General features: G+C 33.5%; 3 protein-coding genes and 3 long non-coding RNA genes across 21 annotated transcripts; 2 read left to right on the plus strand and 4 right to left on the minus strand.

Annotated features, from left to right (window-relative positions):
• The first annotated feature begins 6267 nt into the window (after positions 1–6267).
• LOC105135636 (uncharacterized) lies at positions 6268–12644 on the plus strand. Of its 14 annotated transcripts, XR_844216.1 has the most exons (5): positions 6268–6692; positions 7236–7510; positions 7827–8198; positions 9710–9790; positions 10739–10776. XR_844216.1 is itself a non-coding variant. In XM_011040614.1 (3 exons), the coding sequence occupies exons 1-3, from the start codon at positions 6673–6675 to the stop codon at positions 12010–12012; spliced, it is 309 nt and encodes a 102-aa protein (XP_011038916.1). In that variant the 5' UTR covers positions 6268–6672; the 3' UTR covers positions 12013–12644. The 14 variants fall into 14 exon arrangements, 1 of the variants encoding a protein (XP_011038916.1); XR_844218.1 differs by lacking the exon at positions 9710–9790 and having other exon boundaries at positions 10739–10775; XR_844212.1 differs by lacking the exon at positions 10739–10776 and having other exon boundaries at positions 9710–10271.
• LOC105135629 (uncharacterized) lies at positions 6786–7090 on the minus strand. The gene is made up of 2 exons (XR_844205.1): positions 7007–7090; positions 6786–6918 (listed from the first exon to the last, which is right to left on the minus strand). It is a non-coding gene; the product is annotated as an uncharacterized LOC105135629 (long non-coding RNA).
• LOC105135624 (uncharacterized) lies at positions 7699–9218 on the minus strand. Its single transcript, XR_844204.1, has 2 exons — positions 9136–9218; positions 7699–8198 (listed from the first exon to the last, which is right to left on the minus strand). It is a non-coding gene; the product is annotated as an uncharacterized LOC105135624 (long non-coding RNA).
• Positions 12645–33140: 20496 nt separating the features above from the next.
• LOC105135673 (CDPK-related kinase 3-like) lies at positions 33141–40946 on the minus strand. The gene is made up of 11 exons (XM_011040671.1): positions 40153–40946; positions 37393–37523; positions 37138–37179; positions 36812–36920; positions 36574–36652; positions 35799–36095; positions 35170–35279; positions 34235–34342; positions 34082–34144; positions 33542–33709; positions 33141–33458 (listed from the first exon to the last, which is right to left on the minus strand). Exons 1-11 carry the CDS (start codon positions 40732–40734, stop codon positions 33321–33323), a joined length of 1827 nt encoding a protein of 608 aa, XP_011038973.1. The 5' UTR covers positions 40735–40946; the 3' UTR covers positions 33141–33320.
• Positions 40947–54182: 13236 nt separating this feature from the next.
• LOC105135698 (uncharacterized) lies at positions 54183–54939 on the minus strand. The gene is made up of 2 exons (XR_844229.1): positions 54866–54939; positions 54183–54460 (listed from the first exon to the last, which is right to left on the minus strand). It is a non-coding gene; the product is annotated as an uncharacterized LOC105135698 (long non-coding RNA).
• Positions 54940–55276: 337 nt separating this feature from the next.
• Positions 55277–59364, plus strand: LOC105135681 (rho GTPase-activating protein 3-like). Of its 3 annotated transcripts, none has more exons than XM_011040691.1 (6): positions 55277–55894; positions 56941–57061; positions 57222–57341; positions 57583–57813; positions 58189–58420; positions 58976–59364. In XM_011040691.1, exons 1-6 carry the CDS (start codon positions 55443–55445, stop codon positions 59011–59013), a joined length of 1194 nt encoding a protein of 397 aa, XP_011038993.1. In that variant the 5' UTR covers positions 55277–55442; the 3' UTR covers positions 59014–59364. The 3 variants fall into 3 exon arrangements, with proteins under 3 accessions (XP_011038993.1, XP_011039002.1, XP_011038985.1); XM_011040700.1 differs by having other exon boundaries at positions 59008–59364; XM_011040683.1 differs by lacking the exon at positions 58976–59364 and having other exon boundaries at positions 58189–58939.
• Positions 59365–63794: the final 4430 nt, after the last annotated feature.

Here is a 63794-nt window from a genome sequence, read left to right on the forward strand (position 1 = left end):
AAATTATAGAGAGATTTTTGTTGAAAGTTGGGATCCTATTCTTAAAAGCTGGTTTGTATAGGTTAATAATAATAGATTTTCATATACTAGAGCCCAACGAAAAAATTCTCGATATCCATTTAAATAACATAGCTATATTTTTTAAATCAAGACTTATTTGCTTCTTATCACGTATAACCAATCTTCAATGGACCTTACAAAATGGTTCATGCTTAATAGAGCCACACCATAAGAAATGTCGTTGAATAGAGGTAAGTAATCTATAAACTCCTTTCAATATCAAGAAGACTCACATGAAAAAAATTAAAAGAGAGTTAAGAACACTCTTAATTAGGTATAGACACCCAACCATACTTAAAAGCCTACCCTTCCACTAACTTATTCATCGATGAAATTTGTCTATAACTAGCTTTCAGGTGGAGATGCAATTTAGATTTACACCCAATGACATACCAAGACAAGTGAACGTAAAAGAGTCAGTCATGTAAAAAATAGTTGAAGCCAGGCTTATGCAAAAACGATCTTTTATATTGACTTTGATAATAGAGTTATTATAGAAGTTAATGTGATGACTTGAACTTAAAGCAAATCACCTCAAAATTCTTTTGAGTTGAAGAAATTGATCAATCTATATTGGTGTCATAATCCATTTGTGGGTTATACTTCAAATTCATTTTTTTTCCAAAATTCAAATCAAAAAATAAAATAACAATAGCAAGAAAACTAGCATTTTGAAAAAAAGCTAGCAAGCTAGGATGATTTCAAATGTAGAATAATCAAGCTGTAATTTTGAATAGAATCGAGAGCCTAATTGTATTTCATTATACCAAGAACTAGAGAGACAATACAAATTTAAGATCATATTAAATTATTATTGGATGAATATAAATAAAAATTAAGCCTAGGAAATAATTAGATTTTTAATAGGTCAATTTGATTTAATAATGGATCAAATTAAAATTTAATCATGTTTAAGAATTAATTTGGGTCCAATTGAAGGATTTAATTAAGTTCAAGGATTTAATTATACTTTAAATAAGACAAATTAATTTTATTAGGAGTTTAATTAGTGAAAAATTAAGTTTGAAAGCCCTGTCTTTATCATTTATATTGTATTGTTTCCTCTATTTTCATCATTTTTATCTTTTATATTCCTAGATAATAATCAAATACTACCTTTGAGTTTTTATAATTTTAAACTAAGGGCAATCATGCTTTTGTTAACACATATTAAAATCATATTTTCATGTTTGATAAGTGTTTAACAACAAGAATTAAACGGACTCTATCATCTCAAGTTAAATTTTCACTTTAAAAAAATTACAAGATTGTGGAAAAAACACAAATGAATAAAAAATTTACAAATAGCTAAAATTAACTTTGGCATGCACGGTTGAAACTTGAAATTGAAATAAAATGTCACGAAAGGCAAGTTTGGTAATTTCTTGATATCATTATGTTATATCTTGTTATGCATTGGATAATATATTGTAATATCTTATGTTGGGTTGAAAATAATCTAAGCAAAAATAGTATTTAGTATAATACACCTCATAATATTTTCGTTTAAATTAAGTAAGGGTATCATGCTACGAATTGAAAGAAAAATATTATTATTTTTATAGTATCATGTGCTTTACTTTTAAAGCAAACATACCTTGACCAAACATTGATTTTAAATCAGCATTGGTAAAAAACAAAAAGAAAAACTAGCAATTCTTTAAAGATAAACACTTGACTATTTAGGGACAGATTTGAGCACCAATATCCATAAGCCATCACTGCGGTGATCCAACCTGATTCAAGAATTAACTTGAAAAAAAAAAAGAGGGGGGGTGGGGGTCCAAGTCATTTCAATAGTTACATATTTCAATTATTTTTATGAAAATCGCAGAGTTTTTTTTTTTTTTTTTTTAACGAATGCTTGTTGGATAAGTTTAAACCGGGTTTAAATGGAATAATTCAGAACTTGGTTAGCTGTGGAAAATTGTGGTCCTCCTCGAATCTGCTCATCAATTATTTCTTTTATTTCAATTAGGTCTCTTTCCTTTGTAATTCAACTCTTTCAATATAATACACTTCTTTCAATTACATTCTTTAGTTTCACAATTAGGAACACAAACTACCCAACTTCTTATAGTTAAGCCCTTTCCGAGTTTTGAGTTGGCTACAATCACTATACAAAACTCAATTACCCCTGAAATAGTATCATCAACTCTTACAAAACTTGCTACATAATTCTCTCACCAGAAAACCATAAATCAGGAGCTCCTGTAAGACAGCCAAACAAGCCACAATGCCGCTGCAAAAGAGATATTCTATGATGCAAACTTTTCAAGGATGTCTCAACAGGCAACACAATAAATATTTCGTACAAGTCTTTCATTACTCTTGCCGTAAAATCAAACTTCTCATGCTATAGTTTATATAAATGTTATGCACAAGGAAAGAAATTCCATCTAACAAGGAATTCTAGACAAGTAGGAAAATCTAAATACTTCTTTGTTGACATCTGAAACACAATATAATGCTGGATGTCTTCCTAAACGAACATTTCATTGTCGAAACCTATAAGGTGTCGTTGGAGGTTGAAAAAAGACTTTGATCAGCCCTAAAATGTTACTGTTGCGGTGAAAGTAAGAACACTACTCATAATAAAATATAGCAAAAGTTCTTATGCGAATAATTAATTAAATGTTCAAAACTAAAAATAGTCATCTCATACGTCTAAAAATTGCTAAAGTCCAGGCTCAATGTTACCCGAGTACACCTAAAGAGCTATCATAAAAGCAAAACAGCAGGGGGCGGTAAGCGGGGCGGTCTAATGAGGTAGAAGGATGACCTGGATTCTCTTAATACAAGGGAAGAAATTAATAGAAACAGGAAACAAACAAACAAACAAAGAGGTCTCACTGTACTTGTTATTTTCGCTAATTACAATGCTACAGCCTATTGTTAACAGGTTTTTAGGTGCTAAAAAAAATCCTCTTCAGTCCGTGATCATACAATATTAAAATCTTTTGGAGTCAAGATATCTATATATAGGAGAATGTGTCCAGGGAAAAAATAATTCCAAATGAACATTTACCCTCGTAAGCTTTTTGTTTGTTTGTCTGTTTGTCACTTTACAGAGTATGACTGTTTCAGTATCTCCCGCTCTTTCTCGATAAATACACCCAATTGACTTGAGAATCAAAAAGCTGCCCTCTAAAGTATAATAAATTTTCATCAACCCTTTTCTTTCCCCTCGCCACTTTCAACCACTCCTCCAATCGACACACCACAACGACGACCATGCATTTTTAAAGAGACATGGCACGTGAAAATGCATTTTCAGCTTGAGAAGTTGGGAGTGGACTCAGATGGGGTGGAGAGAAATAAAGAATTTAGGAAATTAATATTGTGGGATTTTATTAGTAGCTAGCATATTGATTGATAAATTAATGATTATTATATGATCGAAAGGGTGGAGTCGACAACCTGGGTTGGAGATGCAGCATTTGACATTTAGGTGTTGTTTCTATCGAACACACTTCTCTCCCCCTCTCTCTCTCTCTCTATAGATATATATATATATATATAGAGAGAGAGAGAGAGACACAGACACAATTTTCAAGACTGTGAAAGCGTTGAAATATGTAGCCCGTATCGTCCTCTCCGTTTGTCACCCTGATGTACAGTATTTGGAAAGATAGAGAGGCATGGACCAGATGGTGGTGGAGCCTTCGGTTGTGTTATAGAGGTGATAGCATGGCAGCACTTCTTACGGGCACCTTCCGACCCAACCTCACATGAAAAAAAAAATATCCCTGAATCTGGCTGTACAGGTACTTACCAATCATTCCTTAATCGTTAAGGTTAATTAATTGCGATTAATAATGTCAATAATCAAATGGTCACGGACCATGGTATCAAAAAACTGATGAAAACAAGTGCCCACACCCCTGCCTTACCATGATTCAAGGCAGCTATGAGGCGTAAAGCACCATGATTTTAAAAAGAAAACAGCTAGCATTTCGAGTTAATTGTATTTTAAAAAGAAGAATGTGACTCTGATTCTTCCACTCCATGGCTTAATTATACTATTTCATTGACGTAATTCTGTAAGTGTCAAATGTCAAGAATCCCACCGCTTGATTTACCGATTGAAAATCTTGTCTGATAGAATGCTAATTAATCTGTTTGTGTTGTGAAACACGCGGAAAATTTACATGCACTAGCCCAAAAAATCTTCATTTGACTATTAACAGTACTGGATCCAATTTTATTGTCATTGAAAAAATTGATAAGAGACGGACATTTTAGGCAAGGCATCTTTCAATGTTGCCGATTTAACATATACTGGCAATTTATGACTTCAACTACGAGTACCATGCATAGTACACATGGTGACTTGTGACCAAATAAGCAACTAATTAGAACCTCACGATCCATTCCACTAATAATTTCAAACGAGGCGAGAGGCATATCAAAGAGAGAGAGGAGAGAATGGACCCAAGAATTTTTAAGGCGACGTGTATAGGAAGATGATGGTTGTGCCAAGTCTCTATCGGGACACCGAGAAAGTAGATGACAGTTTTTAATAAGCCAACTAAATCTTTATCTCAAGGTCACCATTTGTTTCCTTCCGTCAACAACAGTAATTTTAATAGAGTAATGTTACATGTCTATCACTTTGTTTGGTTTTTTCAAGAGTAAGTTGCAAGGTCAACATGGATCCAAGAGTACGAAAAGCTGTGTGGTAAATAAATTAAATATTCCACCATAAGCTAGGATGCTGTATGCTGAATCCCCCACGCCATATTTTTACAAAAAAAAAAAACAGAGAGTTTAACGCGAATCATGTTAACAATGTCTTCGATCCTTAATTCTATCTCATATCATAGAAAACAAGTGAGTTTTGAGCGTCAAACGAGCTCAGTATGTCACATCAAATAAGCGCTCAAGAAACAGTTTCTCACCGAATTAAGACGACAAAGTAATTAAGTTTTACATGGTTCTCTCTTATCCGAGTTAGTGAAGTTTACCACTTTGCACAGAACTCAAAACTTTGTAAGTACTTCATTTTGTCAAATATATTTTGAATTGTTTTTTCTATAATTCAATGGAAAATTTTAAAAACGTCCTCACACAGCTGATCTTGTTAACAAGGGAGCTAACTTGTATTTATGAAGTTGAAAGAGAAAATTGGATTTAGTTATGAAACAACAGAGAAGGAGAGAACAAAACTACATTCAACATTTAAAGAACACTCCATGGTTTTAGCTTCAATGTAAATCTAAAAAGAAAAAAAAAAAAAAGAAATTGAAGCAACAAGAATGAAGGGAAAAGGGCGAAAAGGAAAGCGTGGACCCCTTACTCTATCTGTCGGTTATCGCCTCGGATTTCTCGCCTCTGCCTAAAAAGTGACACGGCAGACGAGGGTCCATTCTTTCATGCCCATTTTTATTTATTTTTAATTCTTCTACTTGGGGATTACTATATTCTACTGTACCGTTTAATTTTCTCATTCCAATAGCAATTAATCGTTTCGAAAAGGTGTAGATATATATATATATATATATATATTAAATGGGCCTTTGCATTATCGGGCCGCTCAATAACTCAACCACTCCTCTGACCCAATTCTATGCCTCCTTTACTTTGATTCCTTTATTATCTTCTTATCAATTATTTTATAATCATACAATAGGTTTTTTAGCATAGTACACACCTGTCTACGGTCCATAATGGGTATTTAATTTCTAGGTTACATCGTACAGTAGACAGCACAGTTACAGTCAAAGTGCTATAATGGGTATTTAATTTCTAGGTTACATAGTACAGTAGACAGCACAGTTACAGTCAACAGTGTTCGTGTTCGGTGACACCATCCAACCATCATCTAATGGTGGGTTTCACTTGGGTACGTACATGTTCAATCTCTTACGAGGTGTTACCATCACAGTCATCTGGCAAATCCAACGGTGGATCAGGGTTTCAAGAACAGAGACATGTTTCATGGAGTCACCCCTCTATTTTAGAAGCGGTGGTATGACTTGTCTGAACATGAAAGTGAATGGGTTTTTATTATAATAGTCTTTGATTTGTTTTTATAGAGATGATGAGAGGGAGGGAGGGAGAGAGGGAAAGGTGCATGGGGTCGTGGTCATTTCTGGAACTGAGAAAACCCCAGCTGGTAGGGGCAGTCTGCACCTATCTTTTGTCTTTTTTAACGTTGGCTTTCCACTCCCTAGTCTTCTTGATATATCCCCAATACCATTGTCTTTTTTAACGTTGGCTTTCCACTCCTTTTACTCTTCTTGATATATCCCCAATACCATATCATTCTCTTCATCATCACCAATTTTTCTCTCACTCCCCAACCCCCTTCAAGATAGGCGAGACTCTTGGGGGATAAAGAGAATAGTTGAGAGTCACCGGCACGCACCCACACGAAATCAAATTTCATATATCTCCCTCTTTCACTTGGAAGTATCGATCAAGATTTGCTAACAAAGGTAGCTTCTTTTTTGAGGGGAATGTTGTCTGGCTCGAGGACTTTTTCTTGATCAATCTAATCGAACTTTCTACCTGTAGATCTAGTATCTTATTTAAGATTGATCACGAATTAGGGTTGTCGGACCAGGCTTCATTCCCCCCAATCATTGCTTCCATCTCAAGGGCTTGACCATGGGCTGTTGCATGTACAGGTTTGATTTTTAATCATCCTTTTTTTTTCCTTTAATTGGTTTTGCATATCTTAATCTTGCTCGGGGTAAAAAAACTGGTAGTTTTTTAATCAGGGGTTTTTTCATTTTAGTCTTTAGGGTTATATGCAGATTGGCGTAATCATGATGTGTTTTGACCATGCTGAGAACTAAGAAGTTTCATCATTACTCTATTTCTGGTTTTCTTTTTCTCTGATCATGTGATGATGTTGTTTTTTCTGTCAGTCTATTACCTTCGAAGGCTCATCATAACTGGGCAGATTTTTCCTCATGTATCTGATCTGTCTGGTGATGATGTTGTTTTTTCTGTCAGTCTACCAACTTCGAAGGCTCATCATTACTGGGCAGATTTTTCTCCATGATAGGTTCATCATGATCTGATCTGTCTCCTTGTGCTATTTTCAGATCTGGCTTTCAACTTTTGGTGGAAATGATACTTCCATTCTTACTCGTTTTGTTTTATAGTGTCTCAAGCTGCAGTTGTTTCTGAGGTTTGGCTCTGATCTTCAAATCAATATTTTACAGAGAAAAGGGCATGTGCCGTGTGAAGATGTACAAGCAAGCAAGTGAAGCGCTTTCTGTCATTGTTTGAAGAGTCTCTCGATTCTCCATAGAAGAGATAGAAAACTTGGTGGTACTGAAAATCTAGACGTACTTGCATACTCGTGATATGAATTTTGGATACAACATTTTGGCTCAGATATTTAAAGTTTTCTATAGTCGTGCCCTTGGTTTCTTTGCTTGCTCTTTCAGAAGAGCTTTGCTGTTTTCTAAAATCAAAGCTGGATGTCTGAACAAGGGTCACTTCCTATGCCTGCCTACTTATGAAGTGTGCTATATTCTACCTGTTTCTCGGCCTCTTTTCCTTTGGGTTGAGTAGGGGTAAACATTATTATTATTATTATTATGCTTTCCCTTGAACTGCCGTTTATTTGCCAAGAATATTTTAAATTGAGAACAATTATGTTATTGCCAGGAGTTTGTGCCCGGCCTCTTTTCCTTTGGGTTGAGTAGGGATAAACATTATTATTATTATTGTTGTTGTTATGCTTTCCCTTGAACTGCTGTTTATATGCGAAGAATATTTTAAATTGAGAACAATTATGTTATTGCCAGGAGTTTGTGCCCGCGTGTTTTGTGTCACTCTCACATTACATGCAACAACCTGTCTTGGCATGCAAAGTTATCTCTCGATTACATTTCGAATTCTTTTCGAACAAGAGATATCGTTGTGAACTCCTCAGTTAAAGCCTACTGGATCTAAAGTTACAAGTTCCCATTCCTGATAGCTCACAAAATCCTCTTGTTTCTTAATTTTAACTCTACTAGCTAGAAAGGAATGGATAATGATTCCTTTTTCACCATTTGATTATATATGCCACACGTTAAATAGCAGGTTCATAATTGAAGTCTCCCCGCAATGTGGAATATGGATGTCATACTTTTCCAGCGTAAAGCTTGATTGCTTTCTAGAGGATCAGTATGCAGGTAAAACCTCTTGTTTTCAGTGAGTATTTTTCTATTTCTTGTGTAGCTATTGTATTGCTAAGGCCAAGGGATGACATGGGGTTGAATTTTTGTGAGCATTGTTATTCCATCGTGCCTGCCTCCTTGCCCATCATTTGCCTTGCTTTTCTCATGTGAGTTTAGCAATGAGATCCCTGCTAAAAGATGAAAAGACAAACATTGTGATTTGAAAGATGGCCAAAAGTGTCACCTACGCTCTAGAGGCTTACACGTTTATTTGTATATGGGCCTAAATTCTTAATCTTCTCTCTCTCTCTCTCTGCCGCACTAGCATTCATGGAAACACAACAATGAAAGAAACTCGTATAGAGTGAGAGCAAAGGCAAAAGGTTTTTATTCCATGTCACTGGGTAACCTAACGTTTTTAGTTCTGCAAAATATGTTTCATATTTTAAAGCTGGTTTGGAATCTAGGAAGCAAATTCCATTTTTTAATGTTATTACACACACACACACACACAAATACATACATACATACATACATATACGTACATATATATATGTATATGTATGTATGTATGTATGTATGTATGATGTCTGCATTTGTACCTTGAGATCAATAAGACCAAAGACCAATCTTTATGGTTTTACCTCCAGGATTTTTTTTTTTTCTTTCTACCCTCTTTTCCCGTTTCAGAATTTTCCTCTAGCCCTTTGTTGAAAAGGGGATTGCCTGTATGAATGCTGTCCCGTAAAGCACTGCCTTTTGGGAAATTGAATCTTTTTGACCTTTGCAAACATAAAGCAAACCACTTTCCTCCATGCTTTTATCCGTGATATTTTTTGCTTTAGTCTTTGATTTTTTTTTATTTTTTTTTGGGGGGGTGGTTTGTTCTTTGGCGTTGTTGTCCCATGTAGTTTCTCATTATGACCACAATTTTCCATGGTGTGATTGGTATGTGGACAACTTGACCAAAACTCTATGAAAACTTTGTGTCATTGGGTGAGAAGTGGAGGACCTTGTAAGTATATAGCTCCAAAAACTGTCCCTATGACTTTCTTGTAGACGGTAATATCACTGTTGAATTTTATTTTTTATTTTTAATGGGCAGCACGCATGCTTTTATAGAGTCATTGACGAAAACTATATTGAACATGTTCAACGCATCCAAAAACGCTTCGGAAGCGTTTATTATGAGAATATCCCAAATTAATTCTTCTAAGCTAAGAATATTTAATCTCTAGAACGTTTTTATTTTTATTTTTTTATTATAGAATATCACATTCTTGAAAATCTGATAAGCCTTGTTCTTCTTATTAAAAGTGGATTGATGTTGGCTTATTTTTACTAATAGTAATTGTGAGTGGCGTATTATATTTTATATGTTAGCCCACATATGTATGTTTTTGTTGACCTTTAACCCAAGCCTTGATTGTATGATTGCCTTTGCTAGCGCAAGATATAAATAAAAAGCAAGAGATGACTGAACTTTCTCATTACCCTTATCCTTTTTTCTTTCTCTAAAACGCCAGCCAACTCTGCCTCTTCCCTCTGCAAAATCTCTTCAAATTTCTAACCTACAACAATTCATCATATAAGTTATTTGTTTTTGAGTAAGTTTACTTAGCTTCTTTTATTGCTTTATTATATTGTTTTGTATCTTTTTAATTATAATAAGTTGTGAAAAGTTAGGGTTAGGGTTTATATGATGTTAGTTGATATATGAGTAATTTTTTTGAATTATTTGTGTATGGTTAATATTATATAAATATAAATACGTCTTGATAAGTATTTTTATTTGATTGATGAGTTTTGAATAAAAGACCTTGGGGAATATTGATATTAGCAAGAAAATAGGGAATTATTGAAGAATTGTATAGAAAGAATTATGTTGAGGTCGAAGATGGACGAATTACAGTTTGATCCCTATTTTTGGAAAATTATGGTTCTGCCCTTGAATTCTAAAAACTTATTGTTTAGTCCTTGGTTATATTTTTCAGATAGGTTTTGCTAAATAGTCAAGATTTATTTATGTTTATTATCAATTGTATTGCTTTCATTTGAATTTGGAATTAATTTTATTATACGTTGAAATGTGTTTAGATTTTTTGAAAGTCCATTTACCATTCATTTGTAAGAAATTGGTTAAAGATTGCGGTGTACATACTTTTTGCATAATTGTGAGTAATTAATAGAACTTCTCTTTAGAAGTATTATGAATTTGTGTCTATACGTTCGTTTTGAAATTGATACGTGATTTTGAATAATTGATGTAAATCAGTTTTAAAAAATATTTATAAAGCATGTGTGTTTGCATCCTTATATTTATCATAAAATAAAATTTATAAACTTGGTATGATGATGGATTATATATTTGGTGTAACGAGTTACATATATTGTGTGATGTTAGGTTATATAGTTTGTGTGATAGGTGGTGTGAAGTTAGATTACATACATGGTGTGATGGGTCATGATGCTGAATTATTGATTCTTGGATATATTTATATTGATTAATCATTGAGTTATGGAAACTCAAGTTTTTTCACAATTTTTTTTTTTAGAGGATGTTTAAAAATATGGTACATAGAGGTTATTTTTTTATCGCACATGAACAAGCGGCATTGGAGGATCAGGAAGTCTCTATCTAATTATTTGATTAAAAATCAATAGAAAACTCGAGTCTTATTAGTTAAAAGTATGGAGTTAGTTGTGATGCATCCTACCTTAATTAAGTTACATTAAGTGGTCTGAATGTGATTTAAATTAACCCATGTGAATAAATATGGTATTTTAAATTTATTATTAGCTTGTGTGTTCAAATAAATTCTTATGGAAAAGGTCCATGTTACTACCTTAACAGGGTTCACCTATTTTTAAAGGCAAAAAGGTTTTCAATAACTCGTGTGTAAAATACAATCAATTAAAATTGATGAATATTCAAAATAATTCTAAGAATTTTCTAGTCAATTCCTGATATTTAAATATCAGCCTACTTGTAAGTTCAATGTTTATACCATAATATTGACCATTAATTCTCATAAATTAAAATTTTAGAGGTTATTTAAATATTGGCTAAATTTTCTTGAATTTAATAAATTAGTTATTAAATTTAAAATGCATGTAAATATATATTTTGTAAAAATGTGCGCATTAAACAAAAATATGATTTTTTTCTTTTTTTATTTTAAACATTTAAAAACATGTAAGAAAATACAAATACACACCCATCTTTTTTATTAATTTATCCACACTCATACAATTACAAATAGTTGCACAACATTCTAATTAAACATAAATCATAAAAAAAAAAATCATTTGAATCTCAAAATAAACCTTCCAAGCTACTACAAAGTGCTGAAAATGGAGAAACAATAATGACACGTGGGTTTAAGGCACCACTATCACTATGAGTGCATGGTTCCACATGCCGCCGCTGGTGAAATGAAACATAAAATGGATCTAAAAGATGTTCTACTTTCCTCCTTGTGGCAGCGGTAAGGACCAACGTAACGTGCAAAACCAAGAAAAAATTCACAAAATAATAGTTTTATTTTTCTTTCTTCTCTTCACATCTACCATACTCTCTCTCTCTATTGATATCTACCTCTTTCTCTCTGTTGATCTTCTCTCCTTTATAGGTTCAACGTCACCATTGTTTGTTGTTGTGTTGATGGTCGAAGATGGGAGGAGAAAAAGCTATCGTGAATGTTGTAAGTTAGAGAAGCCACCATCGTGGGAGCTACTGGTTGTTGGCGTTACATTTAAAGATGGAGATTCTTATGATAAGTTGTTGGTTTTGATTCTCGACTGGAAAGAGATCTGTCGATGGTGGTAAAAAGATAGAAAATTTGAAGGGGTGATTGGTGTGGTGGCTGAGTGGATGGACGTTACTGGATGGTAGTGTTGCTGGAGGCATTGATAGGGGCTGTCAATTGGTGGTGTTGGGTCTTGATGACTGATGGGCGTGGATCTGGTTAAGAGGATGTCATGGTTGAGTTAGAGGCGCTGACGTAGATGGTTTGGCTCGGCTGCTGGTGGTGGCTATATTGCCACTAGTGAAGGCTATTGATAGAGATTGAGGATGAGTTTTGGGAAAAGAGTGTTTGGGTTCTCTTTGAAGGAAGGCTTTGGACTCTCAAGTAAGATAGACTATTGTGTGTTTGAGTGGCTGGAATAGAGGTTGTTGGCTGCCATTGACTGTAGTCAGTCAGAGGCTTGTGAGGGATGTGACTGAAAGGGCTGTGGTTGTAGGACTTCTCTTTTGGCGGAGAGCTAGGGAAGATAATGAGAGAGGGACTGATGTTGGGTTTGCTAGTGTTGGCTGGTGGTTGGGTTCACGGTGGTGAAGGCTCTGAAGAGAGTTTTGTTAAAGGAGAGTTAACTATTTTTTGCCCTATTTTCTTCTCAAGAGATTCTTATGATTTTTTTTTTTTTGTATTAGTGTGCTGATGAGTATGGAGTGTTTAGGCATGCTTGATTTTTTTTCTAACTAATTATCTCTTCTCATTTCTCCATTAAAATCTCTTCTTCATCATTTCTTTTTTCTCTGTGTGTAACCTTTTATTTGTAGGCAAAATAAATTTTTTATTTTCAATTGTTTGTTCTTTAAGCAAACTTGGTAACCAAGTAATTCAAAAAATAATTTGATTTCTCAACTTCTTTCTTTTCATATTTGATCCTTTTGTTTATTTTGATTTTTTATATTTTTACTTTTTTTAAAAAAAAAAAAGCAACATCAATTATAACTCAAAAGGCGCATTAATAACCAAATGCATTAAAAGTAGATTTTTTTTAATTTAAATTTTTTTAGAAAAGACACTAAAAATGACATAAATACATCAAAAATGTTTTTTTTGGTTTTTTGTTATTTTTTGCTATGTTTTTTTTCTAAATTTTTTTTAAAGAATAGAATTAAAAATTAGATAACAACACTTTTCAAAATAATTTTCACTTAAAAATACATTAAAACTAATAGAAAAAATAACTTACAGCTAGAAGTTATATGTTAGTTTATTGCTCATTTGTCTTTTGATCTTTAGCGAGCACTTTCCCTAATTATATTAGTCAAAGTAGGAATATTTGTCAAAGTCGTGGCCAACCAATAACAACATAGATAAAAACCTCTCAAGAAAGTCGTGGCCAACAAACATTAACATGAGCATCCCTCACACAACCAAAACACCCAAATCTTTCAACATTTATATCCCCTGTCCCACACACACTACCCTCAACCATATAAGTTCTACTTGGAAAGATATCCAAATTACCTTTCTTACCATCATCTTCAAGCTCGTCTTCTCCAAATTGGATATGTTCAAAGCCTTTTTATGGCAAGAAAACCAAACAAAGTTGGAAGACGATTTGGGTTTTGTATCCTTTCTTCTAAAGACTCAACTAATGTTCTACTTCGCAACTTAAATAGTATTTGGTTTGACTCTTACAAGTTATGGGTCAACTTAGCAAGATTTGAAACAAGACACACCCAGGGTAAAATCCCACAAATCTCTTTAAACTTGTAGCTAGAGTGAAAAGCCCACCATTTAAAATAAGAGATCACTGAACCTATACAACAGTTCTACAAACTATGGATACCCCGCACCATCTAATGTTTGTGCAAGAAACTAGTCTTCCTCAAAAGCCATCTAAACTTGATTCGATGAAAGAAACTATCATTTACTCTCTAAAACCACAAGACATATCATGGTTGGACAATTATTTACTTGCATCCCTGACTGCAGGTGCAGACTATGGAAAGATTCAAGATGAACTTATTAGTTATGATATTCAATCAACCAGAATAAGGTTTCTTGGTGCTTCACAGGTTCTACTCCTTTTTGAAGATCATCCCTCAATGATGCATGCTTTTAAGGCTTACTTGTCTTATTGGGAAAAATATTTTGATGATATAAGGCTATGGTTTTCTATGAATTGTGCCATTAATAGGTTAGTATGGATCTCCATACAAGGATTGCCAATAGTTGGATGGAATAGAAATTGTCTATGAACTTTTCTCAGATTTATAAGAGATATTATTGGCTTTGACCGTTTAGGCCTTAGACGCTTAACCCTTGTATCTTTACACTTATTGTTTGGTACAAAAAATGACAAAGATATAAGGAAGAAAATCATCTTACATATTGATAGGGAAGGTCATACCATTCGTATTGATGAAATCGATTGTCTTCACTATCCCATGGCTGACTCAATTTCCTAATCCATTGACACCTTCCATAGCAACTTAGTTTTCAAAGATAGGCACACAACTTGTGGCTCTGAATCTAGTTTGGATGGAACTATAGCAAATATTCCAGTTGAAACTACTCATGATGTGGAGCTTGATACAGGGGAGAAAATGAAATCTTTTGCAAATTATGAAGAGGCAGCAATTGATAAACCACATCTGGCTAGTGATCCAACTTATAAGGAGGCTACTTATTCGGCTCCAAATAGGCTCCAAGACCATAGCTCTCTTGTCATCATAAATGCACTGCAACAACTAAGGGGGCATGTCCACTTCCCAATAATATCTATAGATCTTTCCTTGAAATTTTAGGATAAACTTAAACTTAAACCATTACATCAACACCACTAGAAATAATGTTGTTGCTATCCAATTTTTTAACCTGAATTTTTAAAAATTCAAAAATTGCAAAAAAAATAATATGTTCTTGATATCTTTATGTCGTTTTTAGCATTTCCAATGTCATCTTAAAAGAATTTAATTTTCAAGAATCTTTTGAACGCGTTCAACTTTTAACGTGTTATTTTTAAAATTATTGATTTTTCTCGTTGAGGTGACTATAATATTGCTCGTTTTCAAAATTTATAAAAAAATAAAAAAAAATTAAGGGACCAATTATGGAAACCAAACAATATTTTGCCTATAATAGATCTCCACAACATACATAAAAGAGGGGGTGCAATTTTGAAAAATTAAATAGGGAGAAACCCTAACCCACATAAAAGAAAACCCTAAACACACCTGAACCCGTTTCTTCTTCTCACAAGAACCAGGGCTCTGTTTTCCATCTCACCAGCCAAAGCCTTTCCCTCTTAATCATCCCTTCTCCTCTCCAGCCCCCCTTCATCCCTCTCTTGGCTGCGACCCCTTTGCTAGACTTCATTGTCCTAGCTTGCAACCACCCTGAACACCACTTACAAGCCTTGCCTTTCTATAACACAGCCCCTAGATCGCCTTACTTCCTCACCAGATCCTCCATTTTTCTCTCACAGAACCTAGGTTAGTCTTCCCCATATAATAAACTCACTTCCCAACTCTTCACTGACCCAACCATTCTCACCGACCGAGCACAACAATACCTCTAACTATTTTTTTCATCTTCTTTAACTAACCCACAAGCGACAGTGCCAGCAGCAACTCCTCGCACCAAGGAAACACTTCCTTCTCCTCTATACTGAAGCCTTCAAGCACTGGTAGATCGTCTACTGCCATATCTATAGCCACCGCCAGATCTATAATCATCAGATCTACCACCTGAAGTGAAGGAGAAGACATAAACCAAAGATAAAGATTTACGATGATACAAATCTGAAAAAAGAAAGGAGGGAGAAGGGAGAAGGGAGAAGTAGATCTAAAAAAAATAAGGAAAAACGAAAACTTTTACAGGTGACAGTGGTTACCATCGTTGGTGCAGAAAGGGAGAGGAGAAGAAAAATGTTCTAGATCTACTAATCTCTTAAGTTTGCTTATAGCGATGCATGGGGTTCACGCATCTCTAGTGATGTGGCACTTACAGAAGATGCGCTGCCATTATTCCTGCAATTCCTAGAGTTTTTAATGTTTATTTTATAAATTTAAAATTGTTTAATGTACTTTTTGTTTTGTTTTGAATTTTTATAATTTGTAGTGTGCAAATATGGATGTAAAAAAAAAAGCAAAAAAGAAAAATATAGTGAAAATGAATATGTTATTGGTATTTTTTTATGGACGTTTTTTATGATAAAATTGCAAAGAATAAAGAACAATTTAATATTTTCACTTGCTCACGGTAAAGGATTATGAACTTACACGTAAGTCATATTTCTAATATCCGATGAAAAGATAAGATTTTCAAAACTTTTTTTATCACATCAAATTATGAAGCAGCTTCCTCAGGGAGGGTGCGCTAGGGTTGTTAATACCTTACCTAACCACAACCAGTTTTTTACCCGTGAATCTCTAACAAGACAAGTACACCCAAGTTTCCTAGTAACCCTTCAATGAAATACTAGGTGGTGAGACCCAATCAATCAAGCAAACGAATGAAAAATCATCATTAAACATCGTACGGATGACGTGTGATAAAATGGCTACTCCGCTGAGGAAGGTACTATTTTTGACAATATTAGACTAAGCTTTGTGTATTTGATGTGTTTGATTTTTTGCTTTTTTATCTTATTTTGTTAATGTTTTTTTTCATGTATTTTTTAAAATTATTTCATGGATCACTTGCTTTATTTTGGAAAGCATACACAAGTTTATAGTTAGGTGGGAAATTAATGATCTGGCCTATAACTATTGGTTATGATTTATATACGGGAAACACCTAACTCATATCTGAGTGCCTGCTTGGTAAAGGTGTTTATACGTGTCTTAACCATTTCTCACAACACCCCTATACTGTCTTTATGAAGATCATCACTGAGTAGATATGAGACACTTTTGAGACCAGGTAGAAAACTTATGCATGTTCACATAATGAATAAAACTTGTTCTTAGGTTGTATGTGCTATTGTTATTTGTATCAGGGCAAACTCTTCTTGAAGCATATTGACTTAAGACTTGTGGGTGACATAATGGTCATCAATTAGAAAATTTTCATTATAGAGTTTGAGCAAGAATCAAGATTTTTGTTTCATCATACAAGAGTTATAACCATATGTCAACCCTCGAATGACAAGTTCTTTATTATATAGATTACATATTCATACATTTATCATATATGCACTAGGATAAAAAGTAGGTCTCCTATAAGTCTACAACACCGAGATTTGAGAGAGACACAGAAGATGATTATTTTCAAGAAGAGTTGGAATCTCTAAAGGCAAACGTGATTCACCTCTAGCTTACTCAAGCAAATACTGAGAAATAACTCTGGTGATGCTCCTTCTAACCGACCTATCATCTTTGTTCAATCCCCAACAATGACTCATACCAAAGAAACAAAAGGCAAACATGATCAAGAGCCTCAATAAAATCCAGCATTTCTACAAAAGCTTTTGTGGGAAGGCTGACTGAAGGGGAATTGCACCACATTTGCAAAATGAAGCCTGTTCTTGTTCTGTAAAAAAAAATAACTACCTATGTTTGATCATCCTTGCAAAGCTTCTTGATTTCTATTTTGACACATTTCAGTCTTGTTGGTAAGCTCATAATGCCACAAGACTTTCTCTGTCAAATGAGACTTTCTTATTAATAAGATCATGTGTTTTCCTGTATTCATGTCGTGTGTCGCAGGGGTGCGAGCCAACACAATGTCGTCTGGCGACAGCGGAGGCTCTTATCGTGCCTCCTTTGTGAGGTGTTGTGTGTTGGGAAGATTTTTTTGATTTAATCATAAAATTATGATTAATATTTAGAAGTCGTCACCTAGTATTATGGTCATTAGGAACCTATGGTCTGCGAGAGTCCGGGTAAGGGACTGGTTGTGCAAGGAGAAGACACATCACCCCAGTACACCCTACCTAAGGTAAGCTGCATTGCTATTTAATTGTTTTTTTTTATCGGGTTTCTATTCGTTGGTCATTTCTAGGGTTTAAGGTAGATCTCTCTTCATGAGAAAGTCTCTACCTTATTGAGTTAAATCCTAACCATTCTAATGTATGAATTTTAATATCGTATTTATTTGACACTTGCATCTTTAATACACGAGGGTGTACTTTTTTGTATAATTTTACACCCCACAAATATTAAAGTCTACATCTGGATCCTATAAAAAATTAGAAAAAAGTTTTTGATATTTTGGCCAAGCCTTAATAGATGATCATAAACTGGTTATGATATTCATATTTTTGAATTTTCAAAACATGAGAAAAATACAATTTTTTAATGAAAATATGCATTGAAAATTTTTAGGATGTGGCTGTATGTATTAAAATAATTTTTTTTTGTTTTGAAAAGGAAAATTAATTTAAAAGTTGAGTTTTTTTAAAAAAATATTTTGTGTTTTTTTGAAATATTTGAGAAAAAACCGAGTATTTTAATACTATATTTGTATTTTAAATGTGGGAATTTGCTTTCTAAAAAAAAGAAATATTTAATGAATTAATCTTAAATCATGAACTAGATTTTTCATAGCTACAGTGCAACCCTTCGTTATATTTTAGTTTTTCTAATTAATTCTACTTTATTAGTAAAAGTCAGATTACATTGCGACTTGCAACAAGATGGTTCAATAGCTAGATTTCCTTTGGCCAAGTAGACCCTTGATTATAATTATGCCATGATCATAGCTCGTGATACGTGATAAATCTACTTGACAGTCCCCTGTATTTACTACCTGGGATCTGTTTAGCTTTGACCGGAAATGGGGAACCCTGCAGATATGTGGCCCCAAGGGAGTTGTGGAAATAGCCTGCCTAGGACCTGATCTCCATTTTCTGGAATAACAGGCAAGGAAAAAAAAAAAAAAAAAGAAGGAAGAAGAAGTCCAACGGCAACAAATAGATGTGGAGGTTTTCTAAACTTGGAGGCATGGATCACGTACCTAATTCCTGCATGAACAGAAGCTTTCCTAGTCAATACAATGCGGTTCACTCATTGATTTCTGTAAAATATGGGGATACATGCTGCTTTTGTAACCCTCTGGTCTCCTCTTAGACAGTAGCAGTAATTGTATATAATTATTGAGTTCATAGATCGATTAACATACATTTGCCTCTCTTTTAAGTTGTGTGTGTGTGTGTGTAATGTTCATAAAATGCCTTATGCAAAATCTACACTCAATAATTTCTTCCAAAACCTCATATTATGATAATTTCTCCAACATTAGAAACTGCATTGACAATGGCCAGCAGAAAAATTGGCACATAGCCAATACAGATAGGAGCCCGCCCACACTACAGTCTACAATAGAAGTCCATCGGAAATAGAGCAAAAGACCTTGAACTACAATTATACCCAAGTAAACTGAAGAAAGCCCAATCATATCATAACAACAACAAAATACCTTCCAATTGGAGAAAATGCTCGAAGCTTCATGGAAGTCAAAAAAAAAAAAGAAGCAAAACCAACCCAACTCAGAAGTGAAATAAGCGTCCGTTTGATATTATCTACCGTGATTAAAGAAGTTTGTTATTTAATTTTAATTTTGATTTTGAGTTTTAAAATAAATAAAAAAATTATTTATCTTGATGTACTAAGTACTGGTATAAGAATATATTTCAGCCAGGCAGCGTCTACCATACGAGACAACTCTCGTCCTTTCCACTTTATAATTAATTAGTATGACACCGCTTTGGATTTAATAATAGACCTTCTCAATTAAGTTGTACGAAGCCTGGTTCATGCATGCGCAGAAAGAGAGGGATGACAATGGAATGTGGCTAATGATGGTTTTCATGGACCAACAGCTAAGTCTCCACCAGATTTTTAATCTATGAAAGAGATTTTTGAATTCGAAATTCTTAAGAAAAAGAAATGAGCTATTGTTAGCTATAAATATGTTCTATTTTATAGAACTCCAACAAATCAAAACTCATTCCTCTTACTTGTAAAACCAAGCCTAAAAGAGTCGAGCCAAACTTGAAAGAATCAAATCCAGCTCAAGAACTTAACACAAACTATTACTACACTTCTTCTTCTTTTGAACACGTATCATAGTATATATAATTAAGAATGAGTCAATTGGTTTTCTTTACAAAAGATAATAAAACTGATGTAAATTCAAAAAGCAAAGGCATAAAATATCAAAAACACCATCTTTGCTAGCCTTTTTCGTTTTCCTTTCTTCAAAAGGAAAAGCACCCTCCTTCCACTTTGGATGGTTTTTCGCTCCCCACTCCCTTGACTTAGCATCTTTCTCCCGACCATGTCTCCCTCTAGTGGTCAGATATATGTGTATGCAGTGAAACAAATAATTGAAAAGGCATGGCTAGTGGGTCATCGGATGCAACTTCTTGATGGCTCGTTATCAAAATTTGACACAAAATCAAGGAGCTTCCTTTTGAAATTCAGAAAAAAATGCTTTACAGGACTTAGTGTATGTGTTTGGGATTGTGAGGTTGGATTTTTTTTGTAGTTACAATTCTTTTAAAACATAAATCATATCTCATTAAAAACTAAAAATACATGTTTTTTTTACGTCCCAACAAATAAAAAAAAAAAAAACTTAAACGCACCTTCCTCCTCTCAATTTGGAGGGAAGTGACAATAAAGTACGTGCAAGATATTAGATATTCCTTCAAGATATTCTATTGGGTGAAACTTATATATCAGAGTTTCTAGCTAATGAATTCTATGATAGGGATTCCTTAATGAAAGATTCAAATTTACGTGGTTTGTATGTGTCTTCTTTCTCTAACATCATGTCAAGAATTATCATAACTAAATTGAAAAATAGATGAAGAGAATACAAAAGGAAACCTTCTAAAGTAAAGGTGCCAGTTGAATAGAAATGATTTTTAAAGAGCCATATTAAAAAAAAATCTAAAAAATATAAAGATCAAATAAATAAAATTATTAACACATTAGGTAAATAGTCGGGAGGGAAGGGAAGAACAATGGAAGGTCGATGAACCTTATTTGAAAAAAATAAGTAGGAAAAGGAATCTTTTAACCTCCATTTCAATCTTCCGTTTTTTATTAAAGGTTTCTTTTCATTTACAGTATTATAAATGGAAAAAAAAAAAGGATCAGCAAATCATTATAACACTAAACTTATTATACTATGGATTGGAATTGTGCAGCATGTAATGATTTTTGTCATTTTCAAATAAAATCAACTAACTTGCTATCAGGAATAATACAATCTTTTTTACGAGATTTATCAGTCATTATCCAATTAATTTGGAAAAATCGGTCTTCTCATATATTTTTAGAAAAACAAAATGACTTAAATGCTTTTTTAAAGAAAAAATTATTAAATATGTGTTAAAGGACTTTTTTATCCTTTTATTATTTTAAGCATAGTAAAATGATTGAATTACATTAAAATAAAACAATCTTAAGCTAGGGGTTTCTTTATATTTTTAACTTGTTTTTTTGTTATAATTAAGTAGAGCAAGTAGAAATTTAGTATTTTAATAAATATTAAATATTATCTAAAAAGAAAAAGAGGTAAGCATGTGTAAAGCATGTGCCAAGGCCATTCCTTCCCCATCATCTGATAGCCAAACGTTGGTTTTCAGGGCTGTATTTGATTAGTCTCATCGATGTTGACGTAATTTTTTTACTTGTTTTCTCTCTTCTTTGATTTCAATATTTGACCCTCTAGTTTTTCAAATTAACTTTCCAATTTGTTTTTCTTTCATATGTGGTTCTTATTTTTTTATTTGAGAGATTTTTTAAAATTAATATTTTTTATGATTTCTCTTTCTTTTTCATATCAAATTTGATCATCATTCTTTTTATTTTTATTATTTTTACTTTGATAAATCTTTTCAATTTATTTTCTTTTTGCTTTTATTTTTCAATATTAAATTGGCTTGGAATTGAGCATCTTGATTGAGCCTAGATCTGAGATTTCATGGGCTACAAGTTTTGAAGATTAACCTAAGTTTAAGAAATTCGCTCGAGTTTGCTTGTTTTTTTTTAAGCTCATGTTTTCTCAGTTTCATCCTTTAGCATTTATTTAATTGAAGATTGGGCTCCATTATATATATTTTTTGCTTTCAATAGGATTTATTTAATTAAAAATTAGGCTCCATTAAAATTAAAGGGGGGTATAAAAATAATAGAGGCGTGCTACCAAGTAATCCCTAAAAATAGATGATTTCATCAATTTTGAAAAATTTCGATGTTACTCCCTAATTAGAAGATTTTGTTGATTTATGAAAAAAGTTAACGTTAATCCTTAAAGAAGAGATTTCACCAGTTTAGGACTTTAAAATAAGTATTGAACCTATATGAATGGTGAAAATAAAAAAGAGCTTTAGACCTACTCTTTTCAATATTGTATATTTACAAATAAGATAACAAATAGAACATGATAGTTTTTTTTTATTTATTTTTTAAATCATATGTTATCACTTTGAAAGTGACCTAACTTGTAGGATAACGGTTTACTATGTGATGGAAAAATAAATTAAGAGAATATCACTAAAGGCATCATTTGACCTATTGATTCGTGTTCATGTTTAACAAAATATTTTTTTAGAACAAAGTTGCAAATCATTAAAATAGCAAACAATTATTTTTTATATTTTTACTTTTCATGTGAAAACACACCTATCATTTTTTTTAAATGAAGCAAGTATTCATGATGTACATACATACTCAAAATACTTTATGATAGAGAATTAAATGTATAAAGAATTCAAACACCTACACACAAATCAAATATGAGTGCAAATATTACCAAAACACACAAACAAAACTAAACATGCAAAATCATTCAAAATAACACATATTTTCCTTTAAAAATCCAATAATATTTCAAAAATTAATTTCAAGTTTGAGATTGACCTTCATAATGGCTAAGGGAGACCATAAGTTGTTGAAATGTGTGGTGATAGTAATTGTGCGCAACGATCATGAGCTAGTAGTGGTTGTCACTATTAGCTAGTTCATTGCTCACATCGACAAGATTAGAGGGGACATGAGTTGTAACACCCCACCCCACTAGCAAGAAATTATCCATTTTTGCCTACGGGGCCTCATGAATTTATTATTAGCATCCACGTATAGCTCTAAAACACGTCTTACTAGTCAATGTGAGCATGCTCATCCAAAGCCATCCTTCAGGTCCTCACCTGCCAATATGGGATATTACAATTCACCCCCTTAAGGAGCCCGACAACCTCGTCGACACTATCGAATAGCAAGTGAGACAGTCTCTAATACCAAATGTAATACCCCACCCCACTAGTAAGATATTGTCCACTTTGACTCACAGGACCTCACAAATTTGTTCTTGGCAGTCACGCATGGCTCTAAAACACGTCTTACTAGTCAAGGTGAGCATGCTCATATAAGATCTTCCTCCAGGTCCTCACCCACCGATGTGAAATGTTACATGAGTCACTCTATAAAGGGCATCTCTTCCCAGTCTTCTTTCAAGTATAAGTGATGCCATCAATCACGGCTTAAGAGAGGAGATCTGTCTAAAGCTTAGTTATATATATATATATCCTTAAATGGTTGTTGTTGCCTTAGGATTTAAGGTTCTTGTGATGGTCACCTATAGAAGAAGCTTCTATTATATAGTGGCTTTGTTGAGGGAGTTTTATTTATCAAAAAGAAAGAGAAAAGGGGATATATCTCGATTATAAGAGTTTCTATGACTAGGTTGCTACTAGTGAGATTGTTTAGTCTATTATATAGGCATGATGACTGAGTCCATTGGTGATGTTGTTGGTTGTTGGTTGTTGGTTATAAGAAGTGATTAGTTGAAAATGAAGAAATGAGGGAGAGGGTGTTGCATATTTTCTTCTCTTTTTTTCCTTAATTTTTTTTTCTTTTAAAAAAAATCAACACTTTTTCTCTTTCCTTTTTGTTTTCTCCACACTTTCTCTCTGCAATTTCTTTTCTCACAAAAATTTCTCCCCTTGGTTTTTCACTTTAAAAATTATATCTCAAAGTTTTGCTCTCATTTTTTTTTTCACATTTACTCTTTTTCTCAAAGTTTTGCTCTCATTTTTTTTTTTCACATTTACTCTTCTTCTTTTTTCTAATGGTTTCTTCTTTTTTCTAATGGTGGCTAGGATTTCTTTCATGTGACCCTTTAAAAAAAAAATCTCTAACTATATTACTCTAGTTAGGAATATTTTTATTTTTTTATCTCTTATTCTAAGACTATCCTTATTGTATTTTTTTTTTGTCCTTCATTTTTTTTTCATGTACTTTTAACCCACTTGTTTATTTTGCTTCTTATTTTTATTTTTTTCCTTTCTCAATTATTTATTTGTATTTTAGTTTTTATTTTTTGAAAAAAAATATTAATATCAATTCAATAAAATAAAAAAAGCAATCAAGAATTGTGAAATGGATGTGATAATGGCTGAAAATATATTTTTAGGTTCAAGTTTTTTGAGTTTCTTGAAAAGAAAATTGAAAGTTACAAAAAGGGCATGAATACAGTGAAAACATATATTTGAAATATTATTTTTTGGAGAAGACATCAATAAAAAAAATATTTAAAATTAAAAGAAAATAAACATGTGAATAGGCGGAAATGTGTTTATTTTTAGAATCTTTGTTTTTTTCTAGATTTTTGGAAAATAGTTTTGGAAGGGATTGTAAGAAATTCGGTTATAATATATAGGAGATGAAAATCTAATTTTTTTATCTCATGGATAATAAATAGATTATAAATATAATAGAAAAATACACATTATCATTTATGATCAAATACATTGAACATAGCTTAAAGAGGTTATACAATGGCAATTATATTTGAGATAAAATTGGAAAAAAAAACTCAATTAACACTGATATCATAAGCTTGGGAGTGAATTAAGATTTTCCTTAAAATTTTCTTGTCAAATTTCGAAACTCCCCTTTATTCCACCTAGGAATGCAAAAGTAATGAATTTTAACATTTTTTATGACGCTTTCGAAATCTTAGGAGACTTTTTTATCTGATATAAATATGATATTTTTTTTCAATGCACGAGGATTGTACTTTTAAGGGTTGATAAAAGAAAAATGATTATACTGTTAAATCGAGAGGAAAAAAAAGATAAGATAATAAGTATTTATTTAAGTTTATTTGATAGTGTGATTATGGTTGTTTTTTAAATAATTTTTTATGTTAAAATATATATTAATAATATTTTTTATTTTTTAAAAATTATTTTTATATTAGAAAATTAAAATAATTTAAAAATAAAAAATATATTAATTGAAAATAAATAAATAAATAAAAATTTTAAAAAATATTTTTAAAATAAGAAACAAATTTTGTGTGCAGTACAATAGTTGGGACAGGAACATACAGTAAGAGAACGCAGCGCAAGCTGACGAGACATCTTGGTGTCTACATGGACATGTTCAACCCCTGCTATTGGCTGTCCTCTAGAATCGCCCTACAGTAGACGACACCTCATTGTCGGCTATGCTGATGATTCATTGCTCCACTCGCATCCACGTGTATACATCTTCTCCATTCACTATCCACGTGTCTTGCCCCTTTTGAAGTCTCAAATTTACAGCGTTTTGCCACTCAAGGAATCCCAACACCCCAAATATGTAGTCGGTACCCACAGAAAGGACATTTGTATCATCATCAGTATCGCAAGCCACTTCTTAATCAGACGTCTAGAAATAAGTTTAATTTGTTTAAAAAACAAGCAATGATTACATTTTATTAAAACGCACTTTCTTGGCCTCTCTCTCCAGCTCTCCGCTCCTATCTTTCCTATGCTTTTTATATTTGGTTGGCATGTACTGTTTGGTTCTTCTTCAACCATGGCAAACGTACCAAGGTCCCTCACATACTCTTCTCCAGCCCACTTCAACCAAGCCGTGACAGCAGATCCTTGGCCATCCTCCTTTGTTTCGTACTGAAATTTTCTCAAAAGAAGAAAGAGCTCCTAGGGTTTTTCTTCTTTCCTGCCTTTTATTTTTCTTTTGCAGAGATATTGTTATGGGTAGTGGAGAAAAGAGTCTGAGGAACTTTCACCTACACCTGCCTCATCTTCACCATCACAAGAAGCAAGCGAGAGATGTTCCGAAAGGGTGTTTGGCAATCAAGGTGGGTCAGGGAGAGGAGCAACAGAGATTTGTAGTGCCTGTCATATACTTCAATCACCCGCTGTTCATACAGTTATTGAAGGAAGCAGAAGAAGAATATGGCTTTGATCAAAAAGGCACCATCAGTATCCCTTGCCATGTGGAGGAGTTTAGGAACGTTCGAGGCATAATTGACAGGGAAAAGTCCATTCACCATCACCATATTGTTGGATGTTTTAGGGCTTGATATTAGCATGTCATGAAAGAGATCGCGGTGGGTTGTGGTGCCAAACAGGCCTAACCCCATGAATTAGGTTCAGTATTTTTATTGGGATGTCTAGATTTGGGCGTGCCTTTTTTAGGTGTGTTTCTCTTTCTTTCTGGTTCTTGATGGTTAGTTGATGCTGTGATGAAGACGACAAAATGTTGTTGCAATTGTATTGATTTTGTTTCTTTGCTAGGAACCATAATGAAAACAGAGTAGAAGTAAATGCTTTTCGTTTCTTGAAGATGAATCTCGGAAAAGCTTTAGTGGTAATGGCATCTTCTGTACAGCACTGAGAAGGAGAGAATAGACAAGGTTAACCAATGGTAGGGCCATATATAGCAGTTTCTTTTAGACTTGTAAATTTTCTTTGCTTAGGTTACAGATATTGAACGTTCAATAATAATGATGATGCACGCACTCAACAATGAGGATTCTATTCACATATATGAAAATGACTTTTTCTTTACACGCCAAACATCTTCAAATAATGGATTGTGGAAATGAAACGATAATGTAAAGCAGTTTGAAAATCTTTCTTGTTTATCCTTGATAAGAATAAAACGGGAAAAAAGATGATTTCTTTGTGCTGAATAACTACAGATCAGCTAATCCATGGAGCCATAACTGAGCATGAACTGCATAACATGCAAGGACCAGTCCCATGACTGCAGCAAAAGTACTGAACTGGCTGAGTACATCGTTGGAATGGATGAGATTGCATGTAACTATAAAAGAAGGTGAATAGCAAGAAAGAATCAAGGCTGCTGCTGCGTGGACCGATCGAATTGAACCTTCCACGTGTGGTGAGTTTCTCGATTGACGTATATTACAGAAAAGTTCCTTTTGGACAGACACAGCATCTCTGCATGGATGCCTTGAACAGAAGAGCCAAAAGGCATTAATTTTGAACCTTTTCCACTGTAGTATTTATTGAGGCCTGGAGATCACGGTTCAGGAATGACAAAGTTTCACTGGCATGTACATTTGGCTTCACGAATATTGCAGCTTTAAAATTTTGAAGGCTACCAACAGAGCATTGCGGGGCCCTTCGGTGGGGTGCTGGGTTTTTGACTGTTCTGGAAATGCTTAATGCCATTGCTAATTTGTGTATAATATTAAAAAGCTTTTGTTATTTGCCTAAGCAGGGACAGGGACTTCCTTGTCTTCTTCCATTCCTTGAATTTCTCATTTAATATAATCGATAATGAATTCGAGTCAATCCGATAACGACAGTGGGAAGCAAATAAATATCCCTATGTGATTATATCAGGATTATTAAAGATCAAAATACAGAGTTCACAGGAATCATTGTTGTCCCTTTTCTCCTTTTTCAATGTTTATACGCCAGAATTAACTAGCTTTAGGTGGATTACAAGCCGTTTGCAGTTTCTAAATAATTGCATGCTCCATTAAAATCATATTCAGGAAATTGCTCCCAGAGAACTAATCTTTTACAGGGATATGAAGCCTCTATTTCGTCAAGGTTTTTTCGGAGTTTCTTAAAAAGAGGAATATTATTTACATTCAACTAGTTCCAGTCATGGATGTATCTGAAGTTTAAGTACAGAGGAAGTTCCTCTGAATATCTATGGTGTTAAGGCATAATTAATATTTTCTGCTTGGATGTGTGGTCAATTTATTCTTGTACTCATTTCATCTTTAAGAAATAAAAAATATCACGTTCCTTTGGACATGACATGGGAAGATCCCAATAAAAACCTAACTATATTTCAGATATTTTTTATATATATCTCAAATGAAAATGATTTATTTTATCTTATTTTTATATCTTAATCATAATTTTATTTTGTTTAATTAATATGAATATCCAAATTAAATTGTATATATCTCAACTAACTTCATAAATTTTAAAATTAAAAATCATGTAAGTTTCTAATTTTAAAAAAAAACAATAAAATTATAATTAAGATATGAAAATAAGATAAGATAAATCATCATCATTTCAATTTAAGATATATAAAAAAAAATCTCCTGCTAAGTCAATATGTATATTTGAGAGACGAGGCCGCTAGTTTTAGTCTATCTTTATAAGTCTATCTAAAAAAACGAAAAAAACGAAAAAATAAGGAAACTTTTGGATGAATTGTTTATAGGCACACAGCATTTTCCCTTATTATTTATGAATTGACCCTTTATTTTTTGTAGTTTCCTTACTATGATCTACGGCTTCCACACGTTTTGGACGCATCTATTTGCAGCTTACCATACGAGGATTCATATATTAGTTTGATCTATTGAGTAAATCTTTCATACATTGGTTCTTCGAGTATAAACTACTACAAAATATAAATTTATTAGGAATTGTTTCATAATTATAACAATATTTGAGTAAAAATCATTTTAAATACATATTATAATGACATTTCTATAATTTTTTATTATATATATTTAGTAGCATGTATTTAATTTTTTTTAAAAAATATCAATTTACTAACATTGGATCTCAATGTGCTTGTTTCAAATACTATTAAAATTTAATGACAGTTTAAAACAAATGTCTCTATATCCAATATTAGTAAAAATATACCACAATTACCACTAAAAAATTTTTTAAAAAAAAAAACCACTCAAAAATATAGCAATGGAAATCATGAAATTCCGTTATAATGTGAGTAAAGTTTTAGACAAACGCCATTAAAAATTAATTTTGTTGAAGTGATCTCAAATTATTCATAAAAAAATTAGTATTTTTTTTATTAAAAAAACTTTGTTAATATTAAAAAAATGTGTGATTAAATTGAATCTAATATTTTTTTATTATTTTTTTCTATTGTAATTCTTTAATTTTGACCTATCCTACTAACATTAAAAATCAGAATATAAAAATATGTGGCATCCAATAATTTATCGAATTTGATTTTCTATTGAACCTTCCAAAATTAACTTTCCAAACATAGATATACAAAAAAATATGTGTAATCCAAACAAAAATGTAAAAAATATATATATATTTTCATAAAAAAATAATTATGTAGGAGGATATTTATAATATTTATTAGTGATATAGTGATATAAAATACATGGTCGAAATAATTCTTATACTTATATTTAAACATTTTTTTTTCATGAAATAATCATACCAACTTAAGTTTTAAAACGAAAAATATGAAAATTGCAATACATCAAGGAGCCCACTTATGTTTTTTGGAATCACTGAGGCTGGATGTCCCACAATCGCAATACAACAAGGAAGAAAATGGCATGAAATCGATTTTAAAAAAAAATGATTTATTGCAATGAGAGAGTTGGAGGAGACCCTCATCTTTGTAACGATGGTCACTTCTTATCACAGGAACACAACTCTCTTATCCCGCGAACTACTAACCACTAATTAACACTAATTCCCTACTGATTACCCATTGATTGTTGATTACAGTCCTATATATATATACGCCTAAACGTTGTATCGCCATCGATCCCTGTCATGTGCTGGAGGAGGATAGCTTGCTAACGTCAAAATTACCTGCACAGGAAGTAGACGGGCAAAGAATTCTCATCTCCATTAATTGCTATCCGTCACATCTCAGCGACTGTTACCTTTCAAAATTACCTGCACAGGAAGTAGACGGACAAAGAATTCTCATCTCCATTATCTCCTCGACTGATAACTCCCGAGACGCATGCTGTACCAATGGCCTTCCACGCTTTGCTGTTAAAACGACATATGCTATTCCAAGAAAATGGGGATGACAGGGTGATGGAACCTATTTGGAGGCTGACTTGGCATTGGAAGAGATCGACCGGAGAGGATTGGAAGCTTGATGTGGAATGGACATGTTAAACTGTTGACAAATGAAAACAAAGCTAGAAGGAGTCTTTCTTCGGAAGCACACTGTCATTTATGCCCGACCTTTGTGGAGTCCATTGTTCATGTACTTCGTGATTGTCCAACCAGCAAGGAGGAGTTGGAGACCGTTCACACCATCACAACACCGACATGAGTTTTACCATACAGAAGGGAATTCTTGGGTTTTGAAAAATTTGTCCAGCCATGCAGTCACCAGAGAGGGATGGAGTTGGCCTATGGAGTTTGGGGTCACTCTTCGGCATACATGGAAAGCAAGGAACCAGAGAATTTTCAGGGAACAAGCTGAATTTCAATCAATCCATTTAGGGGGATGGAAATATCCCTTGTGGATGGTTGTAGCAAAGGTAACACTGAAAGTGCAGGAGCGGGGGGTTCATCCGGGATAGCTTGGGGGCCTGGATTAAGAGTTTTCAATTTTGACGTTTATTCTTCTTCCATTTATAGTAGCAGTCAATTTTGACGTTAATTTTCTCAAGTACTGATCACTAGCTATAAGTTGAAGACATATGCTCGAATTATAAGTAAAATGCACATGCATCTAATTAAATTAAGAAAAACAAATTTTAATTAGTTTGCAATTACCATAAAGCTTCTTATTGCCGCCCTTGAAAGGTCAACCAGTTGAAATGCTTGTCCAAGTTCTAATACAAAAAAAAATAAAAATGGCAACTTAACCTTTATCAACAAGTTGTAACGTGTATAAAGTCAGACCTGCCTTATATGAATATATTATTTCTACCAGTTGCTAAATCATGCATCCATTATATAAAAAATGTTACAGAGTCAGAGCAGACAAATGTAGCCGGCAAGACAGGTGCATGAAGCGAGACCTTAAAACCCTCCTCCCACTTGAAAACAGATGATGAGTGTTTTAATTAGTTGAAGAGTTCCTCCAACCACATTTGTGATAAGCCCACATGCTCTTAATTGGGAGAATATGGTCTGAGCCAATTAACCAAGGTCTTCTAATTAGTCAACTCCAAACTTTCCCTTTCATGATTGCTCTTGATAATGCCATGGCACTTACTGTACCCAACCCCCCCACTCATGCAAAGGGAGGCGTCCATCCTGAGCCTGGCCGAATTTAAATTGCCCAGTTACAGAAGAAGACCTTTCTGGTCAAACTTTGTCGTGTTTCTGGGCCTTCTATGTAATGCTCCGACCTCAGCTCCTGATTAAACGAACTTTAAGCAGATGACTGGACTGCGCACTGTGTAGAGTGAAACCGATTAGCCTGCATGACTGGGAAGTGCTGCTCTTGATCCTTATATAAGAGGTCATGTTGGGGTGCAAAATTCTGTTGGCCTTCAATGAAATCTTTAGCAAGAAAGTTCGAGAATAGATATGATTTCAGCTGGCAGGCCAAAATGGGAATGATAGCATATCCTCAAATTCTATAACCCTTGTCAACACTGAAAAGAGCATGGAGAAATATTACAATAATTGACATATTCATAAAGCATATATGGACACTTCATTGCAATAGCACCCCCTTCCACAGTCCAGTAAGTTGCTCGGGTGTTCCTGGGTCATTCCTACAAGTTTCTTGGGCTACCAACAACTAGCTGCAGTAGATGAGGGAGTCCAAAGAAAGATCAACATGGATCAATTATTGAAGACACAACTAGAATTAGCTAGGCACAAAATGCAACAAATTGCAGACAAAGGAAAAACAAAACAGAAAGGGAATTTGAGGTGGAAGATTTGGTATACCCTAAACTACAACCTCATAGACAAACCAATATGGCATTAAAAGAAGAGCATTAAGTTGAATCTCGGGTTCTATGGGCCATACAAAATAGTGCAAATGATTGGATGGTAGCATACAAGTTACAACTACCTAAAGGCTCCACTATCCACCTTGTGTTCCATGTGTCTTTGTTCAAGAAGAAGGTGAGAAGAGAAGATGTTGTAGTTTCGTCACTATTGCCGAGAGTAGATGGGTATGGAAGAGTTGAAGTTAGTCTAGTAGTCATTTTAGACAGGAAGATTGGAGAAAGACAATCGAGCTGTGATCATGGGACCAATCTGTTCAAAGAGGATGCCATGTGGGGAGATGTGGAGGAACTCACTAATCAATTCCCTGAATCTTGCATTGATTCTTGAGGACAAGAATCTTATAGGGAGTGGACTATTGTTACAGGTCTTGGAATTAGTTGACAGAGGAGGATTGGAGCAAGCTTAGCAAGAATAAAACAGTTGCAGCGGTTGCACTGGTCACCGAAAGCAGCAATTGAGCAATGGAAAAGAAGTTGGTCAGCAGTTAGCAATTTAGTTGGTAGTTAGTTAATAGTCACTTACAATCAGTTGTTAGTTAGGAAAAGAAGAATGACTTGAATAAATAAAGACTATTTCTTCTTTTCTCATTTCTTCCTTTTCTTTCTTTTAAAAACTCACACTGCTTGTTAAGAACTTAACAGGCGGGCGGTGATGACGATTGTCGTTGGAAAGCGGGAGCGGTGACAGATCCGCGATGGTGTGGACGCCGGTGTCTTGGGCTTTGGTCAAACCAGGAAAACACAAGGCACAAGCCGTTGTTTATTCTTCTTTTTTAAATTTCTTGTTCTTTCTTGTACCCTCATTCCCTAGTTGCTTGGAGAAAAAGGTTTCCTCGATTAACCTTTCACTCATTATTCTTTATTTCTTGTTTCATTTTCTTCACTTATGATTTAAAAATATATATATATATATATAAATACAAAAAGGATTAAAAACAAAAAATACAAAAAACAGTGACCGTTATAGAAGACGCATTTTTTGAGATTTTAATTTTTTTTTTTTTTGAAAATACATGAGAAGGGTCAGGCAAGCGTTTCATCATGCAGGCCAGAATAGATCATGCATGAACAGAATTGATAAAAGCACGTGTACAAGTACTGTTCAACACATTTTACATGTTATTGTCAACTACAAAATTCCTATGACCACTGTTATGGAGAGATTGAAACTAACTTTTGTAGTCGGACTATTTTTACCCACGAATAAACCGAGCTAAATCACTTTCTTTTCCTCTTTTTTTGGGGGCAAAAATTAGGAATGATCCAAGAAAAAACTTTAAATTAAAGATTTGCCCCAACAATGTCAGAACCGACTCAGCTAAAAGTATATTCACTTATGCACGCTTTTTTGTACCCCGCCCATGAAAAACAAATCCTCCAATGCCACACTTTTTTTTAACAAAAAAAAAAAAAAAAAACCTATATGTCAAAAGCTAAACTAACGGGGCCTTGTATTTGAGCTACGAAGCGTCACACCATGTAAAAATTTTGTATATCCAATTAAACTAAGCTTGCCATCCGAGTTTCTGATCCAATCTTTGATGAATGTGTAGGCTGAAGGGCCCACGTTCAATTCCTGCAGAGAAGACAGATTTAAAATGATATTCAAATAGCGATGTGTAGGTAGCACAAATCAAACGGCAGCAGTCGTATACATACCCTTGCCAATTCTTCAACTGAGATGACCCGGTTACCCTCCTGTTCAAAATGCTCAAAAGCAGCGGAGGCAATCTGCTCCCACCCCTCGAGAGCCTCTAGCTGATAGGTGCTGATCGCAGCTGCACAAAATTCTTCAAAGTACATCTTCCTATAAGCAAGGGATTCCATCTGAAAAAAAGAGGGACAATCAGAAAAGGATAACCATCAACTCTGAAGGGTTAAAAATCAAAACTATTCATAATCTTCAGAGAGAATGAAAAGAGAAGCCATTGCGTTTTAAGTGGATCGACAATCATAATTGGTGCAAGTAAACATCCAAATGCCAAAATAAAAAAGGCAGTGTATTTTTTGAGATTCAAATGCAAGAACTTCTTTCATGCAGAAAGAAAACTCATATTCAAATGCAAGAACTTCTTTCATGCAGAGAGAATGAAAAGAAAAGGTTTATATCTCTTTAAATTGCACTCAATATAATTCTTAAAATGCAGAGACAGTGACAGATGGTTATCATATTTCAAGCAGAGAACTAAATAAGAGTACCGCATTGAGAATTTCAGGAGCCCTCGACTCTCTCATGGCATCAGTTGCATTGCGTACTAAAGCCTGCAAGAAATTGTGTTTCTTTTATAGAAAAATTATAATCCCATAGTCCTGTATACTACTGAAATTGAATGAAATGGAAAGAGCAGTAACCATTCTGAAATTATCAAGTGAAACACTTCCATCGCCATTTGGTTCCAACAAACTAAATTGAGCTCGGAGATAGACAAGCTCATCCTCCGTCAATGCTTTTGAGAGAGCCTGCATAAGAAAGGAACCCAAAGAAATGTCAGCTGATATGCAATAGACAATTATCAATCCAACACTCTTAACCATTTCACATTTAAGCTTCAGCATAGTTGAAATATTCAGCCACGTTGATGATTATGCTTTTTGCATCAGAAAAAGCAGTAGTCAGTGAATAGGTTAGAAATAGAGCCAGACCTACAGTGAATAGGTTAGAAATAGAGCCAGACAGAGCTTCACTTATACCTAACAAATCATGGCTACTTTTACTTGAAGCAGCCCAGTCTCAAGATGCTTTGGACAATGAAAGCTGCTTTTAATTTATCTTTTAACAATATAGTGCCGAATTTAGTTTCAAATTCTGTTTTTTAAAAGAAAAAAGAAAGCCATGTTCTAAATAGTTTAGATACAAATAAGGATGTTTCAATCAAATATAAGATTAGGAATCCGCCACGTTGATGATTATATAAGGATTTTTGGTAATTAGATACAGAAATAAAATTTAAAAACTGCACCTCAAAAAAAAACATAAAAAATTTAGAGAGAGAGAGAACATCAAACTAGGGGCTGATGAATGTTTGAAGGTTCTCTGCAAATGGAATTCTTTAGGTAATGCAAAGTTTTAGTACTTAAGGAGTATAGTTAACGCTAAATGGTGAGCCTATTTGCACTTGGAACATATTTCCTCTCTTCATTACCAATTATGTTTCCCTCGATAATAAACTTGAGCTTTGAATCTACATGGTGAATAATGTTTTCACTATCAGGATTAAGATACAATACAAAATTCTTAAAGGAAGGCACACACATGCATGTGCTCTTGTTAACAAGGGAGGGTGTACCTTTAGCGCTGCACGTTTAAAAGGTGTAGCATGTAGGTATGCCTTGACTAGCTTGTAGATAAATATGTCTAAATTTATAGGTCGGCTATCATCCCTCAACCATGGGTGAGCTGCAATTACCAAGGTTTTCATTAGCTAAAAGAAATTAAGAAATAAGAAGTGTCAGTTGTAAATTTCTCAAGATCATCAAATTGTCAATGAGAAAATAAGATGCAACATGCAATATAGGTATAGACTAAATTGCATACGCATGTCAAACATCCAACTATTGCAAGTGATGTAAAATTTCCAAAATATTTAAGTCACTTCCACCTCAACCACCTTTAAGCAATATGGACACAACCAAATAGCTCCTGGAATAGTCCTTTTTGTTTAACTTTACAAGTGAGGATTGCTTCCAAAGGGGACCATTTAACATCCATCATCAATTAAAAAATACAATCCAGGATCCTTCTGATCTAACATACTGCAACTCATCCACTTTGGTTCTCCCATATACACTTTCGCATCACAGGAAAGAATGCCATAACCTTGTAGAAAGACTTGCAAAACCATCTAGGTATATCCATTGTTTTGTCAATGTTATGGGCATTTGTTATAATAAAATAATACAGGAATTACAAACTTACTTAGAGCTTGGACAGCAGTCATTCTTTTCCTGTAGTCCTTGTTCAGAAGTCTCTTCACAAAATCCTTGGCCTCTGGAGTGACAGAAGGCCAGGGTACATCTTCAAAGTTGGGATCAGATCTCAGCACTGCACGAAAAATCCCTGATTCAGTCCGTGCCCAGAAAGGCCGGCTTCCACATAACAAGATATAGGTAATAACGCCAATGCTCCATATATCTGCTTCAAGACTGTAACATCTATGCAAGACTTCAGGTGCAACATAGTATGCACTTCCAACGATATCATTTAACCTTTCATCTGCAAATATCACACAGAATAAATCATTAAAAACTCTCCAATATCAACTAATAAGTAAGAAAGTTAAAAATATTATAAAAGCCATATAGTTTAAACTAGAAAATCATGTGCACAAATAACATAGAAATCAAAAAATTGGAAGGCATACTCATGCTCTTATATTATCAAGGCTACCAGCCTGCATCAATTTAGCTTAATAATGTAATTAGCACAATCAAATCTAAACTATTGTCACAACACTTGTTGCATCAGTCAATAATGCATATAGATGTCTAGTTAACAGGCAAGGAACAAGTAAAGATAGCAATGGCAGAGAAAATAACCAGAGTAATCAGGCAAAAACTAAATCTCATCTCTGATTTAGGGACCCAACCCATTCAGTTAAATAAAACTAAATCAATCTACTTGTGGCATGGTGGAGGCAAGGATAGTATTTTCTGTGAGTTGACCAAAAAACATAGGAAGCTCTGCTTATTACCTGGCCTGATAAAGTCAGAGAGGCCAAAATCAATGAGCTTCATATCAGCATCTTCGCTGCCCGAAGTGAAGAGGAAATTCTGTAACAAAAGAGGCTCAGTTATGAGCAAGCATGGAATGAAAATTCCCCATAAACACTGTCAGCCCCCACCACCAATGACACCACCTTGTGATGATAAAACTTAATGCTAAAATGTTTACATGAAACAACAAAACATCAAGTTTATGAGGAAAAACACCTCTGGTTTTAAATCACGGTGTACGACGCCTTGAAGGTGACAAAATGCAACCACACACAAGATTTGCACAATTATAGCTTTTGCATCTTCCTCTGTGTATCTTCCTCCTCTGCAGCAGAGGAAAATGTTATGTTTATATCAGTACATAACACTTCAACCATGCAAGAACCATTCAATAGAACATACAATTTCGATCGGTTCTGCTCAGGGTAGGTGGATGATAATTTCACACCCAACATCCATCATGGTTATAATCCAAGGCCAAGGCAAGTAGTCAAAAAAAAAAAAATTATAGTCAATCACCCGTGCAAAGACTATTGCATTACCTTGCCAAAATTCTGTCTAGAAGCTCCCCTCCCTCACACAATCTGATAAGCAAACAGTAATCCACCAAACATCAGAGATAAAAGTTCAAAATTGCACAACACAAACAAAAGTCAAGACTTCTACCCAAGCAAAACATTCCAAAAAGTGCCATTTACAAATCCTGCAGGAGAGAAGCTAAAGAAAAAGACACAAAGTTGACAAAGCTCAATTATATTTCATGCATAACTTAGAACAGAAAGTAAGAAAAGACATACTCCATCACTATGTACACGTTATTGGCATCCTCACATGCATCATAAAATTTGACCAGATGCCTATGTCCCGATAGACCTTTCAGTATTTTTACCTCCCTACGAACATCTTCGATTGATATAGCGGTTGTCATCTGCCAAACAAGTCTTGTGAAAATTTAGATATTACACAATCCATAATGCAATTAATCCTAATTAAGAGAAGAATTCAGAATTTCATAAATCTGATCACTGCACATAAAAGAAATGAGTAATAACTGAAGCTATCAAGGAAAACAACCAAGGATCGGATTTAGAAATACAGGTTTAAGAGGAAAACTTTGATCATCAGCATATACAGACACATTTGATGAAGGAAAGGCCACAGAATGTCTGTCATACACTGGCACGAGCAATTGGCATTGCCCAGGGGGGTAGATTGCCTTGGGTGTTCACATGCACCCATGAGCACGCATTCAAGAACATGTGTGTTATTATGAATATGTACAGTGTCAAGTGAATGACAAGTTAGCAATTGAACCTCTTTTAAGATTCCAGTAAGGAAAGGGCTCAGGGGGGTTATAAAACAGTGTTTAAAAGAAGAATGTAAAGAAAAGCAGGACCAATAAAATGAGTTGCCAATGTAAATGAAATACAGCAAGAAATTCATTTCAAGGCGCAGTGTGCAATTAAAGAGGGTTGAATGATCACTTTGCACGAAAAGAAAGTAATTACAGGTTTAACTACCGACCATGTAAACAAATTCAAGATGCAACAGAAGATTAGAAAGGACCTTGAAATAGAACATTTATAATTCTGAGTGTGTTTGTGCATACTCGCATCTGTAAATGTCTTCAATACAAAATGACAGATTAAGATAAAACAGTGTTTAAAAGAAGAATGTAAATGTAAGAAAAGCAGGACCAATAAAATGAGTTTCCAATGTAAATGAAATACAGCAAGAAATTCATTTCAAGGCGCAGTGTGCAATTAAAGAGGGTTGAATGATCACTTTGCACGAAAAGAAAGTAATTACAGGTTTAACTACCGACCATGTAAACAAATTCAAGATGCAACAGAAGATTAGAAAGGACCTTGAAATAGAACATTTATAATTCTGAGTGTGTTTGTGCATACTCGCATCTGTAAATGTCTTCAATACAAAATGACAGATTAAGAAAACTATTACAAGTACATATTTGATAGTCCAAAAGTAGGATGCCTAAGACCTATGAAGCATGATACATTATACATTTCCATGAAGGTATTAAAGATATCTGAATTCTTTCCATGAATATCTGTATTGGATAGTTTTCACAAAAACAACACATTTCCAATGAGATTCAGTTTTAGCTAGTGAACCATTGATCTGGTTAATAGAACTCGTGTCATGAAACTAATTCCACTCACATATTGTCTGCATTTTCACAGAAGAATCGAAGAATTTGAGAGTTAGTTATTCTCTAATGCATGGCAATATAAACAAGATCACGCCATATCAAGTCCTATTTATCTTTCCAGGTCATCCTCACTGGAGTTTGATCTTTGATGACACAATTAAAGCTGAGAATGCTGTTTGTAAGTGAACTACCCTTTCTTTTATGCTTTCAGTATTTGAATGCTTATGTGCTGCAATAATACAAGTGAACTCAATAAGTATCATCAAATTTGCAAACTCTGGCAGGGAAATATTCTCATTACTGTTTCTCTCTTCAGAAACAAAAGGCTAGGCAAAGACATGAATCACCATAAGGACTAAGTAAGTTTGTGTTGCCATACTGTCACCGCTCATAAGCTCATACAATGCTTTCATATCAGTATCAGATGCTGATAACCACATCCATGTGTGTCATCCTCATCAATATACAATTAACATCCTTAAAAGTACATAAATTTAGAGACAGATAACATCAAATTAAAACTCAGACTGATCTTTATCCCTTTTCTTAAGCTCTAAATGATACACAATTACCTTAGGTGCTTAGTTATTTTGTAGAATTTTTTTACCACTATGGATATTCCCTAAACAAGGAAAGCTCGAGCATCAAACATTTTTTCAATGCCAACTTCCAGGTCTGCAAATGGAAAAAAAATCAGCATGACCACAATCAGATTTCATTTATTGAACTGCATATCCTTACTCAAATATATTGTCCATTCACCCTACACTCTTCATTAAAACCCGTGTAATATATCCTCTTTGATCTTCCAAATAATGCTTATGAAGTAGTTTCTTCTCCTAGTGCCTTCAGTTACATTTCAGTTTCTGACACAAACTGTTCCAAGCAGATACATAGAATCATTATCGGATAGTGACTAACACGCCTATGTCCCTTCCATTCTTCCCAAAATATTCACATCCATATTTTCAGTCACGAAACAAGCTAAGTTTGACTTAAGTAATCCATACAGCCTTTCAAAATTCTTGCAACACATGGCAGGAATACATTGCTGATAACCATACCTCAAAATTCTCATTGTATTTTCCACTTCCACGTTAACAAGTATTCAAACCCCTAAAAAAACGAATATTGTTCCATTCAAGTAGGCAGCACAGCCAAACCTAGCCCGAGAGTTGCGGCATCTTGCCAGTATCTTGAATAACTGACAAAAATTAGCCCTAACGCATCAACAAGTTAAGCACAACGTCTATTAATCTAATTACAAAAACAAACCCCTCGTTAATCAAATTGAAAAAATAGGAATATATATTAATCTAATTACAAAAACAAACCCCTCGTTAATCAAATGGAAAAAATAGAAATGAGAGCAATGAATTAGTACCTTAGCTTTAGATATAATCTTGACAGCAACAGTCTGATCTTTAAGTTCACCTTTCTTAACCGTAGCAGAGCAAGTATGACCAAAATGCCCTCTCCCTATTTCCTTCCCTAGCTCGTACCTAGCTCCAAAATTCTTGCTATATCCAAAACTCTTATCCAGTGACTGCTGTTGCTGTTGCTGCTGCTCCGCCTCCACTCCACCATGCTCGGGAATCGGTCCCTCCTTCGGTTTCCCTCCACCACCAAGCCTCTTAACCAACGACGCCGCTATATGCTTCGCCGGAGACGGCGGAGGAAACGGCCTCCTAAAAAATCTCCTCGGCGTCGACGCCCTCGCCGGGGACGGCGACACTCCACCGGGAAGCGGACTTGCGGCCACACCATGTGGATACGTACTCGGCCAGGGGCTCGGATGCGTAGAGGAGGACCTCGCCGGAGTGTTTTTCACCGAGAGCACGCCGTTACGCGAGGTGGATGAAGGTAACGACGTTGGTTGGTTGTGATCGGTGGAGGAAGCAACGATTGTGAAGGTTGTTGCGTCATTTTCGTTAGCTGGACTGGTTTTACCGTAACACTGCCCCATCAAAAGAAATCTTACAGTCTCAGTTAAAGTCCACGCATCGGACGGTTAGTGAAATATTTCTCCTCCGGATCTGATCTGATCATCACCGGAGAGAAAATAAAGAGAGGGAGAGAGAGGGAGGGGGGCAGGGAGAGATCTGAGTTAAGAAAACGATAAAAGAAGAGAATGAAAAGAGAGTTTTAAGTCAGAGAGAGAGAGAGGAAGAAAGACAAAGGGTTAGTTAGTTTTTGCAAGAAACAATAGAAAATGACAAAATAACACATGTACATATGTTATTTTATAAAGTGTTTTTTATTTAAAATAATTATTTTTTTATTTTAAATATTAATACATTAAAATAAAACGAGTAAAAACTATATTAATTTAAAAACTTTATAAAAATATAAATGTTTAAGAAAATCCAGTGCGCCGTAGATAGCACGCTAGTGAAGCAACAGTAGAAGCAGAAGAAGCGAAGAAAGGAAACTATCCGAAGGAATTAAATAAATTCTCGCTTAAAAATGCAAAAAGTTAAGGATTAATACTCTGCCGTTGGATTTGTAGAATCAACTCTATTATACTCATAGAGAGAAACGAGTAGAGTTTTTCTCTGTTTTTTTTTTTTTTTTTTGGAGCTTGGTTGATAATGTTATAAATATTATTTTTTTTAAATGTTTAATTTGAAAATATATTAAAATAATATTTTTTTATTTTATAAAAATTTATTTTTATTATTAGAATATTAAAATATCTAAAAATTTAAAATTTAAAATAAAAACTTTATTATTAGAATATTAAAATATCTAAAAATAAAAAAAAATCAAAAATACAGTTTAATCACACTTGGAATCAAACCCTTGCTTTCAAATAGAGAGAATATTAGAAGTTGGATAAAGTAATGTACTTCGAACCAGTACTCATCACTTTTTTATATCTTTGTGAACCAGTTGTCTGTCTCTCGCTCCCTGACTGTCAATTTCTTCCTCTCTTTTTAACCAGATTAGAGTCCAAATCTACTCATCTTGATTTTGAGCTTATTCTTCAGATACGGAGAAAACGTGTTTTCTGTCTAATTAGCCGTTTAACCGGCTTTGCCTTCAAACTTTTCCACCGGAGACGTACAGATAAACTTACCATATTAATTCATAATAAACTGCATCTGTTACTGTAGTAAATTCAACAAGCGTTTAGAGTTTTGTTAAAATTACACACGCGGAAGGATGCTGAAGAGTGAAGACTAATCCTGAGATTTTGTAAATTTGTTATTTCACAAGTTTTTCCCCTCAACGAGCTCCGGTGGTCTTCTTTTCCTCCCATATAATCTGTCCATTTTTTGTCTCTTGCTACTTTTTTATTTATTTTTTTACGTTATTTCTATTTTTTAAATTAAAAAGGAATTTTATGGATAAATGAGAATTTTTATTATTCAGTGATTTCAGAACTACGTATGAAACCGTGCTGTCATTAATTACAAACTCTTTCTTTTTTCAGGCTCAGAAAATATCTCCTCGTGACTTACAAATATGCCTATTCAATGAAACGTGGCTCTGTTTTGTAGGTTACGAGCGAGCGTGTTTGAAGTGTGGTAGTGGGTATTATTTAAAGTGTTTTTTATTTAGTAATATATTAAAATAATATTTTTTTTATTTTTTAAATTATTTTAACAATAATATATCAAAATAATTTAAAAATATTAATTAATTTTCTGAAAAATATTTTAAAAATACAAGAATAAACAATATAATCTGAGCCGAGAAATGTTGACAGCTAAACCTGGCCCGAAGGTTCCAAATAAACGAGAATTCGCCACTTCGGTGATGCTCACATGCGGGGTTGGTATGAGGTGGCATGATATTAGCAGTTGAAAACTGAAATAAAATCTCCATAAGTCTTTGAGAGGTTAGGTAATTTTAATCAAAAGAGAAGGTGTGTTTTGATCTGATGGTATCGGTTGAGTTTTTGTTTTTTTTTTTTTGTTGATTATTAGAATTCAAATTTCCAGAGTTATTATTTAAATGAATAAAAATAAAAAATACCAACTTACATGAGACGCTGTGGCCTCAGATACAAAGCATTGTGACTGAAACATTATATTTATATTTCCTGCTCTTCTGTACAATACAGAATGGCCTAGCTGATGGGTACGATTATCTTTTCAAAAAGATTTATAATATACACTTATATTTAGCACAATAAACTCTATCACCTATTAAAATCAGATATGGTTTTTCTTTATGTTTTCAATTTTTTGGAACCATAAAATAACATTACTAGCCTTGGAAGCCAAAAAAATATTATTCTTATAAAGAGGGCTTTTTTATCCTTTTATGTTTTGAGCATATTACAAAGACATTCTTGCTCTTAATGTACATACATTGTGTGTTGTGTGTGTGTGAAATAAGGTTGTGTGAAAGGGCGTTGTCATCTTTTCATTATGTTTTTTTATATAATATAAAATTGCACTTGGTGGGTAATTTAACAAATATTAAAACTAATAAAAAATATATTAGTTGCGAGGAAGCCCTTGACACCTTTTTAGCAACGCATGAGGGCCACGCGGTAACCATATGCTAGCTTTCATGATGAAGTTTTAATTGTCTCAACAGTTCCTCCACATTGCAGCAACTCGTGTGCCCATCCTGTCTCGGGTTTTGCTCTAGTGGGTTTATATATATATATATATTTGAATATGACAATTGAATTTTAAAAAAAAAATTAATTATTATTTTTTTACTTTAATTTTTATTTTTTTATATTAAAATATTTATAAAATTATTATTTTTAATTTCATTAGTTGTTTTATGTGTTAAATATAATATTTATTCTTCTTACTATTTATTTTATATGAGATAGTTTTTAAAATTAAATTTGTTTTGTAATTTCATCATTTTATATTTTGTATTTTATCGTGTTTAATCTATATTCTTTTATTTTAAAAAAATTTGATAATATTTTTCATTTGATAATTTTTTCTGGTTATAACCTTAATTATAAAACTAATTGAGAATTAAATTTTTTATTGAATTTAGATTTAAAAATTAATAAATTACAAATTTAAAGAATCAACTTATATTTAGGAGATTCATTAGGGTTTAATTGGTTTTTTTTAATCTTATATTTTTTTTATTTTTTAACATTTATTTAATTTTAGATTGGGTTATGTATTTTTTATTTTTAGGCTTTTATTTGATTTTTTATTAATTTTAAAAATGATTTTGATCATCTTACTTTTCAATATCGAGTTATTTGGTAATTAAATTTTATAATTTTATTTAATTTATTTGTATTTAAATTACCTTGATTGTGCAAAAAAATCTATCTTTATTAAGTTTTTAATTGTTTATTTATTTTTATTATATTTTTTTATTTATGTAGTTAAATTCATAAAACTTATTAAATCAAGTAAAAACAATGATTCGAATCTTGATTCTTTGAAAAAAATAATAAACATACTAGTATCATATTAGCATTTTTATATTTAAAAAGCTAATCATGTAAAAAATTATCTTTGTGTTTAAAAATTTAGCAAAATTTAATTAAGTGTTTGAGAGCATGATTATCAACACTTACAGGCTGAAATGTACAACATCATCATGATTTCTTGGTCCAGTCATCATTAATTTCTGAACTAAAAGTTCTATGCCATTGGTGCTCGAATTAATTGCTTCGTGTAATTTAATTCATCCACGTGATCCGTTGTTTACTAACAGTTTCCGTTACTAGCGTAGGCGAACACGTGAGTTCACGTGTTCCACTCTTCAACTCCTCTCTCAACAGCAGTAATTATAAAATAAAAAAATACTCTAAAACCATAGTTCAAAATACCAACTTTTTTCATCACTTTGGTTCCGAGTTAATTCGTGGCTATTTTTATCATGCTCTAAAACCGTAGCCGTTACTTTTGAATTATTAATCTAGACTCAACAGACAATATGAATCATGAATAAAATACCAACTTTTGTTTTAAAACTTTTCTTAATAATAAGAACCTTAACTAATCAAATTGTTTGAGCAAATTGAATCTATCACTCGGGTAACAAATTTAATTGATTAATTTTGTATAGGCAGGTCTAGACTTGATAATTTATTTTGTTGCATCAATATTTTTTAATTTATTTAATTATATATATATAATTTTTGAATTTTTTATTTCAAAAACACATGGTAAATTTATATATATATATATTAAAAAATAATATTCAACCCACATGATATAGGTTAAATAGTAACAACTAAAAAGAGTGGCGATCTGGGTAATCCAAGCAGCCAAACTTAAAAGAGTGGCGATGTGGGTAATCCAAGCAGCCAAACTTGATGTAAAAAAGTTCTATTTAACAAAAAAATTCGATAATTATGGTTTTTTTAATTCATCTTAAGAAAAAAAATCAGGCTCGAGATATTTTTTTTATTTGATTTTATTTTGGATCATTTAAAAAGTGTTTTGAGTTGAGAAATATAAGATACCTTTTAGAATAAGATTGATATATTAAATAATTAATTAATCTTTTAGTTCAAATAATTTAATTTATTTTCTGTTATCTATATATTTAGCGACTTGATATGCAAAGCCTAGAGGGTTGGTAAGTAATAGCAGATGATGTTAAACCAGTGATTGATTATTGATACTTGCAAAAGTTTTTTAGGACGTGGGGACTTTTCAATGATAAAATCAATAATTTTATTAAAAAAATACAATAATATCATAGAAGATATTCTAAAAATACATAGACGGTTGAAAATGAAAAAATTAAAAACTTTTATTTTTTAAAGGTTTTATGATATATTTATAACTTACATGTTTTGTCATTTTATGAAAAGAAAGGACTGGAATGTAATTTTATGTATTATATTAATATAAAATATTGAGAAACCTGTGTAGAATTTGAGAAAAACATCATGATAAATGTTGAATTTAAATAAGATATCCAAGTTTATTAGAGATAAAAATAGATTCAGGTGCGTATCCTCGATCAAAATATATTAAACGTAAGTAAATCATTATTTTAGAAATGATCGGAGCAAACTTGCCCCAACTGGAAATGTTTCCAACTGTCTTTTTGGTCATGTTGAGCGTTCCTCCTCGACTTCAATCCATCATCAAATACATTAGACGTACGTGCATAAACTTTAAATCTTAGTAACGATGAGTGGTTATTATTCAACCGCTATAAATATATAGAGATTGATACATAATTAGGTAGGAAGAGTTCCCAATCCAGTTTGGAGCCCGTGAACCATTGTTCCTGTCTCTCTTTCTTTTCGTCAGCAAGGAATCACACTCTTCTCTAGTAACTTAGCCAACTCCCCACCCTGAATACATGAGCTCATCATTAGCAAGAATCATGAACACGAAATGTATCCAATTAATCCAAGAAATCAGATCGTTGAGCCGTGATGATCCAGTAGCGACAAGTCGATTAATGCTCATTATAGAACCCTTAATTTGGCATACCATATGAAATTAATGGAGCTAACTGTACGCCAACACATGCTGACAAACCCTACGTACGATGTTGAGCCATGTAACTCGAGAGTTGAAACTTTCATGTAATTAGTTCCATCAGTAATTTATTCAACTACTGGAAAGCAAACAGATCGTCGTCATTTAACTTGTAAAAGTGAAAGACGAGGTGTGCTGATGCTGATAATGATGCAGCATGCATAGATTATCCCGGCGGAGTCGTCACAAGGTAACATCGAAGTGGCAGTAAAAAATGGCCATACGTATGTTTTTAGTCTTTATCAAGTCGGTGATGAGTGCATGCAGTGTACTTAAGATTTCCAGAAGCTGAGCAGCCTCCGATTGTCTAAAGTCTTTGCAACTGGCACGTGGACTAATGAATATCCCATTTTGCCGTCGTTCATGGTATATATATCATAATTGTTTTTTTAGATTAACTTAGGTGTTCGGGTCAGTTTATGCGCACCATGATTAATTTTACGGGCCCTGAAGTTAACGACTATATAAGCCTCCGGTGGCCATCATATGAGCAACCAAGAACTCGAACCTGAGACCACAGAAGAAGCAAACCCCTTGATCCCAAATCCTTACCACTTTACCACCACCTAAATAATTATATATCATAATCTTAATTTCGACACTCAATGTTAAGATTATTAAATAACAAGGAAAACGTCATTAGAGAACCCAAGACCATGTAACACCAAACAATTATTTATTTTATTTTATTTCTGTTTTTATCTTCTCTAATAGAAAATTAAAAAAAAAGGTCATTTTTTAAAATTTCAGAATGTTTTTCTAACCTAGAAAACTGGAAACTAGCTTAGGTTATTGTTTTCTATTTGGAGAAAAATTAATAACAAAATAAAAATCATGTTCAAATTAAACTTATTTTCTATAACATTCTTAAAATTTTAAGATACACAAATATTTTCTTATCTTTAATACGAGAGAAATCTTCCGTCTAATTAAATTAAACGAGATACAAGAATAAACATAGAAAAATAATATTTTCCGCTTTTAGAGTATATTAACAATAAAGTTTTATATCCATGAATAATCTTAATTAAGATACAGTAAGTCTTTAATGACTATTATAGTCATTCCACAATTGACATGCCAACCAAATTCATTTGATTGTTGTTGAAACATATCAGAAAATCTTGAAGGATATCATCATCATCAAATTAATAGCTATCATTACTAGACGAATTCAAATTAGAATGCAAAGATAAATGTTGAATAAAATAAACTTCAATAAATCTCGGGTGCTTTTACTTACAGAACCCAGAAAATGCCATACACGTACACTAACAAGAAGTTCAAATCCAAACTATTCATATACTGTTATAAAAACAAGTCCTGCTTGTGAGTGGCATCAGTGCAGCTAAGATAATAATTTTTATATTTTAAGATGAACAAGTGATAGCCCGCAATGATCCAAAGAACAAAATCTCCCTTATCTACATGCCATAATCATAATCCACCAGAAATGTTAGACGCCAAGAAAAAAAAATTAAACATATAATCCGAGCAAGGTACTTTGAAGGTTATTATCAGGTAAACAATCCCTCCCTCTCTCCCTCCTCCCATCACTCTCTGAGAATGAAGGTGAACAATCATTAGGATTCCGCTCTACGAAAATCCCACCAGCCAGCACCATCTTTTTCTTGCATATTTTGTCTCGCTAGATTTATTTTGTTCCTTTTTTTTTTTTTGGTGTCACCTTCATGTTGGCTAAAAAAATCTTCTTGGTGATATTTATTTGATTTCAAAATTAAATAAGAGTAACGTTGGAAAGTACTATTAATTATATTTCGAGCGTACCTAAGACGAAGGGAATACATAATTCGAAATCTAGAATGCGTCCTCGAAAAGTATCAGCTATCGTGCAGCCCACAAAACAAAAGATGAACTGCTGTTGTTTTGGACCTTTTGGAGTTTGCTGGTCATGGGCTTGATGGACATTTGGGATAGACTGTTTCTACTAGCAGGATGATCTGGAGCAGTGGTTACACTGGATCCAGGCTAGTTTGCCCAACTTGGTCCAAGGATTTACTTCTTCTTCTTCTTCTTTCCTTTTTAATCTTTTTTTTATTGTGGGGGCATCATGATGACTGTCAAATCCGGGAAGATCGGTAGGGCAGAATTCTTTGGAAGTCTAAGCCAAAAATGATCTACCCAGAAAATCATGATTGCGCAAAGAATTAAAATATCATTACTCATAAGGCAAATCACCTCGGCGTTCTTATCCAAATCTTCCATTTGCCTATCATATTTTTTTTGGTTTAAGCATGTTATTCACCCGTGTTTTGCAAAATATACACCATGTAATCTATATTTGTTTTACATAGAGAGATAAAATATAAACCTGACAAAATATTTTACTCTATTAAATATATTGGAATATCTCGAATGAATTAAAAATAAAATAAAAATCACCATGTACTAACTATAAAACCTTAATAAATCTATCAAAGATCTTATATAAGGATTAATTATATAATAAAAAATATTTGATTAATCTATTCATTCTAACTAAGGTATGTATTGTTTTTTTGTTTTGAAATAAAACGTGTTAGTTATATTTATAGATTGCTCAAACCTAATGTTTTTAATTTTAATTTTAAATTAAAAGGAGTTTCACCTATATAAACATGTAATTGATAATTCAAATATTTGATAATATTCAAAGATGTAATTGATAATTCAAATATTTGATAATCAATATTCAAAGAATAGAAGCCAAGAAACTATCATTTCATTTTAGATTGGGTTTTCAAAATAAATAATAATAGATAACACCGTAAACAAAAACACAAAATCAACATAATAAGAAACATGAATGTATATTTATCAATTCTATTACTTTATAGTCAATATCTAAATATAAAAATTGTTTAATAGGTCATCCAATCTTGAGTTCAGTTCTCAAATAAAAAATAAAAAATAAATTATACAACATGAAAACAAACAATTTAACATACAAAATGGAATAGGAATTTTTATCACAACTCAATCATCACAATGAATAAACACACGGCAAACTTTAAGATTTTCTAATGAGTAAAAGAATATATCAGGGAATTCAGTAACTATAAATAATCAAGAAATTATTTCAATTATTTAATTAAGGAGATAATCAAGCATATAATTTATAATTTATTTTATTTTATTTCTTTACATATCTTATTATAAGGCTATGTAAACTATACATGAGTTGAATGTAACACATATCAAACTATCGAATAACATCATATTGTGTTCTAAATTTCTTCTTAGTTGAAGACCCAAAATACCTTATAATAAATTAAAAAAAAAACTTTGTAATTTTGGTTTCATAGATTAAAGTAAGGTGGGTTTATGTAGTAGTTTCTCCATGAGAAAAGCTTGCATTTCTCAGCAATTTAAATTTCTCAGTCTACAAGGCTGATCTCTCTAACTTGATTCGTAAATTAACTGAGCGTCATAGGCCTGTATTTTGAACATGTATTTAAGCCCACTCGGAAATAAATTAACTGAGCGTCAGCAATTATCTTTTAATTTTCTAGTTTTTGCACCTTTTCAGCTGTAGTTTTAGTTACTTATAAAAGAAATCTAGCTATAGTTTTTCAATTGGAGTCCGGTTGCTATACTGGAATAATTTCCAAAATGTTTTATTCGCGCAACTATCTTAACGGAAGGAAAAAATTAAATAATAATTTGACCTGTAGCATGCACGTAAGACACCCAAATGTGCCAACGCCATTGTCTACTTGTAGTAATTGAAAATCCAACAAATCCACTTCGCTAATCGTTGAAACTTGAAATCAATTATTTTTCATCAATTATCTTAAGGTTTAATCAATGGGAGGAATCGACCCTTGATCATAGACATAGAAATACCACCATCTCTGGAAAGAGTCAAAGTCTTCTTTAAATTTCAGTGGAAAGTTGGGAAATCAACTCCCATTAGCTGCCTTAATTTTTGATTTCTAATGTCTTGAGACTCAAACATGGGTCCGTTAAGATGCTTATTCTGGGTTGGTGGTTTAGTTAAGCCGTTACATAAGAGATTAAGTTACATGAATGTGGGGCTTTGCGGATTTTTTGAGTAGCTTAAAAGGAATTCAGAGATGGCAAAAATCATATTTATGTGCACCAGACCCCTTCGCCTTCGGCGTTTCCTTTATGGCTTTTGCATGAATGGCAAATAACATGGCCTGTGATGCTTTGAGAGCAAGCCAAAACAGGAAGCTTTAGATGGTAAAAAGAGTTGGTGGGGTGTTGGGATCAGCCATAACCACCCATCATCATAATTACTCAATCATATTTTGAAGATGCTGAAATACTGTTTATTGCAGCACCTACCATGCTATATATGTCTCGAAAGGGCAAATACTAAAGGCCTCGTATATCTACCACGTTTTGTTTAGTTCACGCTGGCACTGAATTTATTAATTGCTCTGGTAATGGAAGTTAGATCGATGATCTGTTTCATGTCATTATTCAATAGTAGCATTTGCTGGGAAATTTATTTAAGAAATGGTTAGTGTGTGTTTTAAATTTCAAATTAAAAGTAGGATTTACTCATTCTTAGGGTTAGAAATAAGTCATTTCAGAGAGGTTCCTTGGTTCATTAAATGAGTAACAATAAAACAACTTTTCAATGACAAATAATTAATAATTAACAACACCACAAAATTCTCAGATTGTTTATATTTTAAGAACTTCAAAAAATAAATGCACTAAACTAATTTTGTTTAAATATATTTTTTATGCATGATTAATACGCATACTTGGCTTGTAATGTTTCAACTTTTTATACAAGTTTATACATATTTGTTTAATATGTATACTATCTTTGTTTGATTACAAGATTATCATGTTCTTATATATATATATATATATGGTCACTTGGTTACTTATCTAATATATCTTGGACAGCAACATTTGATTTCTTGCAGTTCACGTAATTTGTCTGTAAATTAACAAGTAATTACAGGAAATTGACACTTCAGCCAAAAATAGGAGAAATCCTCGGAGATTGACGTGATGGTATTCTTTTTCTTTGTTATGCAAAACGCCCAAGCCCAAAAACAGAAAGTTACGATCTGATTAGTTTATGTGATATAATTAGTCTACCAATACAAAAAAGAGAAGGTCAGTATACTAGGGAGAGTTTTAAGCCTATGAACATCTCACCACTTTTATTAAATTAAATTAAATCCATATTCTCCATTGTCAGATCAAATGAAAATCATTGACGTGTAAACATAAGCTAGCTAGAAAAATAAATCCCACCACTCATCCATTTGGAGACCCTCATAGGGAAATTCGGACCCAGCAGGCAAGCAAAAAACAAAAGGAAAAATGTTCTTAAATATAAAATCAAATACATGCATATAGAGATAAGGACGTGGTTTATCTAGCTATATGCATTATAGGTGGGTTATTACAAACAGACAAAGTGCACAAAAAGAACAATTTATACAAACAAATTCTCTCAGTGTTGAGGCTTGCGTTATAATTGAATCCATGCATGGTCTCTCCAACATTACTTCGTCAACAGCGCAACAAACAAGTGGTACAATTGTCTTATGCAGGATGCCCGCATCGTCTTACTTGGAACATTATGTTTTTGATTAGGAAGACATTTTGAAACATTTTAAAAGACCAAAATTAGAGTAGTGGCTTAAACTAATAGCAGTGATTCCACCAAAAAAACCCCAAGGAAAACAGGCCAAGCATGCAATAGGGGGATTGCCCGGTAGACGCCATCGTCGTTGCCAAGTTCTCTCTACCTGACAACTACTGGAACTATGTATTAACATCGTAATATAATTTGGCCGGAATTGCAGTTATTCATGATTCGAATTACATTTGATTTTTTTTTTCATACTTACAGGCAGAGTTGAGCTATGTATTCTTGGACGTCAATCGATGTTTTCTCGTGACTTATACTGTCATGACCGAACTGTAGCTGTAGCGGGCAACACCTTTACGACACATCAAGAAGGAGTCGTATTTTGGGACCATGTAGAACCGGCGGTAGATCAACATCGAGCACTTGTGATTTTAGTAATGCAAGACAGATATTTTTAGTAATGAAAGACAGCTGCATTTGCGTGACGATACATTCACAAGTCACACCTTCTCTTGGACCGTATGTTTCTTAGTATTATCAAGTAAGAGTACCAATATACGTATCTATCAAGGTAATTAATAAGATTCCCCGAGTATAATTACACTTTTATAATTAGCAGAAACAATACACCTTTTTTTTTCATGTTCAAGGCGAGTCAAACTCGATTCTTAATTAGTCACTAGGAGTAGGTTTTTGATTTTGATTTTCTTTTTTCAGGTGGGGGTGGGCAAGTTAGAGAGGAATATATGTTATAAGAAAATAATTCATACAAATTGAATAATTGGTGTAGAGGATACGTTTTTTCATGCTTACTATCATTTATTATCTTTAGAACTTATAACTTCTAATTAATGTTTTGCCAAATTAATTTTGAGAAATTTGATATGATTTGAGGTTTGTAAAGTGATGAAAAACTTCACATGATAATTGGGTTTCATGGTTGTGTCATGAGGTGGTGACTAATAGGTTTTTGTCCTTAGTTCGAGTGGTTCAAAATAAACCCTTTGTGGGTAAAGGAGACACTCCAATACTTAATTAAATACACACGCACAGGAGGAGAAAATAATATGCAATAAGAGAAAGTATAATGAAAAGTATATGAATTGTGTATTTGTATATTATGTATTTTTTTCTATAAACTTGTATGATTTGTTGTATGGTTGATGGCAGTTCTTGGAATTATTATGAGGTTATTAATGCTCATGTATGAAATGATTTCCCTGGCTGATATGGTGACCAAAATATTTATATGTAGTGGTCACGTCTGCTTATCTTGTATGTTGTAGTTGCAGGTATTTCGGATGTTCGTGGAGAATGAAGTTATATAATTGGTGAAGGCTGTAAGGCTTGCTATGCTTGGTAAAGAAGATGATTGCCAGAGATAGGAAACAATCTTTGACATAGAAAAGTGGTGCTCGCTCTGCTTAAAAACAAAGAATTTGTATACTGCGTAGTCTTGGAAACTAAAAAAAGCTTAGAGATGTGTGCCGATACATGGATAACCTCCACTGGAAATTAAGCAAGAAAATGAAGAAAAAGAAAGTGAGGGAAGGGGAGAAAAGAGAGAGAAACTCCAGCCGTTTCCCCCAAAAGGCTAGAGTTGAAGCTTAAATGACTGGAGTTTCCGGCCACCCCAGACGGCGTAGCAAAGTTTTTTTTATTTTTTTGAATTTTTATGTACCACCATAAAGCAAAAATGATATCCCCGATATTCCGTGTCGCCCTTGCTTTGCATAAGGATTGATGGTGAGCTACAGCCCAGTTATAATCATAATTTAAATATTTACTTTTTGCTTCCAGGAATCATTTAGGAAGAGGAGAGAAAAAAACAGGGTGCTGATTATAACTCGAGGAATGCAATTATGTATCTAGTAAGATGACAAAAGTGAAAGGGTTGTGGATAATGATATTGAATAGGCCTTGTAAGGACCGGTGTCCACACATAGCAGAAACTTAAATGTGACGTTGGAGACTATCCCTGCACAGAAGAGAGCCCACAAGGAACACGAAAGGAACACCTCCATGTGACCATGTGACCGGAGTTTGGGGATTGGCAAGCAATATACAAAACAGCGAAGCACAAGCAAGCTTCAGACATCAACTAGATCCAAATCCTCATTCCCAAAGCAAGGTGCCCTGCCCCTCCTAATGTGTTTCTAAAAGATGAAGGTTTGATTTGATTGCTAATCGTTTCGAATTTCGTAAGCCCCAAATACCTTCCAATTATAACTTGAGGGGTTTGATAAAAAGTTCTGCAATTTGCAAAGTTCGGCAGCCAGAAGAAATTTTCTCGTTCCCTAATTCACGCTTGAAACAACGTCAGATAATTGAACTAATCAAACACCATTTGCAATATTATATATACAAGGAAAAGGGAAAGAAGATTAGAAATGTTTTTAGGAATCCTTAAAAATTATGACCCAATATTTTTAGATTCAGATCAAGGCTTCTCACACATCATTAAAATAAACAATCAACTAGATTAGTTAAACTACTGCATCAATATATATATATATATATATACGGATACGAAAGGGATAATGATAGTCACTTGTGTGCTGTACAGTAGTTGAGGTATATGCTATCATCAAAGCTCCACTCTTAACCAGCCATTAATCCAGATTCCATGCTCCCCTCTTAAGTGCTTCTTCTATGCTCACCTGCAAGATGGCGTTCTCTTCCAGTTTTGCTTTGACTAGGCGCGTCAGCATCGGAAAAACTAAACCTAGCCCATTATGCAGATCTTTACCATCTTAACTAATTGACCGCCTGCTTTTCTTGTAACTTCTTAGTTTGTGTTTTGCTCAGTAAATGAAAGAGAAATCATGATGAACAGATTTTATCAGTTAAAACGAAGAAAAACTGTCGCATTGTACGGTCAAATTCTATCAAACCTCTCGATAAAAGAAATGTTTTTCCTCCAAAAATTGATGTGTATTTCTTATCTTCATACTATTATGTTCGCACAAGAGCGAAAATACCATCCCTCAACCAAAAAAAAAAAATGAAAAGAAAATAAAAGAAAGCAGAGATATACAAGGCAAATAAATAAATAGAGGGTGTACCATGGTTACAGAATCTCGCCTTTCATTTGCTGTCTTCCTCCTTCCTGTCTGTAGCTACTTGCCAGACAGTCTCCTTATTCTGTAATTTACATGTCGAAAACCTAGCCATACTTTATTAACGAATCACCAATAAAATCCAAAAAACCAAAACACAATCACACGCATACTTTGTCCTGTCTACTGTTACTGCTACTAGTCCTCTCTTTTTCAACTATCTTTCTTCACTTGCTTGCTTCCTCCCTTCCTTAATTCCGTGTCAAGATGCAGCCTTAACTGTCACCTCCACTTTTCGCTCTCTCGCTCGATTATTCACCAAAATGAAAAGGGTCTTTATCATCTCACCCCACCTCAAAAACCATATCATCATCTCCTCCTCCACCAAACTTCTCCACCACCCCCTCCATTCTTCTCACCAAATCCCTTCTTTCGTATTACTCCATTAATATTAATAATTATTAAGTCTTCACCTTCCCCGTTTTAATGAATAAAATATATTCCATCCCACACTCCTCGCAATTATATCACACTCACTAGCTCGCCATTTTTCTAAATAAATAAAAAAACACATTCAACGAAAATGACTCGGCTTTTCCGATCCAAATCTTGCGGACTCGTCGGACTCACCGAGTCCAACTCTGCCCCCCCTCCAACTCCCTTCTTTCACCGAAACGGCACTGAAGACGGAGAAGAGGACGAGGACGAGGATGATGAAGAAGAATCATATAGTGACGCTTCTGGAAACCCGATATCAACGCCGTTTATTGGGTCGAGAGAAGGAACGGGAGGGAGTGACAGAGGTCGAAACGGAAATAGCAATAAAGAGTTCGCTATTCTGGATGTTTTGGTAACGGCGTTAAGGAAGTCGTTGGTGACATGCAGCGTGGAAAGAGAGGATGTTTCTTCCATGGATATAAGCTGGCCTACTGAAGTTAGGCACGTGTCTCACGTGACTTTTGATAGGTTTAATGGTTTCCTTGGTTTGCCTACGGAGTTTGAGCCTGAGGTTCCTTGCAAGGTCCCTAGCGCCAGGTTTAAATTTATTTATTTTTTTACTTCCTTTTCTTATGAAAAATTATTTGGAATAACTAGGTGGTGAATTATGAAAGAAAATAATTAGTAGATGATGTGATTAACTAAGAAAGCATAAAAATTATTTGAATATTAATTGCAAAGAAAATATATCATTTGGTTTCTTTTTTTTTTTTTTTTGAAGAAAACTTTTTTTCCCGTGCCTGGTGAGTATTTCAGGAGATGTAACAGTGTAATAGGATATAGGCTATAAATGATCCAAATAGCAATATAGCTTTTATAAGATTTTTTTTTTTTTTTTTTGCCCGAGCATGGTTAATGAAATAAGCAACTGTTACAAAGCTTCGGCAGTAGCAAGATCGCATGAAATCCTAAAAAATAAAGACCTGTTCTTGGACTGTTGATGTTATAAGAGAGAGCCTTCTTTTTTTCCCCTGTTGTAATTAATGGAGTTATTCATATTGGATGTCTTGGTTGAGATATGGACCTGTTTTATAAGAAAAGATTACGGCTGATATAAGGCAGGCTTGTGAAAATGTAAATTAATCATGTTTTTCGAGTAAGGATCTTTTTCAACGATTAGTTCAGCTCTGAAAGTAACTGAATTCATCAATATTTTCACTCAGGTAGAGGACAGTAAATGGCAAGTAGAAGACTTCTTTTTCCTCTTCCCTTTGACCAAATACAGTGAATGTCAGCATATGCCCACTGATGGTCTAGTTTGTAAGCGCACGCAAAGAAAATTTTTAGTTTGCATTGTTTTGTGGGGGTGTAGGATGAATACATGCACTGTTGGTTGTTTGATCCTTGTGGATTAGTAGTGATTTCGTTTTTGGTCATATGAACAATGGTTCAAGGGAGCTGATTTTGATACTGGAATGGAAGAATTACTTAAGATTTTGATTAAACATGGGATTTCTGCTAGTACTGGTTCTGATTCTTTGAATATTAAATTCCCTTGCATCAATTTTTAGTCCTGCTTCTTGGATTAGTCAACAGTGGATATCTTCTTGGCTTACACGATACATCGATCCTCTGTTTTCCAGTGCAAATGTATTTGGAGTTTCTGCCAAGTCGATGCAATGTTCTCATGATGACAAAGGGAACAGTGTGCCGACTATTCTTCTAATGATGCAAAAGCGTTTATATATGGAAGGAGGACTTAAGGTATGTTTATGTTCCCAATTTGCTTCAAAGGAAATTTATCTTCAGTCTGCTGCTTGCCATTTCTATAGTAAAAAACAAAAAAAAAAAAACTAGTATCGGTGCTGCTACTCGTCACTCCTGTACAAAATTGAGGCTTTTCTTTTCTGTGTTTGCTTCCAAGGCAGAAGGGATTTTCCGAATAAATGCTGAGAATGGTCGGGAGGAGTATGTCAGAAACCAGCTAAACAAAGGTGTAGTGCCTCGTGGAATTGAAGTCCATTGCTTGGCAGGTTTAATAAAGGTATGCCATATGACATGTTGACATTGTTTGACAAAATGGTCAGTAAATCAGCTGTGAGGATATGATTCTGTGTCTTCAAATTCTCACTGTTTCTTTTACCACTCTACATATATTCTTCGCTGGTTGCCAATATATTAGACATTTCACTTTATTTCATAATTAATCATATAATATCGTCACTTTGCCCCTTCCCCCCCCTTTCTGAACTGTAGGCTGCATATATTTTTTTTGTTATATCCAGGCATGGTTTAGAGAACTACCCTCTGGGGTGCTCGATTCTATCACACCAGAACAGGTAATGCACTGCAACACCGAAGATGACTGCACTCAACTTGTGAAGCAACTTCCTCTGACAGAAGCTGCACTACTTGATTGGGCAATCAATTTGATGGCAGATGTCGTGGAGCATGAACAGTATAACAAGATGAATGCACGCAACATTGCTATGGTTTTTGCACCCAACATGACGCAGGTTTGTTGAATTTGTATTAGTTGGTTCTAGTTGGTCGTTGTTGGAAAATTGCCCTCATGTTAAGCAGTATATTATTTTTCCATTAAATAATATCTATGATTGTGAATGAAAAAATGGATGGGCCACCTGCTTCTTTTGAATGATCACAAAAGATGACCGTATGTTCCATTAGCTCCTAGCATATGGACAACGGACTATTGACGAGAGCTAACAATCATCATTTCTAACTGATTTTATACACATTTAAATAGAACTCACGGATGCATGGGGTTTCACAAGCTGACGCTGTGGTTGTAACGAAGGAAATTCCCTTTTGTTTGCAAATACAAAACATTTTTTAGTTATTATCTAAGATGTAATCTTCCTATGATGCAGATGGCTGATCCTTTGACCGCATTGATTCATGCCGTGCAAGTAATGAACTTGCTCAAGACATTGATCTTAAAAACACTCCGGGAAAGAGAGGAATCCAGTGCAAAGCTTAGGTTGCTCTCGACGTGCTCAGATTCCCTAGGCGACAAGAGTGAACCCTGTCATTCAAACTTAAACAGCAAAGAATACTGTAAAATATCACTCAACGCTGGTGCATCTGAGATACCTTCCACTGGTAAGTTCTTGAGGTCTGCCACTATGAATAGATTAGAATCCAACACTGAGGAAAAATATTGGAGATTTCAGAAGAAGGGTGATGGAGAAGAGGAATTTAAGTCTGTTTCAAGTAGCAGCCCCCGTTTCTGTGAAATGGGCACCCTAGACAGTGGATGCAAAGGTGAATATGATAGTGGAGATTGGCTAAGTTTTAGAAAAGGGGTGAGGAGGCTATGCATACACCCTGTATTTCAGTTGAGTAAACCAGTTAAGAAGACTCGTGGTATTGGAATTGTAAATACTAGGGGAAGAGGCGGAGAAGCTTGGGCGTGATTTGTCAGTTGTTTCCCAGCTTGTACCAAATATATGATGAGTGCATGGTTGCTTGTCTAAAGATTGTTGTGGAATAGATGTCAGTGTTTGCTTAATTCAGTAGTCAGATAAAAAAAATCTCTAATTTGTATGAGGGCCCTAACTGCAGCTTTAGCTATATATATGAACAATAACTCTTGAGGGATCACCCTCACCTTTTATGATTCATTATTTTTCCCCCTCTTTCATAATCGTGTTGGAGGTTTTGACAGAAGGTTAAGGAAAATTATGCAGGTTTGACATCAACAGCTGTCTGAATCTGATGTGATGGGATTTCAAGGCCTAGAAGAGATGATAATGCCGCCGTATATTAGAGAGAAATCACTAGCTAGATGATTTGCCGAGGCAGAATGTCTAGTGTATTGAAAACGGACTGCTCTCCTCTATTTAGCTTCGTTTTAGGCCAGGAAGGTGGAAGACAGCTCAAAAGAATTTGGAAGGATAAGCTAATTCAATTTCCTTGTGGTTTGGATTGAATAATAAGGACGTCGTCACCCCAAATGTGATCTAGTTTTCTGTATATGTATACCTTAAACTGTAATGACACAAGTTACTGCAATAGTCAAAGTTTTAGGAGCACACAAGGAGAAACTTGTTTTCCATTCATCGTAGTTTAGTGGCAAGTAATAAAGAGGATTTGAAGTGAGCAGGAAGCCAGGATACATGTAACACAAGCAAGTCCGGTCCAGAAACAGTTGATGTTGGCAGAAAAGCAGGTCGGAAAATTCACATCCTGAAAACATCCCAGTTACCTGGCATTGGATTGGATTTGCAACGTCATTTTCCATGGAAGCTGATCGATATCGTGTAATCAAAACCACCTCATCTGGGGAGAAACCTGACTGTCTTAAGATATGATTAGGAAAGAACCTCGGTCTTCCATGCGCTTAAGCCCGTTCATGTAGCGGCAGCAGACATTTTCTACAACGCTATAGCTATAAATAAGGAGGACATTTTCGTTAAATGCATTTCATATATCACACAGAAATTTCAGAATGGCACAGAATTCTGAAACGATCTTGACTGATTTCGAAATGGGAATTACATTCTCCTATGTTTAGTTAGCCAGACCCGATCAACTAATTCTAGACCATGACAAGATCTTATGATCGGCTAGTTCTAGACGATCCCACAGAAATCCAGAAAGACATGATTTATTTTTTAAAATCACAGCTTTGGTGCCAGTCGTGGACAAGGCAGAGCAGGTCATAATGGATGTTCTGTAATGATCACAGCTTCGTTGCGTGCAGAATATGAAGGAATCCAATACCTAGAAATCTTATAAATTAGATATTATAATTGGTATTTGTATTAAGTAATTAATTTAAAACCATTGATTGCAAATACATAACACATAAATTCGGGTAAAAATGACAAATTTTGACACAAAAATAGAAAAATCCAATTTTTAAAATGTGTAATGTAAAAATGGTAACCAGCCTGCCACAGGAACCTCGCATTGAAAGGCCGAGGAGGTTGGATTCAACCAACCCAAGGCCACTACTCGGGTTTTCTTTAAGCTCTAAATAATTGGGCTTTTATTCTCATAAATGGATTACTCTGTATCGGCCCGATTTTTATTGGTTTTTAGCCCAAACTAAATACCCGGTCCCCCACCGTGTTTTTTTTAGTTACGATCTACCTTTAGGTGCTTTTTAAATTATTTTTTAACTGAAAAATACAATTTTTTAAATTTTTTTCTAAAAAAACACATTTAAAAAATATCCTGCAAATATTGTTCCAAGGGAAAAGTTCAAACTTGTTTTATGGAGTTTTTTCCAAGGAAAAAGCTAAACACGAATTATAAAGTTTATAATACATTGGTTTCACAAAAGCTCAGGAACCCTAAACCTAAACCATCTATAAATTCACAACCTATTTCTATTTCTCAAATGACATTTGACTGGAAGACTTGTTCAATTTTCTCTTCAATTCCTAAAGATCTTGTTCATTTTATATTTTATTTTTTTGAGATTAATATCTTGTTCATTTTTAATAGGTTTTCAGTCGAAGAAGGATGGCAGGAGTATCCTACCAGGGAATCGGCAATAAAACTGTTGCACGCAGACCCACCGTCTGCTTTATTCAAGACTTTCTTTCCCAGGATAGTTATGCTTCTCCTTGTGTGAACAGCACTTTTAAGCCTGTATGAGTCCGGCTGCCGGTGTAATTGTTCCTCTATCATTCTGAAGAATTAGTCATCAACAATTGCTTGCAACTTACCGACTACGGACTCAACTGTTTGACAATGAAAATATCAAATCTTAAGAAATTCAAGAGTGGATGTAATTATTTACATGATAAAATTTATCATAATCCGACTAAGGAATCGGTCAGCTGTGGTTTGATTTTTATGACCATGATAAGGTAAGATTCAAGCAGGACCAGCTATTCCATGCATAAAAAGTTAGGATAATGCGCGCGAGGTTATAGCCCAGTGATGGGAAGGGCTTGTCTCCTTTCTCTGTATCTAGGTTCGAGCTTTGGGTTCGAGCTTTATTGTATACGGTTGTTATCCTCGCGGTGCCTTACCTATTTATTGGACTTATAAAATATTTAGTAAGCCGTGAGAATTAGTTGTGGTACGTGTAAGCTAGTCCAAATACCTCACATAAATAAAAAAAAATTACTATAATTATTGAACTTGTCAATTTCCCAGAAAGAGAACCAACATCGCCCACGCTACTGTTTGAGTACGGCTGCAATGTGATTTTTTTTATTTCTTTTCTTTTCTTCGTGGGCGTCATTTTATGCGTGCTTAACTTGTACCAATGATTGCTACATTTCCTTTAAGAAAAACATTGACAAGGTATAAGAAGTTGAGGCTTTTTATTTTTGTGTTTAAAAAATATTTTTGAAATTTTTTTAATATTTTTTGTTTTATAATTTTGTATTATTTTGATATATTCATGCTAAAAATAAATAAATAAATATTTTTAATATATTATTAAATAAAAACATTTTAAAAAATAATTATTACAACAATTTTAAACACCTAGGCTGCAATTCAATGCCAAAACCTGCACGCCACCCTTTATTTATATAAAAGAAAAGCGACATAAGCTTGCAAGCACAAGTAAAATATGAATAAAAGAAAAGCTAGATGCATGTAATTGGATTTTATTTATTTATTATATTTTCAAATAGATTTCAATCCCGAATGATTAATAGCAGACTCCAGATTCTGCTAAATGGTTTTTAACTAACGCAAACGGCATTCCAGCTTGTCTAACTAAAGAATAAACTAATGTCTGTGTCGCTCAAAGTGAGATATTACCTCATTTGATCACTCAAGAAATCAAATCCCTAAAGTATTCTTGCGCAAAAGAGAGAGAATTATCAAGACGCCCGATATCGTGAATATATATGACATAAAGATGAATATATTTCATTTAGCTAGATTCGGGAGGCATGGCCAAATTTACCAAGAGATTATGTGTGCCATCTCTCCTGTGTTTTCTATTCCTGGTTGTTAAATTGACGTTATCGGGAGAGAAAATAAAATAATCAAAGTGGGGAGCTCTTCTTACAATTCTTAAATAAAAACTGTAACAAGTATCTTTCCTAACAATTTTAGCCTTTCTTGTATTAATTAACAAGGATTTAAGAAATCGAAAAATCATGTGATGTAGGTCAATCCTATTATGTATGGGATTCGGATGATTTTAAAAAGGGATTGGAAAGATGACAATTATTAGTGTAGTTTGTAATGAAATTGAAAAATATAAAGTTTATCCTATAAAGTTTTTCCAAAGTGTTAATAACCTGGAATTGAAGTAATGTAATAAATAAATGAGTGCAATGGTGGGTGGGTATTTTCTTGGAGGATATCAAATGTCTGTTTGGCACTCTTACTATAGGTGAATGTAGATGAGATTGATTATATATTACAGATATTAATATTTGATTAAATTAAAAAATAAAATTATTTTTGAGTGGAATTTATCAAACACTGTATCTCAAGTTAATAAAAACAAAAAATTACTGCTTTTACTTGTGTTCCGTTTCTATATGTAGAGTGAATAATTCACTATACAGAACTGAGTAAAGTGAGTTTTTAATTCACTTTTTAAAGTGAGTTAAAAACTCACTTTGCAATAGTTCTGCTTATCCATTGTTAATGGTTGGGCCGGGATTTAGCATGAACTTAAATATATTGAATTGCATCCGATTTAGTAAAAAAATTAATTTTTAAAATTTTAATTATATTTTATTTTAAAAATTATTATTTAGTATTATTCAATAATACTGCATTAATTAAAAAGAGATCGCATAATAGTGTAATATTTATAGAATTTGATCGTAATCCCAATTTTGTTCCTGATAATATTTTATCTGATTTTATTGCACGCTCAAAAAACCATGAAAACTATAGTTCTTGTCAGATAAATTTATACAAAATATTATTTATTTTATAATGTAATAGCAGTAGTTAAACCAATAGTATTTAAATTAAAAATCCTCAATATTAATATATATCTTTTTTAGTTATTTTATAACCTCAAGTTGAAAAATATTCTTAACTAAATACATTAAATTACTTTTTATTCAACATTAATTTCAATCACAGTTTTAACCAAATATATATAAATACAAAATCAACTTCAACCAAAAATATTTTTTATAAAAATAACTTTTTTTAAATTATAACTACAAAAATTACCACATTACCAAACACATAACAATGTACCTCTTAATGAGTCTTTTATATGAATATCAATGATATCACTATAATGACTTTTGGCACTTGATTCTTTTAAAGAATTTATTTTTAAAAAAACTGTAATTAGTTAATTTATTAATAGATGATTATTGAAATTAAATTGAATATAAAATATTCAATTAATATAAAAAAATAAAATTTTTCCTTAAATTTTTCTATTTTATTGTATTGTTTCAGGTTTATTTTGTCCTTCTTCTTATTCTATAAATAAGACTTGTTTTTATATATAATTAACATGTACTAAATCATATTTTCTCTTGTCTTTCTTCTTATTCTAGTTTATACAGCCTTAGTTATA

Source organism: Populus euphratica, unplaced genomic scaffold, assembly GCF_000495115.2.
Source record: "Populus euphratica unplaced genomic scaffold, PopEup_1.0 scaffold2.1, whole genome shotgun sequence".
NCBI lineage: Eukaryota > Viridiplantae > Streptophyta > Magnoliopsida > Malpighiales > Salicaceae > Populus > Populus euphratica.

Bases quoted from the DNA above. Each gene is read 5' to 3' on its own strand.
- LOC105135636 (XM_011040614.1), top strand. From the start codon at position 6,673: ATGGGCTGTTGCATGTACAG. The intron at 6,693-8,106 runs GTTTGATTTTTA...GTTAAATAGCAG, and splicing joins ATGGGCTGTTGCATGTACAG to GTTCATAATTGAAGTCTCCC. The intron at 8,199-11,815 runs GTAAAACCTCTT...TCTCCTTTATAG, and splicing joins TCTAGAGGATCAGTATGCAG to GTTCAACGTCACCATTGTTT.
- LOC105135673 (XM_011040671.1), bottom strand. From the start codon at position 40,734: ATGGGGCAGTGTTACGGTAAAACCAGTCCAGCTAACGAAAATGACGCA. The intron at 37,524-40,152 runs GTACTAATTCAT...CTTGTTTGGCAG, and splicing joins AGATTATATCTAAAGCTAAG to ATGACAACCGCTATATCAAT. The intron at 36,096-36,573 runs GTAATAAGCAGA...TGATATTTGCAG, and splicing joins CTCTGACTTTATCAGGCCAG to ATGAAAGGTTAAATGATATC.
- LOC105135681 (XM_011040683.1), top strand. From the start codon at position 55,443: ATGACTCGGCTTTTCCGATCCAAATCTTGCGGACTCGTCGGACTCACC. The intron at 55,895-56,940 runs GTTTAAATTTAT...TCTGTTTTCCAG, and splicing joins TGCAAGGTCCCTAGCGCCAG to TGCAAATGTATTTGGAGTTT. The intron at 57,814-58,188 runs GTTTGTTGAATT...CCTATGATGCAG, and splicing joins TTGCACCCAACATGACGCAG to ATGGCTGATCCTTTGACCGC.